This window comes from Rosa chinensis, chromosome 6, assembly GCF_002994745.2.
Source record: "Rosa chinensis cultivar Old Blush chromosome 6, RchiOBHm-V2, whole genome shotgun sequence".
Lineage (NCBI taxonomy): Eukaryota > Viridiplantae > Streptophyta > Magnoliopsida > Rosales > Rosaceae > Rosa > Rosa chinensis.
In genome coordinates, this window is record NC_037093.1 from 25,061,729 (window position 1) to 25,133,817 (window position 72,089).

General features: G+C 38.4%; 3 protein-coding genes and 1 pseudogene across 6 annotated transcripts; 2 read left to right on the forward strand and 2 right to left on the reverse strand.

Annotated features, from left to right (window-relative positions):
• Positions 1–2,182: 2,182 nt before the first annotated feature.
• LOC121049676 lies at positions 2,183–4,378 on the forward strand. 4 transcript variants are annotated; one of them, XR_005801032.1, is made up of 4 exons: positions 2,183–2,475; positions 2,562–2,591; positions 3,540–3,577; positions 4,101–4,378. XR_005801032.1 is itself a non-coding variant. In XM_040507587.1 (4 exons), exons 1-4 carry the CDS (start codon positions 2,349–2,351, stop codon positions 4,230–4,232), a joined length of 303 nt encoding a protein of 100 aa, XP_040363521.1. In that variant the 5' UTR covers positions 2,183–2,348; the 3' UTR covers positions 4,233–4,378. The 4 variants fall into 4 exon arrangements, 1 of the variants encoding a protein (XP_040363521.1); XR_005801030.1 differs by having other exon boundaries at positions 2,183–2,455; XR_005801031.1 differs by having other exon boundaries at positions 2,183–2,455; positions 4,125–4,378.
• Positions 4,379–11,531: 7,153 nt separating this feature from the next.
• On the reverse strand, positions 11,532–13,856 carry LOC112173695 (V-type proton ATPase 16 kDa proteolipid subunit). The gene is made up of 3 exons (XM_024311374.2): positions 13,665–13,856; positions 12,980–13,265; positions 11,532–11,961 (listed from the first exon to the last, which is right to left on the reverse strand). Exons 1-3 carry the CDS (start codon positions 13,741–13,743, stop codon positions 11,829–11,831), a joined length of 498 nt encoding a protein of 165 aa, XP_024167142.1. The 5' UTR covers positions 13,744–13,856; the 3' UTR covers positions 11,532–11,828.
• A 12,973-nt stretch (positions 13,857–26,829) lies between these two features.
• On the reverse strand, positions 26,830–29,326 carry LOC112169601 (protein STRICTOSIDINE SYNTHASE-LIKE 13). Its single transcript, XM_024306654.2, has 4 exons — positions 28,538–29,326; positions 28,053–28,340; positions 27,683–27,850; positions 26,830–27,597 (listed from the first exon to the last, which is right to left on the reverse strand). Exons 1-4 carry the CDS (start codon positions 28,972–28,974, stop codon positions 27,198–27,200), a joined length of 1,293 nt encoding a protein of 430 aa, XP_024162422.1. The 5' UTR covers positions 28,975–29,326; the 3' UTR covers positions 26,830–27,197.
• A 12,904-nt stretch (positions 29,327–42,230) lies between these two features.
• LOC112174839 lies at positions 42,231–43,876 on the forward strand (annotated as a pseudogene).
• The last annotated feature ends 28,213 nt before the right edge of the window (positions 43,877–72,089 follow it).

Below are 72,089 nucleotides of genomic sequence, written 5' to 3' on the forward strand. Positions count from 1 at the left end.
TAAGCGACGACTTCTACTAGTTGTAGGTTAATGTATATGTGACAACTTCAATTTCCTCGTAAAAGACCAATTAAGCGACGACTTTTACAAGTTGTCGCTTGATAACTATGTGACAACCTGAATTTCCTCACTAAAAACCAATTACGTGACAACTTCTACGAGTTGTCGGTTAACGTTAATATGACAACTTTAATTTTCTGGCAAAAGGCCAATTAGGCGACAAGCTCAACGAGTTGTCATTTAATGTTTATGTGACAACTTGAAATTCATCGCTAAAAACCAATTAGGCGACGACTTCTATCAATGGTCGATTAATGTTTATGAGACAACTTTAATTTTCTTGCAAACGACGAATTAAGGGACAACTTGTACATGTTGTCGCTTAATATTTGTGTGACAACTTGAACTTCCTCGCTAAAAATCAATTAGAGAACGACTTGTATGTGTTGTTGGTTAATACTTATGTGATAACCTCTCACAAAAAAAATAATTAGGTGACTACTTTTACAGATTGTTACTTAATGATTATGTGGCAGATTTGGGTGAGGTTGAATTCTCTTAGTTAAGGTGAATTTGGGTGAGGTAAAACCTCTCAAAGCGGAATTGGGTGAGGTGAAATCTCTTCAATGCGAATATGGATGAAGTGAAACCTCTCAAAGAGCATTTAGGTGAGGCAAAATCTCCTCAAGGCGAATTTGGGTGAGGTGAAACCTTTCAAAGTGGATTTAGGTGAGGTGAAATCACCTCAAGGCAAATCTGAGTGAGGTAAGACCTCTCAAGGCGGATTCGGATAAGGAAAAATTCCCTCAAGGTGAATTTGTTTAAGTAGAAATCCCTACAAGATAAACATGGGTGAGGAATAATCCCCTCAAGGGGAAAATTTAGGTGAAGAAAATTCTCCTTGAGGCAATCTCAGTAACGTGGAACTCCTGGAAAAAAATAGCACTGAAAACATGATCACAGACATATGGAAGAGTTTCAACATTGGTTTCTAAGTCGTGCTAAGACATTATATGGTGAAGGATTAATTTCTGAAGAGATTTAATCATTAGCACATGGTGCAGACCCGCGCAGTGTCCAGTATACAGAGTGTATGACAAATGATATTCGGTGGTCCGTCAAACGGATTGAGTAATATCACACCACACAGGATAGTGGAGTTATGACGGTTGGGTCCCATAATGGTGAACCTTGCACCTTTTATGGGAGTCAGCTGGTTAGTGTGGTTCAATTACATTTTCAAAAAAAGTACAGTACAATTCTTTTTAAATGTCAATGGTATAATTCTGATCCCAAAAAGATGAAGTTTGACTACCATTTGACGTCGTTGAACGTTAAAAACCAATGGTACTAGCATGATCCTTATATACTAGCAAAACAAGCCCATAAGGTGTTTTATTTTGATGACCTGAAATTGGAACATCATTGGTAAGTTGTCCAGAAGATTCAATATAGGCACTAGTGGGATGTTCCAGAAAGAGAAGAAGATGAAGATGTTGTAGACCATGATAATCACACTGGTGACGTGGACGATGACGCTAATATATGGGAGGTTCACGTAGAAGATGATGAAACTAGTACATCTTTGCGCAGACATGATGTGGTACGTAAAACTATTATCGTCAACAACACAAATAAAGAAAATAATGCAGCAGATGACGGTGATTTTATTTATGATGATTCTACAGATGATGATCTGATGTTGGAGTATAATAGAGCTCTTGGTGAAGAAGAATTACTGGGTGATCATAGTGACGCAAATAGTGACTAGATTTATGAGCCGAATTATTTGAAATTTTTCGAGGCTTTCCACAATTTTTTTTTTTTTAGAATGCGGCTTTCCATTTAGTAGATGATATTGTTTGGTATATTTTTGATTATAACAGATAATGTTTGGTATTTTTTCCAATAATTTTGTTGTTTTTCTTTTTTGTCCTTAAATTTGTCTCTATTTAATATCTATTTAATATATATTGTTAAGTATATATCCCTTCTTAATATATATTGTTAAGTATATCCCCTTCTTTCTCCGAGCTCTCGGAGGCGGACCTCATATACATATATAAAAATTAATTATAGTTTTTATTCTATAATTATGGTTATCTATGCGATAATTACGGTTATGATTCTATTTATTTATTTCTTTTCTTAAACTGATTACGTTTCATTGTTATCGGTCAAAGCCAACTTGATAACATACAAGGCTTCCATCTCTTCCCGTTCTTCGCTCCGCTCACAGAATTCTTCATACACCATCCTTCCTGTTCTTCTACCAAACAAGCGGGAAAATTAGGTGGGATTTTGAGAGAGAATGCAGGATTTCGAGAGACAAGAGAGGAGTCCTGATTATGACTCTTCCTAACCCAAAAGAGATGGACGGAAATATAAAAGGCAATCAGCTCTGTTCATCACAACATCAACTTCTACTCTCTCTATTCAATCTTCATTTCGAAGGGTCTGTTGCAAAGTGCCTAAGTATATATCTTTTTTTTTTTTTTTTTTTATCTTTCAAGGTGTTTTCTTGATTTGACTTTTAGTTTTTTTCTTTTGTTGAATTGCAGATTATAGGTGTTCTTCGTTCAATTTTTCTGGTATGATTCTGGGTTATTGGTTGAATTTTTCTGCTACAATTGCTTGAATGTCTACTGGATTATCTGTAGAGATTTTGCTTCTTCCGATTCCTCTTCTCTAAATCATTTTGTCACTTAGCAAATCTTTTTGATAGTAACATATGTTTATGTATTAAATTAGTGCCATTTTGATTCACTCGCTCTCCACCCACATGCATGGTCATTTGTTTGTCTGATCTGGATTATCACAAGCAAATCTTCTTTTCTTTTCTCTAAACTCTAGTCTCTGTATAATTGAATTCGGGCTAAAAACTTATTATGCCTCATGCCTATTAACATGAACAAGGGCTCACATGTATCATTTATACGCCAAGTCTCATAGTGTGAACTTGTAACTATTCTATGCAATTGACTTTTCTGGAAAGGAAGATAAACTGGAGTATAAATGCCACTGTGATTTTCATAGAGTTTGGATCATGTCTTAATGCTTTTTTGATAAAGAAAGAAAGTTGATTACTTATGGATTGATTTCTGGGCAAATAGCTTGTGGTACTTTAATGTATAATTTTCATAGAGTTGGATATCGTATTGGTAATCTTGATGTTGTATTAACATTCTGAAAGAAAGTTTTGTTCAATAACAAGATGAACACTTTGGTAACAGAATAAATATACTGATTCTAGGGTCTCGTAGAAGTCTAAGAGTTCCTTAAAGTCTTAAACTATATGCCTATTTGGATATGGTTTGTAAAAAAGTGCGGGAGATATAAAGCCTATACTCTCTGTTCCAATTGCTTAAGGATTTGGTCTTTTATGAATTTTTTGTTCCAAATTTTGGTGGTTCTCATTTTCCGTTGCATACCAGGGTAAAGCATCCATGTTTTTCAAGTTTCATTTTCCTTGTTATGAGTGTCCTTCTCCTTTAATGACTTGGTTGGTATTTATGTCTTTCTTTTATGTGGAATTGCAGATTTAAGGTGTTTAGGATCAAACACATCCACCAAAACGGTACATTTTCTATCTTATTTTCTGATTTGGTAATCACAATATCACATTGATTCTTTTGCTGTAGGAATCACATTCTTTGATGTTTTGGTTCTTGCTATGTACTATGCTGAAGTAATCACAATATCTCATCCTTTTGTTTTGATATCTTACTATTTCGTCAACGCATGACTATATATATATATATATATATATATATATATTCTTTTAAAAAGTCCATTGGTCAGTTAAATATAATGAAGGACTAGGCACCCTCAGAGCATGTCTCTCTATCACTAGAGTTCAGGATCGAAAACGGAACTTAATAATAATCAAATTAACAATAATCAGAAGCAAGTTCTAAGATACTATATAATCCCCAAAATTAATAATCATCCTTCCAGCACATGTAGGGAATTCATTTCACAAATACACAGCTCAGAAATAGTGGCAAAAGACCCCAATATATGTCGATTAAGTTAAAGTTTTTAATCTAAATTCCCAATATATATATGTCGATTAAGTTAAGGCTGCTTTGCTGATACAGAAAACATTGACATGAACATTGTAGTACCCAACAGTGAAGAAGATGATGTCTTTGGAAGAGATGAAGACGGTGTCCAAAACAATGGAGATAATTCAGAAACAAAGGATTTGGAGGAAGACTTGTGATTCATAAAGCCATTTTCAGTAATTTTTGGTTTAGGATTTAACTAATCTTGGCAAACAATTTTTTTTTATTAGCTATTATTATTTTGGGGCCGTGACCACTTACCAAATTTCAACTTCAAAATTGCCCACTTACTCCACTAAGAGTTTTTTTAATCTCACTTTACCCAATCTAACATCTATTGACATTATTACCCTCATTTTAATTAATAAATTATGGGGCCGTGACCACTTACCCAATTTCAGCTTCAAAATTGCCCACTTACTCCACTAAGAGTTTTTTAATCTCACTTACCCAATCTAACATCTATTGACATTATTATCCTCATTTTAATTAATAAATTACACATCTCTCTCTCTCTCTCTCTCTCTCTCTCTCTCTGTGCCCCCCCTCCATCCCCCTCACCGTCTACCCGACCCGACGCCCAACCAATCCCCACCATCGACCTCTCCGATCGCCGCTCTGCCATTGTCGACCATCTTTATCCACCCACCTGACGGCTGTCGACAAAGTTCCCATAGCAGTTTCATCCCCGGTAGATCCGATCTGGTGCCCAGAGCAAATTCTGGGACGGCAGCGAAGGAGGAGGAGTCGGCCGCTCCTCGAATCCTCCCCAATCGAAGCCCAACCCCATTTCCACCTCAAAAGTCCTCGTCAACTTCCAAGCCTTCGCCTCAGAGAACCCAAAGCCTCGATTAGAAGAGACCCGAATTGCCGGCCTCACACTTCGGTGGGTGCCCAGAGCAATTTCTGGGTGCCCAAAGCACTTTTTTTTTCTTTTCGTATACTGTGAGCTTCCGGAATAGGGAAGGGAAAAAAAAGAAAAAAAAGTGAACATGTACAATTGAACATATAAGTTGATTAATTGTGTCTGTAGTGTATTCATTTTGGTTTTGGGAGTTTATGCAATTCACTTGAGGGCAAAATAATATGATTATTGGAGGGCAATAATAAGATTATTGGAAGGCAATAATAAGATTATTGGGGGGCAATAATAAAATTATTTATTCGGATAAACCTCCGAAAGCTTTCAAAATTCAAAACATCTTCATTTTTCACTAATTATTGATCCCCAATAAACTTGTTATTGGGGGGCAATAATATGATTTCGGTCACCGGTCGCCGGATTCAGGTAACCGGCCTCCGGATTCCCGTCACCGGAGTGCGGCCGGCCACTGGTCACGGGAGTCCGGCAAGGTATTCGACGACTTCTCTCTCTAAGTGAGAAAGAAGGAGAGGGCAAAAAAATCCTAAAAATAAATAAAAAGAATAAAAAAAGAATTAATTGGGTAATAGGGAAATAATCTCTTAGAGTGTTTTGGGTAAATGGGGTTAAAAAACTCTTAGTAGAGCAAGTGAGCAATTTTAAAGCTGAAATTGGGTAAATGATTATTTCCCCTATTATTTTTGGGTAGAATTTGTAAACTCTATTTGATTTATGATTTAATAAGTCTTTGATTATTATTAATAAATTAATTTTTTTTAATATTCAAATTATTTTGAAATTTTTAAATAAATAATTATCAAATGAGACAAACAATCCAGCCTCATTTAAAGTCATTTGCAACAAACAATGTTTCTTTTGCATATGTTGCAAATCAATATATGCAACATTATATGTGATCTCGCCTATTATTTTTTTCAACAAATATTTAATTTTGCATTTTATATTTTTGACAACTATGCTGATTTGACGTATCTTTAGATATTGGCAACAATCCGAAGTTGTCGTAAAAAGTTTAAATTTCTCGCTGAATTGAAAATGCGACGACTTTGGGTTGTCGCCTTATGTGTTTTACTGATTGTCAAAAGCAACGAAATTACAGGGTTGTTATTTTTTCAATATGCGACGCAATTAGTTCCTCGATGAAATTATATGAGATAAACAAGAAGCCTGGCTTATAAGTTTCTACAATAAATGCATATGTGTCACATATTAATATATGCAACAAAAATGAAACCTTGCAGTTACTTTTTGCAATAAAAAAAAGTCCCGCATATAAATTTTTGATCAAATATATAAGCCTCGCAGACGAAATATGCAACATAAACGAGGTCTCATAAATTAGAAATTGTAACAAACATAAAGTCTCGCTTATAGCATTCTGTAACGCACTCACTTGTCTCAAAATATGTGATACGCAAGGAACAAATTGCGTCGCTTATTGAAAATGCAACAAACATGTAAGCCCTGCATATGGAATATGCGACGATGCGACATAAATGAAGTCTTATATATGAAAAATAGCAATAAATATAAAGTCATGCATATAGTTTTTAGTAACACACTTGTGTGTCTCACAATTTGTTATATGCGAAGAACCAAATGCGTCGCATATTGAAAAATTGACAACCGTGTAATTTCGTTGCTTTTGACAATCAGTAAAACACATAAGACAACAACTGGTTGCGACAACCCAAAGTTGTCGCATTTTTAATTCAGCGAGAAATTTAGATTTTTTACGACTACTTTGGGTTGTCGCCGATGACATTTTCTCTTGTAGTGACATGTCTCCAAAAAATCGTTTGATTTTTTTCTTGACCATTTACAACATTGATAGTCAACAACAAGTTTTCTTCATTGTCGTTCTCTACAATCTTGGCATGTAACTCATCATTTTTTGATCTGTTTCTTTGGATTCACTTCATTGTTTAATGGCCATACTCTTGGCAGTTGAAACACTAAACTTTGGATTTCTCTATTTGCTCGAAAATGGTGATTTGATCATCTCTTGTAGCTTGAGTTCTAGTTTCTTTGATTTGTCTTACGGCAGTTGCCTCCCTCACTGTAGTATTCATTGTAGTACGCAAAGTTTCTCTCCTTCTTCAAGCTCAATTGAGTCTCCAACGCTTCTTCGATTGCAATCTCTGACTATTCATTTAGTCTCTGGCTAGCTCTCTGCTCATAGACTTAGCAAGAACCCGTAATTTCATCTACCTTCACAGTATTGACATCTTGTGACTCCTCTATTGCTGTGACTTTGTTATAACCTCCCTACTGGCTTTCACATGATAATAGACAGGATGCATTAGAAGTAGTCAGAGATGCTCTACGTTTTCTCTATCTGAAAAAGCCCAAATTGTTGCCGTAAGTCTACAATCGAACCTTTTTCATCTTGTTGTACCCCACATAGTAGTTAATGAGACAATTCTAGGTCCCCTTTGTGGTGGAAGCATGTCCAATCTTCTCATAAACTTCTGAAGCAATTGTTGGATGTTCTAAACTCACAAACATGAATCAATCAACACAAATAACTATGTCAAATGTGAAGAATCACTGCCATAAAACTCCCACAGTGACCAAATATATGCAAAACAAGATTTCATTTAACCTTATACAATAAGACTACTTAGTTCACAAACATGTATAATTCAAATCATATGACTATGTCAAGTTAAGATTGATCAGAGATAAATTGAAACACGAGCAATACAATATTGTGAACGCAAAAACTCCTCACAATAGCAGCTTGAGTGAAAATGCTTATGTCTAGTTCAAATGAGGTTTCCCCCAATAGCTCCATATATGTACATCAAGGCTCTTTTATCCTTCTGTCGATTTTTAATTAGCTCATTTCTTTGGTTTTGGGTGAGATTTGCTTGGTATCCAAAATCTTTGAATCGGTTGATTACAACCTCTTTGTATTACATCACTTTGATAAGAGTATATTGGAGCTCTCTGATGTTGAAAATTGCTTTTCCCATCAAATTTACTGACTAGACATTGGCCACTGCGAGAACTCGACCTTGGGTGCCATCCTTGAACCAACAACAACCCTTCACTCTTTTGAGCTCTAATATGGGATTAAAATCTCAAGAATATCATAGCAAAAGTTACTGCAGTAGATTGGCACTAGAAAAAAAAAAAAAAAACAAAATAAATAACTCAAACAAGATTCGAACCAACCAAGAGAGAAAGTGGAGAGTTTGAGGGAGAGAACTTAGACTTAGAGCAACTCCAACACTTTCCCCATATTTTGTTTTTTCTTTATTTTAGGAAAAATGAGTCTCTTTTGCTCCAACAGATTCCCTATAACTATTCTCATTTTGGGGATAGTGAGGAAAGGGAAAACAAAATTCCCTAAATTCACAGCAATCTCTAAAATTTTAAGGAAAAATATGAAGATTTTAAAGAATGCTGTAAAATAGAGAATCTGTTGGAGTTGGAGAAGACAAAATAGGCTAACACTTTGACTTTTGCTTCCCTACAATACAGAAATTATAGGGAAGCTGTTGGAATTGCTCTTATCCACCAACAACAAAACAAACAACTTATTTATAGAGATTCACAAACTTACAGGGATTATCAAAAGTTTGCACGGAGCTTCTAGACTAGAAACGTTAAAAGCTAATTACCAACTGTCTTAGAGTAACTCCAACAACTTCATATTTAGATTTTTCTCTATTTTAGGGAAGAAAAAAAGAGTAATTTTTTGCTCCAACATATTTCCTATAAACCACCCCTATTTTAGGGATAGTGAGGGAAGAGAAAAGAAAATTCTCTAAATTTACAACAATTTTTAAAATTTTAAGGAAGAACTTAGATTGCTGTAAAATAGGGAATAAGTTGGAGTTAAAGAAGAAAAATTATGGAAAACTTTGACTTTTTCTTCCCTATAAAACAAAAATTATAGAGAAACTGTTAGAGTTGCTCTTAGCATAATAATCTAAAAACGCTAGGCTAACAGGTGGTGGGGAGAGGTCTAGCGCCTATGTGCTTAGGCAGGTTTAAGCAGATTTTTATTTTATTTTAATTTCATTATACAAAATATAGGTGTTTACTTAAAACAAATTACTATATTTAAGCATGCAAAATGGAAAGGACATATAAAGTACTGCAATTGATTGAAAACATGGTGAAAATTCTCGGCTGCCCGCCTAGGCACTCACCAGCCCACTTAATACATTGTCCGATTCTTTTTGCAGTTTTCAGATTGATTGACGCGATTATTCACCACGTAGCGCCTATGAGGCCATCTAAGGGGATTTTTATAGCAAATTTGACTTGGCTGCCTGCCTAGGCACTAGGGCTGGGCACCCAAAACCGAAGTCCCGATCCCGTCCTGAAATCTGCCGGTACGGGCCTGTATCAAAATCTGAAATTTATTATTTGGGCCCGTCCCGTTCCGAGAAAACAGGCCCGGTGCCGGTACCAACCTAATCAATACCGGTTGGTCCCATCCCGTCCTGTTTAAATTAAATAAATTAATCTTTAACCTTTTATATTACTGGTACCACTTGTCCACACTTGATCACTACACCTTTTAAACCTAAAATGGCTAACTCGATCCCAATTCAGTGAACTCTGTTCTGAGTCTCTCTTTTCCGCTCTCTACTCTCCAGTCTCTCTTCTGTTCTTCATCGTCCTTGTAGCTCTTTCTGACATGGGAAGGTTCGAGGACCTCACAGAAGCTCTCTCAGATTCTTTGTTGTCCTTGTAGCTCTTTCTGACATAGGAAGGTTTGAAGACCTCCAGAAGCCCTAGACGGGGAAGCGTAACTCATTTTTCTGCTCTCTAACTTTTTGTGGTTAATTAGGGTTTTATTGATTATGCTGATTTTGCTTTTGTTTTTGTTTTGATTGCTTGATTTTAACTGTAATTTGGATGCTTGATATCTCAAATTTATAATCAATTTGGGAACTTGAGACGAAATTGGGTGCAGTTTATATCCTAACCATGAATTTTGATGGAAAAGATTTTCGAATTGGGAAGATAACATGTTGGGCTTCTTCATTAACTACATGCAATATCGAAATTTTGCAAAATCTCATGAATCCTACTCAAATTCTGCAATACCCAAATTCAGCAAGAGGTGCGATTTCTTTGTCGTGCTTGTAGCTCTTTCTGATTTTGCTTTTGTTTTTGTTGTGGATGCTTGATATCTCAAATTTGTAATCAATTTCACTAGTTTTGAATTTATTGCTAATTCAATTGATTGTTGGAGCTCAATTTTGCTTGATTTGGCAAGTAATAATCAACGTAAGAATGCAGCATTGATTTGGCAGCTCATCTTATTTCCAGTTTCCCCAAATCAACGCAAGAATGCAGCATTGATTTGGCAAACTTTTGACAGCTACCCATGTCTCCAACATATTCAATGCAGAATGCAGCATTGATTTGGCAGCTCATCTTCTTTTCAGCTGTCTTGAATCTGATCTACTTTCACTTCCAGTGCTCAAGTGCATTCAAGTATAGGGAAAAAAAAAAAATCGGGTATCCCTAATTGGGATCGGGTCGGCGGTACCAACTCTGAAAAAACGAAGTCCCGTCCCGGCCAGTCCCGAATAATATTTTCGGTATCGGGTTCGGTATCAATCAGTAACCGGCCGTCCCGGCCCGTGCCCAGCCCTAGTAGGCACTTACTAGCCTGCTTAATACCCTATCTGATTCTTTTGGCGGTTTTCAAATTGAATGAAGCGACTAGCCACTGCCCTTTTAAGAACAAATTTAACTTGAACGTGATTTTCACTAAATGCAAGCGCATGTATCATTCATACCTTGAGGATTACTAACTCACTCAAAACCTGGGAGTCAGAACTAGAAAAATAGAATAAAGCAAATACTAATCTAATACACCAAAGCTTAGAATGTAAAACGCTAGCAAATTAGAGGAATCCATACAATTCAAAAGAACCAAGTGATTCATAATAGGCTTGGTTTAATTTCTAATCGGATGTGGCTACTTTTATAATCTAAGGTGCCTCTTAGGAGGAGGAATGGGCAATTTTGTTTTGTTGTAGTATTTGCTGAATATGCAAGTGATTTGCATCTACGTTGATGGAACCACTTTAGCTCAAGGACTCAAGGTCATGAATAGGCTTGAAATTGATTCCTGACTACGAGACTCCAAAGTTTAGTTGTGGCAACTCCTATTATGTTCTCCAATTCTTTATTACCGTAATGAGGTCTCGTCTTTGTTATAAGTTCACATCTACTCTCGTCTTTGTTCTCTAATTCCTAGTGTTTCCTTGATTTTCAAGAAAAAGTGAGGATGTTCTACGAGAATGATTGATCTGCAGTAGCAAAGTTTTGTCTTACATTTGCAGAAGCTAAAGTCTTGTATTAGCTTGGTTCAGGAGAATAGGTAACTTGTTAAACTCCCAAGTACATATGGTGCGATGGATGAAATTGACAGGCTGTGAAGGTTTTCAGATGCATGGTGCAGATCCATACTATATTTTAAAATTGAGTTCATCTAGTTATTCCAGGATGCTAAACATAACGTGCAATTCATGGCAGTGTTTCCCATTTAAAGCCTACGAATAGTAGTGGCGTATCTTAAGGATCAGAGATACAGAGATGCGGTATTTCACAATGAAAGTATGTACTCAAGTTTGGCGGATAAGGATCAATACATGCACTAGTTCCAGAGATGTAATTCTGGCTGCAGAATCAATCATAATTTAAAAAAAAAAAAAACATAGACAGCTTTTAGAGCTTATTCTGTTAAAAAAATTCAATCCTACAAGACGAGGCAGGTACGTACACAAACATAATCTTTAGGAATCTGCAAGCATAACCAATCAGCAACCTGAGAGCAGCCAAAAAATTCCCCAGCTAAGTGCATATTGCAATTAAAGAATATTAGACTGCACAGCCACTTCTTAGTCTGCTCTGGATTGGCCAGCTCGGGAGGACAAGATGATTCCAACAATGAGGCCATACAGTGCCAATGCTTCAGCAAAAATGAGAATGAGGATCATCCCGACAAAGAGTTTTGGCTGCTGTGCATTAGCTCTGCAAAACAAGCTCAGTTACTTCAACGGTGCACAACATGGTGTAAACTATGTAAAAACTAGTACACTCCTATTCAATACAATCAATCCAAATCAAGTACATGCATGATGCATCAAATGGAAAACATACCTCAAGTAAAATGCAGAAGTTATTCAAAGTCATTACCTTACTACCCATTCTCTCCCAAGTCCCAAATTAACAAAAATTAGCATCACAGGACCATGAAAATGATAATTTTCCCACCAAATTTTGATTTTTCTTTTCCATTAATCCTTAATCCTCCCAAAATTATTGTGAAACAATCCTAGTTGTTGACCAACTTATAATTTTAATCCTCCTGCTCTATAAATAACCACTCTTGATAGTTCCTTCTGGAAAATGATATCATAATCTTACATGTGAAACATACATTTGATAAATTAGGGTCGCATTCAGGCAACAAGGATTGCAACTATTACCATTTTATGGTAACACAAATTCCTTAAGACTTTTCATATTGCAGAAAAATAAATTATATCTATCCCCCGCATAGTTTACAATTGCTACTTTGTCATACCTACGCCCTTATCTCTGATTCTAGTCTTCACCTTTATCAGACAATGACTTCTATATTTTCTTGCTGTGGACTTTTTTCATATTGCAATCAACATTCACAGATTCTCTATCCTTGGCTATCCCAATTTGCATTAGGGTTACTTATGATTCATCTGTCCTCATTTGGAAGGAAGCCTACAAATTCCGTAAACACAGATGGAGAAGGGTAAAAGATGACAGTTAAACTAGAATTGTGATTCCCACAAGTAGCCCTACTTTTTTATTACTGTAAATATATGATGAAGGACAAAAATGCAGCCATAATTATCCTCTGATGGATTGTGTGGGTCATCTGATTAAAAGACCAAGTACAATACTACTCTACTCTAGAAAAGAAAGAAATGTCAGATTTAGATCAGAATTTTCTCTCATGATGCCATTAAAAAACCTACAGTTTATGCACAGCAAAGGTTAGAGATAATACCTCACACCAGCATCACCAACAATACCAATTGCCATTCCAGCGGAGAGCCCCGCAAGACCGCAAGCAAGACCAGAGGAGAGATGTGCATAACCATCAAAGAGGTAATATGACTTTGCCTTGGGATTAATCCCGGTACTGATGATAACAGCAATAATAAGCCCATAAATACCCAAAACTCCAGCCATAACAACAGGAACAATGGATTTCATGACCAGCTCAGGCCTCATGACTCCCATAGATGCAACACCTACCCCACTCTTTGCTGTGCCATAGGCAGCTCCCATACCTAAAACAAACCAATGGAGCTCTCATGTCAAGTACAAAGAAAAAAAACTGCATCGAGATTCACACAAGTTTCACTAAAACAAAAAAAATGCACATATCAATTGTAGACCAGATTTAGAATCTTAGTAAAATCCAGAGTAACAACTCTAGACCTCAGAATTTTAATCATATCAAGTTACTTGTATCTTTTCTGGTTCCAAGTTAATCATCAGGAACAATCAAGTTGAACAGAATCAAGCTTCATTCCAATTCTTGGAGGAATTAAACTCGATAATCAAGCGATGAACTCCAAGGAAATCAAACACAATTCGCAGCATAATGAAACAGATAATCGATCAATGAACTCCAAAGAAGATCAAAAAGCAAAAACTTGTGAGAAAAGCGAGATCGAGGTTTTTACAGGAGAAAACGAGGGCCGCAGCGGCGCCGAGGAAGCCGAAGAAGGGCGCCGTCTCATCGCCGCTGAAGGTAGAAGACATCGTCGGGAGTGGATCTGCAACGACGTCGTCTGGATCTTGGATCTCTCTGATCTCTTCTCTCCCTCACTGATTGTTTTGTTTGTGCTTCTTCCGCAGGAGAAAGACGACACAAAAGCTCCAACTGCTTTTATAATTACTTACCATCTACGCACGGATCAAGTATTACCCGACCCGAATAGGTCGGTTCATGACCCAAAAATATGTTTTATTTTTCTTTTTTAGTGCTTATGCTAAGTGTTAGGGGCCGCACTTGTAATGCTGCAAGCAACCTTGTCCAAGGTCATTAGTCAAGCCTTTGGTTGGTTTGCTTGTGTGCTAGGGATATTTTGGTAATTTATAAATTATGTAATTTATTTTATTTTAGCATTAGTCTCCTCGGCCTTTTTCATATTTCCTCCTGTCATGTTCATGTAAGGCCGATATGCTCTTTGGGGAGGAGTTCCTAGTCGGCATAGTTTGGACTGGTGAACTAGTATAGGTAAGCACATGTACTTTTGCCTCCCTTGCCGTCTTACCATCAATAAAAGAGGAATTATTCAATCATCTGTGTCTAGTGAGATTGCCCTTCGATCTTTCCTTTCGATTATTCATTGTTCTTCGCAGTTGCCCAACGTTTATATAATTATGTTCTTGCTTGTTGCTAGCACTATTTTAATATCGTGTGGCTTTCATTGTTCCTTGCAAGGTACTCACTTGGCTGACTTGCTTGCTAGCAAGTGCCACACGGTCCGCTTTGCGCATTGCAAAGTTCGGCCCGTGACAGTTGGTATCAGAGCCAACTCGGCTCAAGAAGCTCACTACGATGACAGGCAAGATGACAAACCAACAAAGATTCGATTGGTATGACCAGCAACTCGGAGAACTTGCGGGGGTGCCCGATAGGTTGATTGATATCACTAAGGTGTTGGACCGCGTCGACCTAGATGAGTTGGCGGCGCGGATGATAGAGGTGAAGAGCCTAAAGGACCGAGTTGTGGCCCTTGAAAAATGTAAAGCTCGAGGAAGCGGAAGGGAGAGAAATGAGGAAGAAACTCCCGTTCCGAACGAGCAAATGGGGGATATGAGTGATGCCCTTGACACACTCCAGGTGACGGTGGACAATATGGCAGAAGATGTCCGAGCCACCATTGATGCATTCAGGAACGAGCTGGTGGAGATGAGTACCAAGCTCAACCTGACCATCCGTGCGATGGGAAACCAACCTGTGATGGACTACAGGAAGGTAAAGATACCAGAACCTCAAGCATTTGGAGGGGCGCGAGATGCCAAGGAGCTTGAGAATTACTTATTTGATATGGAGCAATACTTCCGAGCAGTGAAGCCAGACTCGGAAGAGGTGAAGGTGAACATGGCAACAATGTATTTGTCGGGAGATGCAAAACTATGGTGGAGGACCAAGTATAATGACATCCAAAGGGGAGTTTGCACCATTGACACTTGGGAAGACCTTAAGAAGGAGCTCAAAGCTCAATTCTTCCCCGAGAATGTTGAATACATTGCCAGACGGCAACTAAGGGAGCTCAAGCACACCAACAACATCCGAGACTTTGTGAACAAGTTCTCTGTGCTCATGCTTGACATCCCGGATATGTCAGAGAAGGATCGGCTGTTCTATTTCCTTGAAGGCTTAAAGCCATGGGCGAGGACAGAACTTCAGCGACAGAGGGTCCAAGATTTGGCCTCCGCACAAGCTGCTGCTGAAAGGTTGACAGACTACACATTCGAAGAGAACTCTTCTAAGAAGACTCAGCCGTTTTCGAATGCGAATGTCAACAGAAATGTAAGGCCCTGACCGAGTAGAAGGGGGGAGTGGAGTCCAAATTGTCCAACTCAGGAGGAGGGGACAGGAGAACAGTGAACGCGAGGGACACGACAACGTCCAAGCCTGTTGCCTCGACAGGGGTCTTCACCCCTCGACCTTTTAATCCCTCGGGCTATGCTCCGAAGCCTCTAGCATGCTTCTTATGCAGAGGACCTCATAGAGTGAATGAATGCCCTCATAAGACTGCTCTCTCTGCTCTACAGGCTCATATTCAATTGAAGGAAATAGAGGATCAGCAAGAGCCCGAGGAGGAAACTGGTCATATGGGAGCTTTGAGATTCTTGGGTGCGGTGGAGAAACAACCACGATCACCTAAGAAGTCCCAAGCTAAAGGCTTGATGTTCGTAGATGGTAGTATTAATGGGAAATGAGCCAAGAGCGTGATGGTTGACACAGGGGCCACTCACAACTTTGTGTCAGAAGCTGAAGCTCGGAGGTTGGGGTTGAAGTTGGAGAAGGATGTGGGTCGCATGAAAGCTGTAAACTCAAAGGCCTCACCCACAACGGGCCTATCTCGAGGGGTATCACTTAAATTGGGTCACTGGCAAGGGAAGACCGACCTCGTAGTTGTTCAGATGGACGACTTTGACGTCATATTTGGAATGGATTTCTTGTTGGCGAACAAAGCCATTCCTATTCCTAGTGCCCAACACTTGCTCATTATGGGAGAAAGGCCGTGTGTGGTTCCTGCAAGAATCGAACAACCAAGTGAACCCCGCCTCTTGTCTGCCCTCCAGTTCAAGAAAGGCGTGAAGCGTGATGAGCCTACCTATGTGGCAGTTCCCCTGATAAGGGATGAGATTAAAGGAGAAGTGATTCCGAAGGAGATCGAGGGATTATTGGAGAGCTATGTAGATGTGATGCCTCCCGAACTTCCCAAGGAATTACCTCCGAGAAGGAGTGTGGGCCATGAGATTGAACTGCTTCCGGGGGCCAAACCGCCTGCAAAGGCGCCTTACAGAATGGCTCCCCCAGAACTGGCGGAGCTTCGAAAGCAGCTTGAGGACCTGCTCAAGGCAGGATTCATTAGGCCATCTAAAGCCCCCTTTGGTGCGCCTGTGTTGTTTCAAAAGAAACACGATGGAAGTTGGAGATTGTGTGTGGATTATCGGGCTCTTAACAAAGTCACTGTGCGCAACAAGTACCCTATCCCTCTGATTGCAGATATGTTTGATCAACTCAGTGGTGCCAAGTATTTCACAAAGCTAGATCTTCGCTCGGGGTACTATCAAGTTCGCATTGCAGAAGGCGATGAACACAAGACCGCGTGCGTCACCCGTTATGGCGCCTTCGAGTTCCTGGTGATGCCATTCGGGTTGACCAACGCGCCAGCCACATTCTGCACTTTGATGAACCAAGTCTTCCACGAGTACTTGGATAAGTTTGTGGTAGTCTATCTGGATGACATTGTGGTATACAGCTCCAACTTAGAAGAACACGTAGAGCACCTGAAGCTGGTGTTTCAACGGTTGCGGGACAATCAGCTGTATGTCAAGCGCGAGAAGTGCTCATTCGCGCAAGTGACCATTAAGTTTCTAGGTCACGTTATTGAAAGGGGTCAAATCAGGATGGATATGGAGAAAGTAGAAGCCATAAAGGAGTGGCAAAACCCCAAGAATGTGAAAGATCTACGTTCTTTTCTTGGGTTGGCTAATTACTACTGACGTTTCATTGAGAACTACTCAAAGAAGACAACCCCCTTAACTGAGCTCTTGAAGAAGGGAGTGACATGGGACTGGAGTAGTGATTGTGAGAAGGCCTTTCGAGATTTGAAGAAGGCCGTGATGGAAGATCCGGTCCTTGCCTTACCTGACTTGAATCAGCCGTTTGAAGTTCAGACAGATGCTTCTGACTTCGCCTTAGGAGGTGTTCTGCTGCAACGGGGGCATCCTATTGCGTATGAAAGTCTTAAACTCTCGGAATACGGCTCAAGAGAAAGAGTTGCTAGCCGTGATTCACTGTTTGAGGACGTGGCGACACTATTTGTTGGGGTCAAGGTTCCTTGTGAAAACAGACAATTCTGCCGTCAGCCACTTCCTGACCCAGCCAAAGTTAACTCCAAAGTAGGCTCGGTGGCAGGAGTTTCTTGCAGAGTTCGACTTCCAGTTCGAACACAAGGCTGGGCACACAAACCAAGTTGCTGATGCTCTAAGTCGCAAGGCCGACCTTGCCACCCTCAAGGTGTTGGCCGCATTGTCGAGCAGTATCATTGCCACAGACATCAAGCAACGTATCAAGGAGAGTTTGGAGAAGGATCCCTCATAAAAATGGTGAAAGAAGGGAAGAGCCGGCGGTTCTGGATGGAGGATGACATATTAATGGCCAAAGGAGGACGAGTGTTTGTTCCACGAGCTGACGGACTACGAAGAATGCTCATGAGGGAGTGTCATGACACCCTGTGGGCCGGTCAGCCAGGATGGCAGAGAACCCACTCACTTCTCAAGCAGGGTTACTATTGGCCCTAGATGCGGGACGATGTCACAGAATACACCAAGACTTGCTTAACATGCCAGCAAGACAAGATTGAGCGTCAAAAGACTCCAGGGCTATTGGAATCACTATCCATTCCGACTCACCAGTGGGAGAGTGTCTCCCTTGACTTTATTACTAACCTCCCGAAGCTGGGAGACTTATCAGGCATCCTGGTGGTGGTTGACAGGTTTTCAAAGTATGCCACCTTTGTGCCAACTCCAAAGTATTGTTCGGCGGAAGACACAGCAAACCTCTTCTTCAAACATGTGGTAAAGTATTGGGGTGTGCCTCATAACATTGTCAGTGATTGGGACACTAGGTTCACGGGAACATTCTGGACCAAGCTATTCAAGCTGCTCGGGTCTGAACTCAACATATCTTCAAGTTATCATCCACAAACTTATGGGCAAACAGAAAGGTTCAACGGAATGTTGGAGGAATACTTGAGCCATTTCGTTCATGCCAATCAGCAGAATTGGGCGCAATTGCTAGATGTTGCACAGTTTTGTTTCAACTCGAAGAAGAGTTCATCCACCAACAAGAGTGCTTTTGAAATTGTCACTGGCCAACAGCCTCTCTTGCCTCATACTGTGCAAGAAGTCTACAAAGGGGCGAATCCGCGTGCTTTCAACTTCACAAAAGAGTGGAAGACCAATGCCGAGATCGCTCAAGCCTACCTCGAGAAAGTGGCGGGGAGAATGAAGAAGTGGGCAGATGAAGGTCGCAAGCCCAGGGAGTTTAAAGCAGGAGACATGGTCCTTGTCAAGCTGCTCCCAGAACAACTCAGGTTCCTGCGCTCTAGAGACAAGCGGCTATTCCGGAAGTATGAAGGACCGCTCCCCATCATTTCTAAAGTGGGGAAATGCTCTTACAAAGTTGATATTCTAGCCTGGATGAGAGTCCACCCCGTCTTCCACGTCAGCAACCTCAAGCCGCACCAGCCAGACCATGAAGATCAAGCACGCAACCAGCCTGTTCAAGAGCATGTCGACATCAGACCACCCAAGCCGAAAGAAGTGGAGGAGATCCTAGCAGAGAGATGACCAGAGTGTCAAGGCGCCCATGCCAGCAGTTCCTGGTCAAGTGGAAGGGTCTTGGAGATGAAGAAACCAGTTGGGAGAATGTTGAAGACCTGAAGAAGAAGTTCCAGCAGAATATTGAAGACTTCAAGGCCAAAGCCATCGTCGAGAGCGCCGACAGCTTAAGTGGGGGAGGATGTTAGGGGCCGCACTTGTAATGCTGCAAGCAACCATGTCCAAGGTCATTAGTCAAGCCTTTGGTTGGTTTGCTTGTGTGCTAGGGATATTTTGGTAATTTATAAATTATGTAATTTATTTTATTTTAGCATTAGTCTCCTTGGCCTTTTTCATGTTTCCTCCTGTCATGTTCATGTAAGGCCGATATGCTCTTTGGGGAGGAGTTCCTAGTCGGCATAGTTTGGACTAGTGAACTAGTATAGGTAAGCTCATGTACTTTTGCCTCCCTTGCCGTCTTACCATCAATAAAAGAGGAATTATTCAATCATCTGTGTCTCGTGAGATTGCCCTTCGATCTTTCCTTTCGATTATTCATTGTTCTTCGCAGTTGCCCAACGTTTATATAATTGTGTTCTTACTTGTTGCTAGCACTATTTTAATATCGTGTGGCTTTCATTGTTCCTTGCAAGGTACTCACTTGGCTGACTTGCTTGCTAGCAAGTGCCGCACGGTCCGCTTTGCGCATTGCAAAGTTCGGCCCGTGACACTAAGCAAGGGGATCAAACAAGGTTATGAAAGAAAGCAACTAATGTTTTGGTCATTCAGATTTTAAGTTGAGTGACTAAAGTGAAATTATAAAAAGTATAGTGAACAAACTCACAAAGTGTCGACTGAGTTATAGTTGAGTGACTAAAATGATAATTTTTCCTTTTGTTTTTGTCTGCTCCTACAATGGTATAGAGAAGTCACAGATATAGTATGTCAAATATATTAGACCTGCATTAAGACGTAGATTGAGTGGGCCGGTGTTTATTCCTGCAATGCCTTAAGGGATTCAAAATTGCTTACCACCAATATTTTGGTGGTGATACCACCACTCAATACAAAACTGTCACGTGTTATAAAATATAATTATAGCTTATCATAATGTTTTATTAAAAAATTATATTTTAAGTATTCAATTAATTCTATATGACATGACAAGTTTTAATAGGGTGGTGATATCACCACAAAATAAAAGTGGTGAGCAAATTTGAATCAATGCCTAAGTATTAGTATTGATGTTGACGTAGTTACTTTAGATGTTGAGTAAGTGCTTACCATTAATGATGAGAGAATATGTCTTTTATACGAGGACCCTTGGGGTATGTTCACTTGTTCTTCATTTTGGGAAGAGTTGTCTTCTGGGCACCTAAGAGGCGTACTCAAAAGCATTTGTAATTCCTTGTTGGTATGGTTTTGGGTAATGTTTGACTGGGCCATCACCCATATTACATGTTGGTATCGTCGTTGGGAACCTCAGGTGGTCGATCCGATCATTGGATGTATAATTGTTATGTTTGGGTACCGATACATCAAGTAATCTGGATTCAATATGGAGGTAGACTGATTACATAGCTTGGCTTAATCTCGAATTAGTCTACCTTTGTATTGAGCTAGTTTACTTGATGTATTCATACATTAATCCACCATAAATGACTCCTATGTTTGATAGAATCTAGTATATACAAAGATAGTTATCTATTTTCTTCAATCTAATTAAGATGAATTTTGTATTTGCAGATCTAACATTCTTGCTTGAAAAGATGAAATTATTGAGTTTTTTTTTTTAGTTACTAAAAGACATGCACGCAAGAGTGGTTTACAACTTACCACATGTAATATCAGTGAATTAATTTAGTTAATTTATGCTTGCTTTATGCTTTGATAAAAAAGAGAGAGAAAAAAGAAGGTTCTGAAAAACTACAAGTTCTCATTTTGTTCCGCACTTTTAGGAGAAGAAGTTTCGCTTTCAAAGAAGAGTAAACCGCTTCAATTCCCATGTTCCGTCCGGCGGCACGTCTTCGGGACGTCGTTGTCAAACGGGTAGGTAGGATTTCACAGTCCACTAGTGAAGGCCCACAGTGGAGTTTAGGTCTAGATAAGGATGAGCGTTGGTGGAGATATACCAGTCTATCACCCACGGACAGTCTGCAATCGCCAGTATCAAGGAAGCCTGGGGGAGGCCGGGATGGACAATCGAGGTGGCACTCTGGCGGCATCCCGAAATCAAAGGCGGTACGGCAACAGTTGCTGATAGTTCGTGGATCTTCCAATGGTGCTCCGGCTATGGTCGAGGTTGGAAGGCTTGACTCTTGCCTCGATCTGGCAATGGTTCTTGCCTTGATCTGGTTGGAATGATGACAATCAGTGGATTGCTACCTCGATATCAATGGCGTTCTGGTTCATTGGCACGATGATTTGTTGGTTATGGCGCCGCCATTCCGAGCGGGAAAGGCTGCCGGTCATGAACAACTTGGGTAGTGGGCCTGGCATTTGTCATGGCTTCAATCTTTGGGCCTCTATCGTTGGGCTTATATTATGTTTTATGTAGTTTTAATAAGAGCAAATTTTATTTTACCTCCCTGATGTTTATATACCCTAAATCATTTGTGTCCATGCATTTTTAATTTTATCACAGGTGCCCCTATACTTGTCAGTTCAATTAATCTTGTCCAATTCTTAGCTTTTTATTAACTATTGTGTAATACATTTTGATTTTCTCATCGCTTATGATTTAATTTTGCATTCTGCATTAGTAAATCAACATCCTACAAGGGAGTCTAATAGAACCACATTTTCAATTTACAAAATAATTTACGAAAAAACTAATAATTGGATATAATTGATTACATTGGAGAGCATAGGGACATATGTGATGAAATTAGAAGTGTAGGGGCACAACTGATTTAATGTGTAAAGGTTAGGGAAGTAAAATGAAATTAACCCTTTTAATAATCTATTTCAAGTTTAGATGTATTTTATGTACAATAAATTCTTGCCAACTCTTGGTAAGGTCATGTGGACTCTGTATCATGATGCATACTCAGTATGCTTTGTCTGCCCTAAAGAGGGGGCGGATAATGGATTGGGTGCAACCTTCTAGTGGCAGAATGAAATGTCATATCGGCGAATTTATTTCTGGTCGTTAGCATATTGGGAAAGCTATTTTATTGGTTTTATGGCATTACTTTAACTTTCTGATATGACGCCATTATTGTAACCGCAAGTGGCCTAGTGGTTCTTGCCTAGTTGAGTGTGCTCCCCAACCTAGGTTCGAATCCCGAAGCTGTCGAAGTAGTCAGGCATTGTGCTGCAATGCACAGTTGGAGCATTTCACATGCCCCGAAGGGGTTTATCTTGGGCCTATGAAGCATTTGGGTTCCCCTTGACAAAGTCAAAAAAAAAAGTAGTCAATATAACACTCTTTGCTATTTGGTGCATGTTTGCAGTAGTGGAGACTCCTTTGTATTCATCTGTTTCATCAATGAAGGTCTGAGGGCAGGTGTCTTTGCTATTTGGTGCATGTTTGCAGTAGTGGAGACTCATCATTCTGTTGCATGTCCATATTGGAAATGCGTTTCCAATTAAGTTGGCGGTTCAGTCTTTTCCAATTGGATTTTCTAATCTTGAAGATGAAAGACCATGAATTGAAAAAGGCGGACTTCAACTAACAGCCTATTCTTATCCCTCTGGAGTCTGGACATGGGCGTTTGATAAAAAAACTGGGTCTGAATCATACAGTTCCATTGGAATATCAACATGCATGGACTTTTACTTTTACATCAAAAACGGCGACCTAGATCCTGCATTATGGGAGCCTTTTTGGTCGATCAGGAGGGTAATGGTGGTTTAACAAGGCTAGGTTTTCCGTTACTGGATTTCAACCCGAAGTTGTCGAGGCAAGTGTGAGGGAGTGAAAGTGAAAGTAGATGGTTACATGATTCAAGGTGGCCAGTTTAGTACCTTCAGTCAAAACTTTTTGTTGAGTTCGTATGCAGAAGGAGATGCCATGGAAAGTGCACACAAGTTGTTTGATGAAATGTCTGAGAGAGATGTCATCTCTTGGTGTGAGATGTGCATTTAGAGGAAGCTCGAATTGGCATGAGGATGTTCCAAACAGTGGTCATTCATTACAATCAGATGTGCAATCAGTGCTCTTAAAGCTTGCACTAATTTGAAGGACTTGATCATGGGAGCATTGGTCCACGCGTTGGCAATCTATAGAGGTTTAGATTTTGATCTGTTTGTTCAAAATTCTTTGATTAATACGTATTCATCCAATGCTTTTGGTATTAGTTGTTTTCTAAATCTCAAGTAACAGCCTTCCCCCCTAGTTTTGTATAATTTTTTGGCCTATGTTATATAACTCTCAATGTGAAGTTAAATTTCATACTTCATAACCCGACTAAGCTAGGAGTTAATACTCTGAGATTCTTCAAAGAAAGGGATCTGACAAGGGGTTGAAAACTTTAGTGGTTATTATTTCCGACATGTGACATTAGAATCTTTGCCCCTGTTTTTCTTATTTATATAATGTTATTTTCAGCACAAGAAAGTTTTTCCCTCCTATCTATTGAGGTTGTAATCAATGCAATCCATATACTTATAGTGCTTGAATTTGTCGAGAACATTCTCTAGGGAATTGAGATATATAAGTTGGGGGGGGGGAGGTTGGTGTTGGTAATTCGTTGCAGTATTGGAGCCCTTACTAATTTCTTTATACTTGATAGATGTGTCTGTCAATTACTTTTATATGAGTTGAGTGCAACTGACATATGTTTCCAGGTCAAATGCATTGAGTTCTCAATGGCCATCTTGTATGTTCTTTTACTCTCTGCATTCTTTGTTTGGGTTTTGTTTCATCGGTAAGAGAAAGGAGGAGATCTGGATCCAGTGAGCTACCCTTGATAAGTGCCATTCATGATGACTATATAGACTCTGTTGGCTTGCAAAAGGATGAAAGTGTGGCCACAAAGGCCTATTTGAATTTTTATTCATTGAATATCTGTTGATTTTTCTCCCTATCACATACTATTAGCAGAACACCAAGAGTACATACTGCGGACAAGATATCTGCGTCACGGTTACAATGCCAGTGTAGCAATAGAGTAGACATTATCCACTTTTGTGGTTTGCCTTTAGCAAACAAAACAATGCTTCTAATATAGTTTTTGTTTCCCTTGTCCTTATTTTAGTTGCAGTTATGTGTGTGCTGTGCTTTGCAGTCTCATCAATTGGTTTCTTCTATTATTTTAATTTTTTATATTTTAAATAGTATAGTTTTCTATGTAATTATCACGGGCATGAGTTGGTCAATCGATCTCACATTCGGGAATATATGCCAAGCTTTTTCAGGTCAGTGAGTGGTCATTTCTAATAGCAAATTTCTTCTGAAAGGGAAACCAGACTTTATCGCTCATTTGTTTATAGCATATAGATTCAGAAGCTGTACCATTGGTTGTAGCAATTGGGTGTGTATAATTGTAATGGCTATCCAGGATTTACAGAATCGTGTTTCAAGAAATCCCATTCCTTTGCACTGTACCTTGGTGGTGATTATTTGTTTCAATGTGGAGACACGGCTAGAGAAAGTATCTAGTTATCATCTATATTATGTCTTGGATTCAGTTTCAGCCCGCCGCTGCCGAATTCAGTAACGATGATCCGTTATCCTAGTCCTCTAACATGTTTTGTGTATTTAGGATAAAGTAATATATAGCTAGGATAAATGGTAACAATTGTAGGCAATAGAAACGTCCTACATGAATTACAAGATATGACAATTACAACAGATAACAGATCATGGCAGATGTTATTGAGGTAATTAAATGTTGTGAACTTTTCATGTACATTAGGAGATTAAAAAGCTAAGAGTTAATATACTTAATTTTGGAACTAAGAAATTGCTTCATTCAACATATAACATTTTCTGGGAATTTCATGTCTGCAGCAAGGTACCTAAACTTGAGTTTGGCAACGAAGTTAAATTGCCCAAATTATTCAGCAATTTATTAGTTTTGCTTCAATTCTGCCCATGTAAATGAAGTGCCTGACACACAATCATGTTTTCCATAAGACTAACTGTCGCACTGTCATAGCTGAAATGAGCTATATAATTGGCCTCTATCTGCAACCCATTTGCTCAACTAGTTGGATATTTCAAGGGAACTCTCAGGCCCTCTTTCTTCAGGAGGAAGTCTGTACATGGTATTGTTATCCTTTCTGTCATATTATTCTGCTTTAGTTAGTCACCCAGCACAGTTCTTGACCTTAGTTAGCTGTCCTTTTGCTATAAAGACCCTGGATCGCACTGAACAGAACAAAACCATGATTCAGACATATCTTAATGAAATACATGCAGTAATCATTCTAGTGTCCTGACAGTAGTTGTTGATTATAGAACATACAGCCGTTTCAGGAAACATACCAGGTTATAGTATATCTCTGGTAGTATTTCATGGTTGTTTTGCGTCAGCCCATCCTTCTTTGGTTAAAACTTAAAAGTTTTCTTCCTACTGAAGTAAATAAATATTTTTACACTGAATTGCAGTAAGAAATGTGTATATAGATATTTTCTATTACTTTTCTTGAGGACAATTGTTAGCTTTTATGTAGGAATTTGCAAATTTAGGATTGGTCAAAGAGGTTCCTTTGGAAAAAAAGTGATGTATGAATTATACTGCAGTATTAGGATAGTGCTGCTTAAGATCTTGGAATAACATGGGGTAACTGTCTCATTTTCTTTATTCTCTTCCCTTTCCTAGTTGTCTGTAATGAATGATTGTCAATAGCAATAATTTACAGTGCTCCCCCCCCAACCCCCACCCCCGCCACAAGGTATATGTGATGCTGAAATAGCTTGTTTGTATCAGAATAACTAACATGATCTGTAAGTGCAATACTTAGTAATGATGAAAATATTGTTCTCACTGTTTCATCAACTAGGATGCTGTTACAAGGCTTGGGACTCTCACATAGAATTGAAGTGAGGTTTTCTATGACGTGACTGTGATATCAAAGTCAAAATTTGTGAAGGCTTATTTGAAAGTACAGGTCACTATCTTCTTCATTCTTTACCATCTCTGATCATTGCTCTGTTTCATCTTCTTTAAGTGTGTTTCCACTGTCAACTATAGCTTAATAGGCTTTGATCCTTGACAAGACACTCCTTTCGAGTGTACAGTGAAGATTTTATGCATAAATCTTTTTTGTTAGTGTTTATTGTAGTTCTGCTCTGCTACTGCTGACTGTTTATATTCTGCAATTGAGAATAGTAATGGAAACTTATTTTAAAAGAGCCACTAATTTTGGCTTCTGGTTTGTAGGGGTACTTAAATTTTGTATGTAGGAAGAGCTGCTAGTTTCCTTTGCTGGATAGCACACAAGTTTGTTTATATTGTAATTAAGATGAAGTAATTGCATTTACTTGTTTTCTGACATTAACAGACTGTGACTTTAGTCAATAGGGCTGCATTAAATCAGATATTATAGGGCTAGGAATAGGGTAGCAGCTTTATCTGGCTATTAAATTAGAAGATAAGCAAGTTGTTTGAACGTTCAAGGCATTAGTCTTCTATGTATACTCTCTAGAAAGAACTGTAACATACACCCACATTTTGGTTCATAAAAACACAGCACCAGAATATACACCCACGTTTCCAACATCACTATTACTGTCACAATCCTGAAATTTCCTCCCTCAACAAAAGAAGAAGCAAGGAGATCACCCAGTAAGATGATCTCCCGGAGGCTTCTTTAGGTGTGGTGATGCTGTGGCAATTTTGGCCATTGGGTTGTTACAGCAGGTTAGTTTTTGGGATTTTTGGCCTTTTTTAACGGACATCCTTGGAAGTTTATAATACCACAAATTTTCACCATAGAATAGTGATAAAGCAATAGAGTAGAAACTGTAGAGTCACTTGGTATGTAGTCAGAGTGAGATCAGGTGATAAAAGAAAAGAAAACAAGCCACAAATAAACCTGAAGTTATTTAAATTTAAATGTCATTACACAAATAAACCCGCATTGAATAAATTAGACTCGCACCATTTGGTTGATGAAACTAGCTAGCTATAAACACCAAGATATATATTTGATCTATCAGGAGGGCTAACCAATGATCGAGTAGGTTAATAATCTAGCTAAGGGTAAGGGACGGTAGCAATGTGGTTATGAGCCACAGTTCCAATCCAGAGTTTGCCCTTTGATTCTCTAACTTCACTCACAAGTTTCATAACCTCACCCTTTCGGTCTTCAAGAACTTCCAAAATTTCTCCCTTGTCATTGAATAGCGAGATCAGTGTGTACATTTTCATTCCCATAATTCTTGCCAAGTAGGTCATCCGGATTGGCAAGCGAAAGTAGACATTCCTTAACCATGGATTATTAGAGAGGACCTCCTGTGCTGGAGTCCTGCAACAATCTATTGCTACCCAGAATTGCCCTTTCTCATTTATTCTTACATTGTCTGGAAATCCTGGAAGGTCCGCAACAAGTTCCACTGTTCCAGATTTTGGACCTTCTAACCAATATTTCATGAGCCTGCATGCCATTCAAGAGACAGATGGAGATGAAGGTTTAGTCAAACATAACTTAATATTAACTAGATAGGTACGTGCTTAGGTACCTGCAGTTGGTGGTCTCAGTGAAGAGAAGGAAGGTTTGGTCCTGAGAAAATTGTAAGCCATTTGGAAAGGCCAAACCATGCAAGACAACATGAGTTGTTTTAGTGGGAGGATCATATCTCAGAAGCCTACCGGTGGCTTCTCCTTCCAATAGTATAAGGAAATGATCCCTGCAATTACATAAATAAATTCCCATTATTACTAAAGATACAATAAGGGGACATGCGGAGCGTTCTCAAAGACTGCCACACTCATGTTTTGGATAAAGGGCGAGTCTTGTTTCGACTTTCGAGCATGGATTGTCACTGAGGAACTAACTTCACCTTATCCTTTATTTGAATTAAAAGAAGAAGAAAAAAAGGTATTGCTTACACCCTGTTGTATCTCGTGCTAGTATCTGTGAAGAAGATGGAACCATTGGTGTGGATATCAAGGTCATTTGCAAAGAGTATGGGGTTGCCCTCAACGTCTTGAGTCGACAAAGGAGTTGCGAGTCCTCCTTCAGGTCCAACAACTAGAAGTCCATAATAAGCGTCCGCAATGTACAGATTTCCAGTCACTTTGTCAAATCTTAACCCTAGTGGACGACCACACCTTTTTTCATGCTTCCATTGCTTGTATGTGGTGGACTCATTGCCTTTTGCACAAACCTGCTCTGACCTTTCATTTTTGCAATTTTTTTTTCCCCAAATATATCATCTATCATTAGCAATGTATCATTGTATATTTCTTCTTTTTAAAAAAATGCGATTAGTGAATGAAACAATAATGCCATGAGGATGAGGGGTTGATATCTCATAATCTTTTATTTTAGCTTAGAAAAAGAAAAAATAATTTGATGAAGATAGCGTATATACCAATTTGCTGTTACAAGCGCAAATGTCTCCCAACCCACATCCGGGCCCATCCATCTCACGATGCGTCCATCGGCTAACCCGGTGTAAGGCCCAAGGCCCAATGCATCAAACTCCAAAGATTCAGGCCCAAAAACTTCGTCCTCGAACTCCAACTTCCCGAGTCCCAACCGGCTCAGATTGTCCCTCGGCCACCTCTCCATGACTTTCTTGTATGGCGCAATGCTGTGCTTGACGGGCTTGAATTCATGGCCGCCTAGAGGGCCTACTTGTAGAGGATCCATTATGACAAAGCCCAAAACCAGAATAAGGAAAAGCACAAGTGGGTGCTGCAATAATATTGCTTCATCTCTGTCTTTCAGTTTTCTTTTCTCCATGTTAAAGAGAGATCGAAAGAGAAGAGGCAGAGAAAGTTTGATAGACTGAAGTTTTTGATGCATTGTGTTTGTTATGGTAGTACTGAAGCAAAGAAAAGAAGAAGAAGCATTCGGAAAAAAAATGGAGTTGGATTGTAATCGGTGACGAAATAGCTAGTACTAGTAGCAAGTATACATACAGATAGATGTTGGATAAAGGGTTGGTTGAGAGCATAGCTCAATGCAGATATTATCATGCAATTTTTGTGAGTGATGAAGTGGTTGAGAGTAGGTTGTCTATTGTTGCCCATGTCTTTGGCATTCAATCTCATTATTTTGGATAGATGTTCTAAAAAGTTATAAAGCATTTCTGCATGAGAAATTAGAATACCAATCTGTCGATTTTTAGTACTCATGTACTTTGAAACTTCCAAAATAGATGATTTTTTATCAGTATCCCAATGAACGAACTTTGTAAGCTCTCGATTTTACATATCAACAAAAATCTCCTTAGTTAAGTACTACACATTTGCCCAATCTCCTTTCCAAATTTTAAACCAGGAGTCTAGGAGACGATCCATTGATGACTTAAGATGCAGTGATTGAGCACATGCAGCAAATATATGCAAATATATATATATATAGTCTATTGCGCCTTGACTAACGCCAAGGGACTGGTTTATCGATCTGTGATATGTAATTCCTGACCGTGGTCTCTGTGGTGCTGATATCTTCTGATCAGTGAATGTAAAATGAGATGTAATATATGCATGCACGTTGACAGAATACAGATGACAATAAAAGCAGATTTAGAGAGCAAAACTTTCACTACCCAAATTCAAGATATGTGCACAGTAAGAACCTCAGCTAGGGGATAGCTACGATCAGGGTAGCTAGCTATGGTAAAGTAAGCACGGGAATCAACGTCTAAGTCCACAGTAAATTTATGTATGATGAGAAAATTTACCAAAACTAAATAGGTTCGGACCTAGCTTGTTGAGATACTAAAGAAGTTCTTTGAAATATAAGAGAATTTATGTATTCTTGAAGAATTTTGTATTGCTGAACTGATTGGTCATTTGTTCAAGAGTTTAAATAGTCGATCAACATTACAACATATAGTGAACCAAACAATTCTCAGTATGTTCATAATCTTGTCCACGTTATATACTATAACATGGTATGTTTCCTGAATGGGCTGTATGTTCATTCTCAGTATGTATTCTGATTTGTCCATGTTCTTTCTGTGAGGATGCAGAGTTAGCATGCTTAACTTCTTTATTGGCATATATATTTCCTTCTATATGTAGGACAGTGCTGCTCTAAGTGCTTGGAATGTGAGTTGTTAAATTTTTCATTACTTTTTATGCAAGAAAACTTGATACTTAATTGATGTGTACAATTTTCTTCACACTCTGCTCATGGACTCAAGGAAGGATACATTACGATATCTTGTATCCAAGACGACATTTCCTTCACAATCCACTCAAGGACCTAAGAATACGATACAGTAATTTATTTTATCCCTTACATTGTTATGTTATAACTTTTGCGTGTTTCGTAATGAGGGCAAACATGAGAATGAAATGGTGGGTTTTTTGTGCTCATGAGTTTCCGAAACCACAAAAGCAAGGTAATGCACTAGCTTCCATCTGGAAGGCAAGCAGTGAGTTTTACATTGTTTGAGGTCTATCTATAGCTAGTAGGTACTATAGATATTGGTTTTAGAGTTTACTATTTTTTTTTATGCATTTAAATTTAGGGTATGTGCCACTAATTGACAAGTGTTATGCAACTGCTCGATTCAATGTGTGACAGTATCAAACCAGTCATCCACACAGAGGAAAGTTAAGAGAAAGCAATTGTGGGGTTTGATGCTCTTCATAGCGAAAGGAAGGTGTAAGATCAAATATGGACATAACACATATCATCATAAAGTAATTGATGATTAGCTTAATATCAATCCTAGTTTAACATGGATACAAACAGTAAATCAATACTTGTAACTTAATGAAACAGTGTATCTATTCATTAAGGTAAGTAATCCTATTCTTAGTCTGCAAGAAAGATTACAATGAAGTGTTACATTAAGAATCTAACTAGGAAACCTAAACCGATATGGATAGCTTTAATGGGAAGCTTCTTGAGGGTTAAGTCTCCTATATATACAGATGAATTGGTCCCTGATTACTACCGACGTTTTGCATATTGTTCTGTCCATTGAGAAGCAAGTTGGTAAGTAACAGAAGGCCATATTCAGTGTTCGTGTTTGTAGCATAAGATGGAATCCATGCCAGTGATTGCTGAAGGTAAGCCTTAATCCCTTTTATAATTGTGAGCATGTAATTATGGTTTTACAATTGGTATCAGAGCATAGGCTCACAAATATGAATGAAGTTTTTGCTTGGCATCAAGATCGTTTTAGAGTTTTGCAAAACAAACACAAAAAAAAAAAAAAAAAAAAGGGTTTTTGCTTTACGGGTCAAGTAACTGACCAGGTCACTGACCATGTAACTGGTCATGTAACTTATCAAAGTAAGTTACTTAAGTCGATTGCTGCATCTGGTTAATTATCAAATTCACGCTTCCGCTGTGATTTTTAGCAGCAAATTGGGGAAAAAGCAAAAACAGGTTTTTCTATGGAAATTGATTTCGATTCATAGCATGATAATTGAATTTTGATTGTGCTCAAGAACACTAGTTGCATTCCCGGCGTGCGTTAGGTTAGAGTAGATGGTGACCGGATGAAATTTACAATTTCTTGATTGTTCTGTGGTTTCTTGGAATCGAAACAATTTTGATTGTGCTTGAATATGCATGATGAATTGATTGATGATATGGTATTGTATCTGTGATTGTGTAAAATTGCATGAAGAACAAAAATCTCTCAGAATTTGTTTACACAATTAAAATTGACAGATACGAGAGCTTAATTTTCTTACAAGGATGAATCTGGGTAGAATATAAAGTTAAAAGCTCATGAGTTTTGTGGTTTTCTGTTGGCATAAGTGATTATGATGCACAAAGCATTCTTCATTGATGTTGGCAGAAAACAATGATCAGGTCACTGACCATGTAACTGGTCAGGTCACTGACCATGTAACTGGCCAGGTCACTGACCAAGTAACTGGTCAGGTAACTAATCAAGTAACTGATCGAATAACAAAACTGAAATTGTGTTTTGTGTTTTAAAACTATGCTTCAGTTTTATCTTCCAAAGAAGTGGTCAAGTATGGTTTTAGAATACAAAACAGCAATATGCATGCTTGATGAAAATAAATACGGATACTTAGAAATTTTTCTTCTGTCTAAAGATGTGGAAAAATTTCTTTGGATAACTTGTTTTCATTGAACATGGTATATTGATAAAGAACTCCAGGATGTTATGCTTCTGCTCAAAAGTGTTGCTTAACATTATTTTTGGTTATGGACTGATATGAATGCAAGTATGGATTGTTTAGGTTTTCTGTATGTTCTTGTTTTGGTTGCTTAGAGCTAAATAAAACACAGAAAACTTAAAGTTATTTTCTTTACAAATTGAGAACTCACACGAATTTTTGTTTTGCTCCTTAGGTAACTCTTACATGAACTTGAACAGTGTCTTGATGCTAACTGGAACCAACTATAGAGCTTGGCTAGATTCTGTAGAGAACTATATGGGAATGCATGAGAACATAGACTATTGCTTCACTGAGGACAAACCTGAAGAGTTAACTGAAAAGAGCACTAAGAAGGAAACTGATCTTTACAAGAAGTGGCATAGATCCAATAGAATGGTTAAGAACCTCATTCGTACCTCTATGTCCAAGACTGTCAGAGGAAGTATAGAAGAACCTGAGCTAGCATTAGATTTTTTGGAACTCATAGGTGCTAAGTTTAAAGAAAGTGAAAAGGCAGAAGCTGCTAGGCTAACCAAGGAGTTTCATGATTTGAAGTACATGGGTTCAGGAGGAGTTAGAGAGCATATTATGAAGATGATCAATATAAATGGCAGACTCAGGGAGCTCTTGATGGGGGTTAGGGATGAGCAGGTAGTGCATTATGCACTGCATTCCTTGCCTAACAGTTTTAGTCATCTTAGGACCAGTTACAACTCTCAAAAGGGAAACTGGACTCTAGATGAACTTATATCCATATGTGTGGATGAAGAATCTAGGATCAAGGAAGAAAAGGAACTTGCTACAACCATTAACCTCATTGAGAAGCCTAAAAGGAAAAAGCCCCAGAATAAGCTCAAGCCTATCAAAGCCATAACTAAGAGTTCAACAGCTGCAGTGGCCAAGGAAAACAGGCCATTTAAGTTCAAGTGCTACTTTTGCAAAAGAGTAGGACACATGAAAAAGGACTGCACTGGCTATAAAAATTGGTTAGCCAAAAAGGGTAAGATTTTTTCTAATACAGTTTTTTCTTTAGAAATTAATCTTATAAATGTTGAACCACAGTCTTGGTGGATAGATTCAGGCTCACCTATTCATATTACTAATTCTTTGCAGGGATTCATAAGGAGGAGAATCCCAAAAAATGATGAAGTGAACCTGTGTGTAGGCAATGGCATGAGAGTGGCAGTCAAGGCTATTGGAACCTTAAAACTCGATTTAGGATTAGGAAAATTATTAGTTTTGGACAATGTTTTTTATGTACCTTCCATGAGAAGGAATTTGGTTTCGGTTTCTCTTTTAGTAAAATCTGGTTGTAGACTTGTTATGGATAGTAATGGAATTCTTATTTCTAAAAATTCTGTTCAAATTGGTTCTGGTGTTATTATGAATGATTATTTACAGTTAAATTGTTCAATGGCTCAACAAGAAATTTTACTTGTTGAAAATAACACAAACAGTACTAACACTTTAACAGGTGTTAAAAGAACCAAACTAAATGAAAAGTCTGCATTTTTATGGCATAGAAGACTCGGCCATGTTTCAAAAGAGAGACTGAAAATTTTGGTGAAAAACAACATCCTAAATGAACTTGATTTTTCTGATCTAACAGATTGTGTTGAATGCTTTAAGGGAAAAATAACTAATACTAGAAAGAAGACTGCATATAGAAGCCAAAATTTATTAGAACTCATACACACTGATATATGTGGACCATTTAGGCATCAAACTATTTGTGGGAATGTGTATTTTATCACATTCATTGATGACTTTTCTAGATACAGTTATATTTATCTACTTTCAGAAAAGGCACAAGCATTGAAAGCCTTTCAAATCTTTAAGTCTGAGGTAGAAAATCAACTAGAAAAGAAAATCAAAACAGTGAGGTCAGATAGAGGGGGAGAGTTCTATGGAAAGTACACTGAATCCGGCCAACAAAAGGGTCCATTTGCCTTGTTTTTGCAAGACAATGGAATTAAAGCTCAATACACAACACCCTATAATCCACAACAGAATGGTGTTGCAGAGAGAAAGAATAGGACTCTTTTGAACATGGTTAGATGTATGATGTGTACAACTGGTTTGCCTAAATTTCTGTGGGGTGAGGCTTTAAAAACTGCAAATTATATTTGCAATAGGACACCTAGTAAAGCCATAGAAAATACTGCTTTTGAGCTTTGGTGTGGCAGGAAACCTAGTCTTCATCACTGTCATGTTTGGGGATGTCATGCAGAAGCTAGGATTTATAATCCAAGCTTGAATAAACTTGACCCCAAAACTGTTAGTTGTTATTTTATAGGTTATCCAGATAAATCTAAAGGCTATAAATTATATTCTGCTCATCATTCACCTAGAATTTTTGAAACACATCAAGTAAAGTTTCTAAGTGAAAAAGTTCACAATACAAATCTTGAGGATTTAACCTCAGATTTTGAGGAAATTGTGTCAGATGAGAATATAAGTGTAGCATTGCCTTTAGAACAAGATGTAACTGATCATGTCACTGGTCACGTAACTGACCATGTCACTGACCAAGTAACTGTACCTGGTCGAGTCACTGGTCAAGTAACTGACCATGTCACTGACCAAGTCACTGACCATGTCACTGACCAAGTCACTGACCATGTCACTGACCAAGTCACTGCCCATGTCACTGACCAAGTAACTATACCTGGTCAAGTCACTGCCCATGTCACTGACCAAGTAACTGTGCCTGGTCAAGTCACTGCCCATGTCACTGACCATGTAACTGTACCTGGTCAAGTAACTGGCCATGTAACTGAACCTCAAAATTCTCCAGTGGCTCTGCCTAGAAGATCACAGAGAGCAAGAAAACCAACTTATGGGGGGGAAGAGAGTGACTACATTGTTTATCTGCAAGAAGCAGAAATTGAAATGGATTGTGCAGAGGACAATGATCCAACTACATTTAATCAGGCCATTGAAAGTAGTGAATCTCATCAATGGCAGCTAGCAATGGAAGCAGAAATTAATTCCATGAGTCAAAATGCAGTTTGGGAATTAGTTGAACCTGACCCCATCCAAAAGCCTATAGGTTGTAAATGGGTTTTCAAAACCAAAAGAGATGCAAATGGCAATGTCGAGAGACATAAAGCAAGCTTAGTTGCCAAGGGTTTTACACAGAAGGAGGGCATTGATTTTACTGAGACTTTTTCTCCAGTTTCTACAAAAGACTCGTTTAGGATAATCATGGCTTTAGTGGCTCATTTTGATATGGAGCTGCACCAGATAGATGTTAAAACAGCTTTCTTGAATGGTGAACTAGATGAAGTGATTTATATGAGGCAACCAGAAGGGTTTGTGTGAGCTGGAAGTGAAAACTTAGTGTGTAAGTTAAGAAAATCAATTTATGGCCTAAAACAAGCTTCTAGACAGTGGTACAAGAAATTTGATTCTGTGATTTCTACTTTTGGATTTACAGAAAATCTTGTTGATGAGTGTGTTTATTTGAAGACTGTTGGGAACAATTTTATTTTTCTGGTACTCTATGTGGATGATATACTTTTGGCTAGCAGTAACATTAAATTGCTTAAAGATACCAAGAGTTTTCTGTCAAGGAATTTTGACATGAAAGACTTAGGAGAAGCATCCTATGTACTAGGTATTGAGATTAAAAGAGATAGGGCACAGAGACTACTTGGTTTGTCTCAACAGAATTATGTTACGAAAATTTTAAAGAGATTTGGTATGGAGAAGTGTGCAGCTGGAGAAGTTCCCATGTCCAAAGGAGATAAGTTAACCAAGAAGCAAAGTCCCAATAGTGATGTTGAGAAAGAAAATATGGAGTCAAAGCCTTATGCCAGACTTGTAGGAAGTCTCATGTATGCACAAGTCTGCACTAGGCCGGATTTGTCTTTTGCAGTAGGGATTTTATCAAGATTCCAATCTAATCCAGGCCATGAACATTGGGTAGCTGGGAAGAAAGTGTTGAGATACCTGCAGAGAACTAAAAACCACATGCTAGTTTATAGGCAAGTGGAGGATATGAAACTCATTGGATTCTCAGACTCGGATTTTGCAGGGAATTATCCAGACTCCAAGAAGTCCACTTGTGGATATGTGTTCTTGCTTGCAGGAGGTGCTATTACTTGGAAAACCATGAAACAAACACTTGTTTCAAGTTCTACTATGCAAGCTGAATTTATTGCAGTATATGAAACTGTGTGTGAAGGACTTTGGATTAGGAATTTTCTCATGCAGACCAAAGTATTGAGTCACATTGTGGCTGGAACACTTGTAATTTATTGTGACAATGAGGCTGCAGTTTTCTTTAGCAAGAACAGTAAAAGGTCAAATAATTCCAAGCATATTGATCTAAAGTATTACAGTGTTAGAGAAAGAGTAAAGCATGGTGAAATAGCTGTTTTGAGTATTGACACAAATTCACAGCTAGCAGATCCTTTCACCAAGGCATTGTCAGTAGCAGCATTCCAGAAACATACAGCAAGCATTGGAATTTTAGCTAATTTAGATGCTTAGGTTCAGTAGAGAGTTAGTCCAGTTGGAGCATTTAAAATTCTAAGGTTTTTTGAGTTCTTGTGTTTTAGTTGTGATCTTTTATTTTGTTTATCACAACTTGTTTGTAATGACAGATTTTATTATTAATAAATTTTGAGGTATTTTCAGATTTTGGTTATTACTGCAGTTTTTGTTGAATGTTCTGAAAATTATCGATTTTGTGTTTAAAGTTATACTTGCTATCAGATGCCTTAAATCATGTGAAGCATGATGTTAAGGTTCAAGCAATATCTTTAAGCCATCAGTGTTCAGTAAATTTGCTTGAGTTTTTGGTTTTAGAAACATAAAGTAGGACCTAATGTATGTTTACTTGTTGATACACATTAACATATATTGTATCACTTCTGGTTTGACATATGTGGATTGCAGGAGCTTGTGTTTGTGGTTTTGAAACTCTGCATTTTTGTTAAAATGTATACTGTTTCTTGCTCTGCATAAGTAACTGTGATCTGACCATGTTGGAATGGATTTTCGATTTAAGTTTGTTATCTGGCGCGCACTTCAGTAAGTTAAGTAGGTTTTGATGTTCTCTGGTGCAAATCATCGAGCATGATATGTGTGAGTCCAAGGGGGAGATTGTAAGATCAAATATGGACATAACACATATCATCATAAAGTAATTGATGATTAGCTTAATATCAATCCTAGTTTAACATGGATACAAACAGTAAATCAATACTTGTAACTTAATGAAACAGTGTATCTATTCATTAAGGTAAGTAATCCTATTCTTAGTATGCAAGAAAGATTACAATGAAGTGTTACATTAAGAATCTAACTAGGAAACCTAAACCGATATGGATAGCTTTAATGGGAAGCTTCTTGAGGGTTAAGTCTCCTATATATACAGATGAATTGGTCCCTGATTACTACCGACGTTTTGCATATTGTTCTGTCCATTGAGAAGCAAGTTGGTAAGTAACAGAAGGCCATATTCAGTGTTCGTGTTTGTAGCATAAGATGGAATCCATGCCAGTGATTGCTGAAGGTAAGCCTTAATCCCTTTTATGATTGTGAGCATGTAATTATGGTTTTACAGAAGGCTGTTGAGAGTTGACTGAAACGTTCATGAAACGCTCTATATCTAGGGGGTGGTGACTTCTGTGGTGGAAGAGCTGCTCATTGCAGGGGCTCGGTGCCTCTAACGAATGATGCATTAATTGGCCATGGTTTGTGTAATGGTTGTTTGACATAGAAATGATGTGGTGTTTAGCTTTGAAGGTTTATGGTGATCAAAGAGGTTTGTGCTGGTTTGAATTTTAATAATTAAAAAGTAAAAAAAATCGGTTAGTGAAATAGGAAGTAATGATGCAAATATTGTACAATACGTACTGCTCCCCAAATCACTGTGATGAATGGCCAATGCTATTCAAAACTGCCTCAACCAGGATGCTGTTACAGTGCTATTGAGATATTTCGGCATGGAAGCCTGGTTTTCTAGCTATCATCTGTTGTAATAAGCTTTGAAAGACCCTAGTCGATCACTATCTTCTTTCATCTTCCCTAGCTAGCATCTTTGACCATTGTTCTGTTTTTTCTTCATTATTTGTCATTTGATTAGTGAAATTAAACTCAAGCTCCATTAATTTGTTGGTTTATTTCTTAGCATTTTATATACACAACTTGATATATAATTCAGACATGTGGGTATATGTATGGCCTATTGCACAGATTTGCTTTGGAAAAGCAACATGGAGGATTATTAGCATGGCCCTTGCTTTATCAACCTATGTATGAGGCATGTTATATAGGGTTTAGGGTTCGGGGTATATAGAGCAATGGAATGATGAAAAGAAACACAATATTGGATGGGGATACCACCTAACTATGTCGGTAAGGTAAATTGTGACCTGGTGGTAAATTATCATTTAAATATTGTAAAGGTCATGAATTCGATTCCCACTAGTATGTAGACTAAGAGTTTTTTTCTAAAAAAATAAAAAATAAAAAATAAAAAATAAAAAAAGATTCACCCAACCAAGCCAAATTGACAGCCTAGTCCGGAAGCTATAATGGAAACATTAATAATGTACCCCAACATTTAGATATACCACATTTAGATATTTTGTGTCAGCAATTTCTGTGAATGTGAGTTATTACATGGATGCAGAACTCGCTAGATCTGCATCAATATTATTGTGGTTCAATCAGACCAGTGCACGTGTACTGCCGGAAATGGTTGCTTAGAAGATGTCGACCAATGACTTTGATGATGGAATGGGAAGAAGGCAAAAATGATTGAAGTTTGTCAGAACGGGGGGCTTAGGGTTTGTTGTTCTTATTAGCTAGATACGCACCAATCCATCGAGTATAAAACTGATTCTGGGGCACCCCTGATTGCGTGGTCCAAATGGAAGAAAGACCTGCAAACTTTCCCTAGTTAGCTGGCTCGATCAATTATATTTCACTACTGCTTGTCAATATAAGACGCAGATGTTACATCATGATCGATTTTGATGATCCATATTTGGTAATCCGGTAATCTTGCCAGCCACTCAGACACTGGTTTGTCCATTTGTAGATGCAGTAGCCGATAAAGTTGAATATATATATATAAAGGCCGCAACTCAGAAAAAGTGAGAACGTCCCTCATTCGGTCTCGATCAGGAGGCGATGGAGGCGCTGTGGTTACCAGACGAACCCTCTGGATGTCCCGGACGGTGTCACCATCAAGCCGAAGGCTTAGCTGATAGGAATCAGAGGTGTGCACAGCAAGTTCGGCTGAAAACATGGAAGCCCATTGAGGTCGACTTTGAACTCTTCATCGATGACTCCAGCGGCAAGCAGAGGCTCGACATCAAGGCCTGGTTCGGGTCCTCCTAGAGGGATGTCCATTTATGGGTTCAGATTTGCCATGAACGAACCAAATCTATTAAATTTGAACCGTTCATATTTATAATCTTAAATCGCCATTTTAAATGCTTTAACGATCATTGATTTGGCTGAAAATTTGCAGAAATGATCTATACATTCCTAAAAACTGAACAGTTGAAATGCCGAAATGTGATCAAAAAGTTAGTCTAATGCCCTATCTCTATAAAAGACCAAAAAATGGAATCTCTTAGTGGAAAGGCCCTGATACACACACACACACACACACACACACACACACACACACACACAGCCCGGCTATGGTAGGACGTCCGTACCTAAGGTTAGGTACGGATTTCCTGTTTTTCCCCACTTTCTGATCATATATTCACATAATCGTTCAGTTTTTAGGTCATAATGTATAGTTCACTTATGCAAAATTTCAGGCAAATTGATGTTCGTTAAGGCATCTAAAACTGCAATTTACAACAATGTACACGAACAGTTCCGGTTCGTTTGTGTAAATTGCAGTTTTGGATGCCTTAACGATCATCAATTTGGCTGAAATTTTGCATAAGTGATCTATACATTAGGACCTAAAAACTGAACGGTTAAGATGTAAATATGTGATCGGAAAGTGGGGAAAAATGGAAATCTGTACCTAAACCTTAGGTACGGACGTCCTTAATTACCTAAGAAAAATTATATATATATATATATATATATATATATATATAAAAGGGTGCGGCTATTGCCACCCTACCATTTTCTTTGTTCACCCTACAAATATTTGAATTATTGAAAGACTATATTACCCAAGTGCAAAATGACTAATAAGTACACTAATTTTCTAAAATCCAAACATGGAAGAAAAAAATATATATAAGTAATTAATTAAATACAAAGACTACTTAATTTCTCATTGGATAACATTAATCTTTATCTTCTCAACCCAAATTTGAATTTATTACTATTTTTTGTCTTTTTGTTGTCTCCTCATCATTAATTCGTTATCCAATTCACAAAACCATTACCTTTAACTTCATCAAAAATTTTGCAAAATTCTTTGTGAACATAGAAAGTAAAAATTTAAAACACAAAGAAAAAAAATCAATCTCTTCTTCATTGATCATATTTGTAAAATTACTAATTTTTTTACAAGATTGAAATAGAGAACATTGAAATTCCTGATAAAAAAAAATTGAAATTGAAAGAAAAAAATTAAAAAAATGGGAGTAAAATTAGATTATGATTTTATTAGGAAATTTTAATAAATTTTAATTTTTTTATGAGTATAAATTAAATGAGAGATTTTCGTTAAAAATATTTATTTTCTAATTGGATATGTCAAATAAGGATATTCTTGGAAAGAGAAATGAGTTAAATAAGTAAATTTAATAATTGAAATTAAAATGTAGGGTGTAATGAGCAAGTAGGGTGAACAAAGAAAATGGTGGCAATAGCCGCACCCATATCAAAAACTTGCAATGGCTTGTGTTATTTTTGCACTATAACTATTAAGTACTTCATAATAGCCCATGATGACTGAAACAGCGATGGAAGAAGATGGTAGCTAGGATGCGCTACTATCTCCACCTTAACTAAGGTGCGCAATAAAATCAAATTTTTAAGCAATTAAACTTGAGACATGAGCTCCAAAAAAAAACATATGCAGTCTTAAAAGTCCTAAGTGAGCTTAGTAAGTGATTTTCGAAGAAGTGAAGTTATGCTTGAATGGCCGCTTGTGGTCTTGAATATATGAATGGATTTTTGTGGAGCACATATATATTTCATGAACTCATGTTAAGGAAGGAACTTGTGAGGTGGGTTGTTGGCAGAACATTAGTAAGGGTGGAGAATGTATTTGGAAAGAATAATGGTGAGTTTTTATGGGAAAAACCTAAGTAGACAGAGAAGCAAGAAGAAGCACAAGGGCTACGATTGGAGGTTTGGTGTTACTGAAGGAGTGGTGGACATGATTCATGAGAGATGGAAGACATTGGAAACGATTACATTGAATATTAAATCCCCAGCTACACTTAAACATAAAAAGAATGCATGAGATATTGTAGGTTTGCGTCCTATGATTTCTGTTACAACTCTCTCCGATTGCAACATCTTTCTCCGTCTGCAATTCTGTTTCGTTTTAGGGTTCCCACAGGTGGGTGTAGTTATGGTGCAATAAAGGAAATGAAATATCGTAATTTAATGAAACCAATTATATTTAGTCCACAAATGACATGTCTGAGAAATATAACTTTAAAAAAAAATTACGATGGAATATAACTCGTAATTGTTTATTATATTTCACCATGTTTATTCCATATCCTAAATTGTATGTAGATCTTTGTAAACATGAAACATTAAACATGTGTGTGGTATCTCTCTCTCTCTCTCTCTCTCTCTCTGTGTTTGCTCTCTCACAGTGTTGTCTCAGTCTCCCTTCTTATTGTTGTTCCCTCTTTTCTTTAATACTGGCGCAAATGCTTATGCATGCAGCTATATATAAAGTCACGATCGAGCAGAGCAGCAGTAGCTACCCCAAACAAAAAGGGAGAGAAAGAGAACTTAGAAGCTTAGCTAGCCCTAGCTAGCTAGGTATTTTTAATTGGTTTTCGAAGAAATATGGCAATTAGTCTGAATAGTGGGTTCGAGATGCCACTAATGGGTCTGGGTCTTTGGCGCATGGAAAAAGATCAGATCGGGCCTCTCATCATCACTGCCATCAAACTTGGCTATCGCCATTTTGACTGCGCTGGTACGTACTGTGCCCTAATAACAGTAGCTTATTATTTGCAGTACTCATCTTTAATGGGAGACTCGAAACTTGGCCTGCCAGCTCCAAGCTAGACGCTTTTAACATTACGTTTGTTTCTCTATTTATTCACTATGTTACATATATTCTCCTGAATCGGAATTTGATCGAGGAGTTTTAAGTTGCCCATATAATGTTGCAGCCCATTACAAGAATGAAGTAGAAGTTGGGAAGGCGCTTGCAGAAGCATTTCGGTCTGGACTTGTCAAGAGGGAGGATGTGTTCATTACCTCTAAGGCCAGTCTAGTTGGAAACTTCAGTAATTAGATTGCTAATTAACTACTAATTATTTTTGTGTAGACTATTAGTGATCGAGTAATTACCTTGTCCTTATGTATTTCATGCCAGCAGCTTTGGAATTCAGACCATGGACATGTTGTTGGGGCCTGCAGAGACAGCCTGAAGAAGCTTCAGTTGGAGTATCTAGATCTCTACTTGATTCACTTTCCTATAGCCTCTACTCATACTGGTATATACATTTGTTGCCTAAATCTCTCTTTCTCTAATACAAACATATTGGTTAATAATAACAAATTGATTAAACAGAAAACTATTTAGGTTGAGCTTTGATTTTTTCGGGTATTCTACATATAAATTTCACAGGAGTTGGTACTACTGGTAGTGTTTTGGATGAGGATAGGATGCTGGACATGGACACCACGATATCCCTGGAAAGTACCTGGCATGATATGGAAAAGCTTGTGTCTCTGGGATTAGTTCGAAGCATTGGAATAAGGTGCCAAAAAAAAGAAAAATAAAACTGGAAATCGTTGGATCATTTAATGAATATTAGATAAAACTAAAATCATGATATTGTATAACATAAGTGCTTGTTTTTTTGGAATTGTACCCAGACTAACAAAGGAAAATTCATAATATATGACTATATATATGTATGCAGCAACTATGACATCTTTCTAACAAGAGATTGCTTAGCTTACTCCAAAATAAAGCCTGCAGTAAATCAGTTTGAAAGTCAACCATACTTCCAGCGCGAATCTCTCATCAAATTCTGTAGGAAGCACGGAATATATGCGCTACAGCTCATACCCCTCTAGGAGGCTCTGTGGCCAACACTAAGGACTTTGGTTCAATTTCTTGTTTGGATGATCCAATCCTTAAGGTATGTAGTAATCAATTAACAGTTTTCTTCATAACAGTAGACATATAAGTACTGATTGAAAAGGGTGGCATTCTATCTTTATTTCAGGGTTTGGCTAAGAAGTATGAAAAGAGTGCAGCACAGATTGTTCTCAGGTGGGGAATACAAAGGAATATAGCAGTCATTCCAAAGACCTCAAAAGTTGAGAGATTGAAAGAGAATCTGCAAGTTCTTGATGACTTCAAGCTGAGCAAAGAGGACATGGACCTCATCAAAACCATGGATAGGAAATACAGGACCAATCCGGCTTCCAAGAGTTGGGGCCTCGATGTCTATGCATAAGTACCACGTAACCACCTTTATGGAAAATAATAAACCGAGTCTTGTACCCGGTCAATTCTGAATTTGCACTCTATTATTAAATATGAATAAAGTGAAGAAGGCCTATGTACCTTTTAATTGGAAGGTTTTCTTAATGCATGCATGTACATGCTAGTACAGAACATCTTAGAGAATGGTGATTTTATTCATATACCTCCTAATTGGTATTTAAATCTCCTGCAATATATTTTCTACCATTACAACTCTAGTTTTGCCCCTTATTCTTTGCTCGATCTGCACCTCGATCTTGTTCTTCCTACCTTCTCAATTCCAGACTATCGATCACCCTCATTGTGTTTTTCATTTTTTTTTTCTTTCAGTCGAGATCACACGTATGGTTCCTCAAAAACTTTCTAGGCCCAGAAACGAATCCGTATCAGAAATAATTTGGGGGGGGGGGTCCAGATAGAAGTATAAATTATCGGAAATAATTTATTATAAAAAATTTGTTTGTAAATAAATACAACTATAACAATAATTTAATAAATTATGTAGTATATAATTCATAAGCCAATAATTAAAACTAAACCAATGATAACTCGAATGAACAGCTCAATAAATGAAGATAAGATGACTTTTAATCAACCAAGTATCAAAACTAATTTGACGATCATGCAAATAAGGAAACAAAAAAAGAATTAATCACTAATCATCCTTTATTTTTGTATATTTATTTATGGCTATGTTATTTATCATAATCCCAAATACTCCTATGGTCAATCAATCAAATAGACAAATACTACTACTATTTTTATCAGTACTCACCTGAGTTGTTAAAGAGCTGGCAGGGTCTAGTAGCAGATTTTCCTCAGCATTATTAAAGGAGTTTTTCTTTATATAATTTCCTAAATTTACTTTTCGGTAATTTAAATTTTTTATTTTAAAGGTAACTTTCTGTTTTACTTGCAATCTAACTTAAATGTAGAGGTTTAAAGTTTTTATCCCAACTAATATATTGTTTTTTTTTTAATTACAACCTTAAGATTAGACATATATGTTTAGCTAACTTGAATTCTAAGAATTTTCAACCTATTTATTAGAAGAGTGTTTCTATTGGGAGTTTGGGACCTCTAAATCTGCTCACTTGACCTCACTCTATTATCAATTATTAAATGACATATATAACCTAATATAAAATGACTATTATTGTCAGACTATTAAGGACAATAATTATACCAAAAAAATATTATATTTATTTTATGTAGACTTTCCAATTCAATAATATTAGATTGTATTCTTTATTATTTTCCTTATCTATTTTCATTTTCCAATTTCACTACATACTCATTAAAGCTTTCATATATATTCAATAAGAATTAAAAATATGAGTAAGATCATGTGACATAAAAATATATGATATAAATGTTAAACGCACATTGGTGTGGAAAAACAAAATAAATCATATTATGATTTATGACCTAAATCTAAGTCTATCTATTATATTTGCAAAAAAAAAGAAAAGAAAAAAAAAAAGAGCTAGCTAGCAATAAAAAAAAAACTAAAAAAATATTTAAATAATTAATCATGAGGTACAAAAAATACAGAAAAAAAAATAAACATTAAAAAAAATATTTCTTCATTTTTTTTTTTGCACAGCTAAAATAGAAAAAAAAAATATAAAAAAACATAGAATAGTTCATGTTGTTTTCTTATTGATTAGAAATTAATTCTTGAAACTCAATACCTTGTGTTTGTTTTTTTTTAATTATTGGAAAAGAGATTTATGCATGTTGTTTGATTAAGAAATGTATATGTAATTAAGATTTATAGAGTAATTAAATAATTGAAAAGACTAAGTTTTTTATTTTAAAGATAATGTTCAAGTAAATCCAGAATATGTGTCTGGCCCAAACTCGAGGTTACTTGCTCTAGTTGAAATAGGGTTTATATTAGAGATATTTTCGGAGAATCTTAGGAGATATCCAATCAAGGTACGATTATGTTCTCATGTACAACTCTATCTCTGTGCTTGTAATCCTCTATATAAAGAGGCCCCTATTATCAATGAAAATACGACTCAATTCTCTCCCAATTCAGTTTTCTTTAAACACGTTATCAGCACGAAGCTCTAACCCTGAAACCTTAAATTCGTAGCCTTCAAACCCTAGCCACCACCACTGCATATATTAAAGCCCTCAATCCCAGGATTCTAGAATCGACTGCGGAACCACCAGAACCAGCTGGAAAACTACCGAACCGGACACCGGAAGTATCGAACCAGCTTTCCAAGAAGAAAAAAGAGGGATCCCTGCAAGGGTTCACCCCTTTCCGGACCTCCGATTGCTACCAAATTTTTCCACCAGTAGCGCCTCAACCTCAGGATTTCGGAACCAGAAACAAAACCCCAAAACCAGCCCAGAAATAGGTGAACTGGCCTGCCAAAAACCGGCAGAAGAAAAGAAAAAAAAAAAAGGGAAAGGAAAAGAAGCCCAAAAGCCCAAGCCCAAGGCAGAGGCCCACTGCCACGTCAGCAGGAGGACCCACAGCCACGTCAGCACAGGGACCCACTGCCACATCATCACATCCACTTCAGCATCAGTGCCACATCATCCCTCCGGTCAACGAATTTTCGGGCCATTTTCCGACCACTTTTTCCGGTCAAATTTTCAGGCGAGGTATTTTTTACTAAACGTTCCCGTTTTTTTTGGAGTTTTTAAATTCAATTTCTCTTCTTTTTCGGGGACTTGTAACATTCCTTCTTCTACCCCCCTTTTTCATCATAGGGGAGACCTAATTAAGCCGAACTGTGAGGGTTTGTGCTCACTCCAAGTTTGGAGCTTGTTGAGATCTCCAAACTCAGAGTTTGTAGAGAATTTATGATTGATCACTTACATCATTGTTTCGATCTAATCCAACCCCTCTTGGAATAGAATTTCTTGGAAGCTACTATGCTCGGAAATTCCTAATTTCTTGGAAGCGACTACGCTCAGAAATTTTATTTGTTTTCGTGGTAGCCTTTTTCGCTCCGAAATTAACCCTAATTTCTTGTTCTCTTTTAGGATGAGTAACCTGAACAAATTGGACTTTGCTCCATTGAGAACAACTGGCTCTGAATATCACAGGTGGGTTCGTGATGTCCGCCAGCATCTCAAGGCCGATGGAATCATGGATACGATTCTCTAGCCTAGCTAGGATGTGCTAACTGTTGAGCAAGCTCAAGCTTTGGAAGCAAATAGAGCAGCCTTAGAGGCAACTAAGGTGAAAGCCATCATCCTAATGACTCGTCATATGGATGATTCGCTCTAGTACGAGTGTATGAATGAAGAAGACCCCAAAAGGCTGTGAGTCTCACTCGAAGAAAGATTTGGCAATGTCCGTGACTCCTTGCTTCCTAACCTAGAAGTGAGATGGCATAACCTCTGCTTCTGTGATTTCAAGTCAGTTCTTGACTACATCTCAGAAGCACTTCGCATTAAATCCTTAATGGAATTTTGTGTTAAAGAGATCACAAATGCGATGTTGATTTAGAAGACTCTCTCTACCTTCTCCATCTCTGCATTGATGGTTGCTAAGAACTATCAAATCGATGTTGTTGCAGGACGGATCACAAGGTTTCATGAGCTCATTGGAGCTATGAATATCGCTGAAAAGCATGACAACATCCTTGTGAAGAACTATAATTCGAGATCCATGGAAATAGAGCATATTCTGGAATCCAATTATAGTCGCGCCCCTAAGAGAAGGCGCCAAGAGCGAAACCTAATCTTAGGGATACTTCTGGACGTTCTGGTCTATATAATCGCTCTACTTGGGAAGGTAACCGCTAAAATAGGCGAACACAGAATCGAAGAGGTAAACGTGAAAGGAGAGAGGGAGGCAACGCCTCTGGCCATGTTGGTGGCCCCACCAACACTAAGAGCCATCTAAATGACGCTTTCAGAGCACCTCAATCAATGGAGTTTGAGCAAAGAGATGTATGTTCTCGATGTAGAATGTCTGATCATTGGGCACACATTTGTAGAGCTCGTGAAGAACTAGTCATCGCTTACAAAGTATATTGTGAAGCAAGAGAAGCTCACTATGTGGAACAAAAAGATCAAGAAGATGATCTAGAGTGAAGGGTTGAAGACTACAAATCTGGCTGAGATCAATTGATCGCCAATTCTGTTTAAGTCTTTATTTTTCCAAGAGATGTAACAGGCAATTGCCATATACTTTATAGTAAATGCCAATGGCTTAGTCTTTCTTCAAAGTAGGCTCACCCAAAGTATGTGACGTCCCGAACCCGAATTCACCGGGTTACTAGTCATTTGGACGGTAAACAACTTTTACTTTCACTTTTACTGTCGTTTCAATGCTTTTAGGGGGCCCTAAAAGTTTACTTTTTGTTCGGGTCAAAATTTGAGAAAATTTCCTTCATGAAAGTTGTAGAGGACGTTAAACCGAGCGCGTGCATATGTGGTGCGTAAAAATTGGACTTAGTATGTGAGAGTTATGGCCAAAAATGTAGAATTTACTGTTCATGGTAAGTTGTATATATATATGGAAATTACTGTTGGTAGATTTCCATTTTTGGAAAATCTACCTAGCCCCCGGTAACTTTCTCTTCTCTCTCCCCGACCATTCCTCCCTTTCGGCCCGATCTCTTCCCCCTCCGATTTCTTCCTCCTCCGGCCGACCCAGAACGTAATCCGGCCACCCCCAAGCTCGGTTTCTTCCCCTTATCACGTCTGTGGAGGTATATTACGGTGATTTGGCCGGAGAAGCTCGATTTGGAGCGGAGGAAGCTACGGTGGCAGTTAGCCATTTTTGCCGATTTCCGGCGATTCCGGCCACCTCTGGTCACCATTTTGCCGTCGAAGGTTTGGTTTTCCACGGAGATCATTTCGCCCCTAGCCTCGAATCAAGATTTGAAGTGTAGAGGCAAAATTGAAAATCTAGGGTTCTTGATTTTCTAGGTTTTCTTCACCGGTTGAATTCGACTGTTTAAAGGTAAAATTGGGATGTGTTGTAGTTGAGAAAATTGATCAGTGTGTTGTGTAGGTGCTGCTGTCAAAATATGGTGGCCATCGGAGGTGGTTGCCGCCTGCGCGTGGGTCCCACGCGCCGCCACTGTGGGTGGCGCGTGGAGGCGTGTTGGGCTGTGTTTTAATTCCAGTTTTTAGCCCATTAAATCCTATAAATATTGTAGAGCTTATATATGAAATTTGGTGAATTTTGGAGAAGCTTGGAATTAATTATGAATTTTTGAAGTTTAGGGTTTCGATTATCGAATTACGAGAATCCAGCCGTCGGATATCTCTCGGTTCTGCCTTGGAACCTTTAAATTAACGAAATGGTATTAGTGGTATAATTTGGGTTGCATCTGAGGAGAAGTGGAGATGTAATTATGAGGATTTGATTTTGAGAATCGTATTTAATTGTTGAATAGTTATTCACGGAATATAATTGTGTACAGGGCGATGTACCGAGCTATTGCTCGACGAAGGAACTCGTATGCATGGTCGCCTAAATAGTACTGTGAGTGGACATTTGTTTTTAAATTAATTCCGCATGCAGTATTATTATTATTTTATTCCAATTGAGATTTAATTATGTTTTGAATATTTGAGATTTAGTTTATCGAGATTTATTTATGGATTACGAGATTAGTATTGAAATTCCTTCCCGAGGGCTTTTAGTAGATTTTTGAGATAGTCATTCATGAGTTATTGAATTGAGGAATGATTTTCGGGAAGTGACTGATTCAGAAAATATTATGAGAATTTTGGATTTCGAATATCGGTTTTTATAAGGATTCACGAGTACGAATGTTTCATCGAATATTTGAGCATGATTGATTTATCGAGATTTATTGAGCTTTGAGCTCCGTACTTATCAGCTTTGAAGTTAGATTGAGTTTTCTTCCGAAAGCATTTATTGATTTACAGAGTATTTGATTTTATGTTTTCGAGGATTTATTGAGATATTGAGGTTTGATTTAGTGAGTTAATCCTGAGTTATTCTTTCGGTGAATTATTATTGATTTATTGAAGTAATACCGAGTTTCTTTCCGAAAGCAAGTAATTGAAAGAGGTTATTTTCAGTTTCCTGAGGAGGCTATTCAGTTTATTAAGGAGGCCAGTTTTGGCGCATGCGTATCTTACCTAGTTGGCAGTCCCTTCTAGGTAATGGTCTGGTTGGCAGTCCCTTCCAGACTACAGCTCGGTTGGCAGTCCCATCCGATGCGTCACCTGGTTGGCAGTTCCTTCCAGATGACATGAGGTAGTTGGTCGGCAGTCCCGTCTACTACCTGTGGTTAGTCGGCAGTCCCGTCTACTACATGTGGCTAGTTGGCAGTCCCATCTATCCACCGCCTCCTATTCCGGTTGGCAGTCCCTTCCGATGCGTCATCTGGGTGGCAGTCCCTCCTAGATGGCATGAGATGACTAGACAGCAGTCCTTTCTAGTCATCAAACGAGCCTCATGAAAATGATGTTTTTATAAGGATTGAGGATGAGATTTTAAGAGACTTCAAGATGTTCTTATTACGTGATTGAGATTTCAGTAAAGAGGATGATTAAGAGTGTGTTCAAGATTGTTACTGCATGCGAGGTTTTAGAGAATAACTTGGGAAAGCATTAAGTTTTACTTATTCATTTGAAATTACTTATTTTTTGTCCACTCACTCTAACGGATTTTAAATGTTTTCCCCTGGGCCCTTCGGTTTTAAATGCCCAGTTTGCAGGCCAGTTTAGCTTGAGGTCGAGCGTACTTGGGGTTGAGGCATAGCTGTCATAGCTTCCGCATTATAAAAGTATTGGTCGTTTATCTTGTATTCTACCTTCTTGTACGCCTGAGAAATAAATTGCTCTGATATCTCTTGAGATTAATATTCTTAAGTTTCAGAATTGTTTTGTGATATGAGAGATGTTGTGATATAGGGAGCAGGGTGGCTCCAGGAGAATAAGGATGGATGATTTGGAAGTGTAATTGTTTGTTTACAGGTTTTGGGTTGTCCATTTTTAGGGGAAGTTCTGTCAAATTTTTTTGGTAGAATTTCTTCTAAGGTGGGCCCCGCAGGGCCTTTTCGGATTTCAGGGTGAAATCTGGGGCGGGTCCTGTCAAAGTAAGTGTGATGTCATAACCTTCCTAGACATCTCTTTAGCGAGCCTTGCTCCACCGACATCTCTTTACTCACCTGGTCACATTTATTTTGGAATTACCGAAATAAGTTAGATGACTACCATTGTTTTGCATTAGCTAGCATTTTGGATTAGATTTTCTTTGGTTAAAGAGACAATGATGTATCTCCGTTGACTTATGAATAAAATTTCGAGTTCTTTTCATTATGACTCCATTTTAATTCTAAGCATATTACTTTGTGACTATGATGGCTAGGCCATCAGTATTAATTCAAGGACATGGAATAGCCCAAGTTCCACTTACCAAATGACACCTTGATTACTGTCACAGAAACTTTCTACGCTTCTAGGGCAAATTGCGCCTATGGATAGCCAATGGATTCCATGCAAAAACGCATGTAGAGAACGGAAATGAGTTCCTTTGCAATACCTCTAATGATTGCGAACAAATGCGCATCTTAGAGAAGTTTATGTGTCTCTCTAGTGGACTCTATGTCACTATTCGAGCTATTAAATCCAATAAAGTTATGAGAGAAGATCTCTTGGATTTAGACACATATTGGCTTTGTCATGACATGATAGGTCATCCTGGTCATAATATGATGATCCGTCTACTAAAGACTTCACATGGACATCTTTTCTCTTGAGCGAAATGAAGCATGAATCAAAAGTTGATTCTTGGACTAAGTGTGACCGATGCTGCTGCCTAGGGCACCGCCTCAGTCCACCACCAGCCTAAGGCTGGCGTAGTCCTTATCCATGACGCCATGGATGGCGTCCATCATGGTGATGGCTCCCCAGGTGATGCTACAATCACCAATTTTGCTTCAAATAGCGTTTCAGACGCTTAGTCCCAACCAAAATCCTCATTGGTTACTTCTAAAGCCTATCGCTTGTTTTACAAAGCCCGTTCCTTAGGGAAATTAGGACTGAGACCGTCCTATGCAAAGGATATGAACATACTCATTTTGTTCTTACATAAAATCTGTGGGGATTCTCTGGACTGATTCAACCAACTTGCGGACGTTTAAATATCTCATGATGTTGGTTGACACGCAAACACGCTGGTCACGTGTTGTGCCATTGTCCACTTGTAATGCTGCTTATGATACACTCCTAGCACATATCATATGATAACGGGCTCACTCTCCGAATTATCATATTCAGTCAATTGGATTTGACTATGCCAGTGATCTTACATTGAAGACTTTTGATGGTTATTGCATTGAGACTGATGTTGGACATCATATTCCCATGAGCACACCCAAATGGTCTCATGGAAACGACTACGATGGTAGTCCAGACATTGGTAATGCGCACCAACCTCCTTATATCCTCATGGGGTGATGCAATATCGCATGCAGCAATGCTAAGTTGTCTACGACCCACTGCCACTCAATCTACCTCTGCGTTACAGCTAGTGGCTGGGTACAAATATCATACTTACACATATTTGAGTGTGCCATTTATGTGCCAATTCTGCCGCCACAGCGCTCTATAATGGGTCCTTACAGATGAATGAGCAACTCAGTTGGATTTGAGACTCCAACAATTGTCCTCTACTTAATGCCCTTGCATGGCGATCTCCTTACCGCTAGATTTGCGGATGTCACTTTGATGAGACAGTCTTCCCATCGTTAAGGGGAGATAAGAACACAGATATTCAGCAGGAATGACAAGAATTGTCGTGGTCTGTCCCCACTATGTCTCATCTCGATCCCTACTAAAGTGACGAGATCACACAAATATGCTGCAAACATGTCTGCAATGAAGGACGTTCCTACGAGAGGACGTAGTGCCACCCTACACGGAGGTAGGCATGGTGCCAACGCCAAATAGAGTGGCACTCTGGCATTACAGGCCATGACCCCAGCTAGGATGCATGGGAGGCTCGTGGGTTTGAATGATACTTTGGCACACTCCAATCCTTTGATCATCAACACTCAAGATCCGTCTCATGAGTATCTTTTGGGTTATGGTTATCGTTGGGGGACGCCTCAACGTCAGAATCTATTCCTGAGAATATAGAGCTCTATGAAACTTACACTAGTGTACATGAGACGTGGGATAGAAACTCCTTCATAATTGATGATGTAGTTGCGCATTTCGTTGCGAATGAGTTTGTTGAGTCAGATGATATCGAACAACGCTCCGTTGATGAATGAATGCCAACGTAGAGAGATTTGGCCTAAATGGAAAGATGCTATCCAGGTTAAGTTGGATTCTCTAACGAAGATGAAGGTTTTTGAGCCAGTGATGCCAACACCTCCTAACATAAAACCTATTGACTAATGGGTCTTCGTTAGAAAGAGTGATGAGAAAAGGAGATGGCAATCTCGCCTTATGGCGCAAGCTTCTCACAAAACGTCCTGGAATCGACTACGATGAGACATATTCTCTCGTAATGGTTGTCATTGCACTCCACTACCTTGTCAGTTTGGTAGTTTTCAAATAATTGATCATGCAGATTACAAATGTGGTCACTACGTATCTCTATGAGGATCTAGATACGGAATATAAATGAAGGTTCTTGGCGAACTTCATCTACCCAAGTCAAGTGGCTCTAGACCACGGAGCGTGTTTTACAAAGAGGTTGAAACGCTCACTAAGATGACTACTTGATTGGAAAGGGATATGCCCACGCATTTCCTTAACAAGTTTTGGATTCTATCGCGGTTCATATTGGACATGATCTTCATTGGAAGCCCTTAAACAATTAAAGGAAACCGCTGAACACTAGAAATCTGAGTTTAAGATGAAGGATTTTGGGAGAACACGATTATGTCTCGGTTTAGAACTTGAGCATCGTGTTGATAGATGCTCAGGCATTTTGACAAGGTCAAACCTTTAAGCACCCCCATAATCGTCCGTAGTCTTGATCCTGAAAATGATCATCTTCATCCGAAGGATGATGACGAAGATGTGCTAGAGGCGGAAGTACCCTACATAAGTACAATATGCGCATTATTGTACTTAGCTAAATGCACAAGACCGGACATCTCGTTTGCAATGAACTTGTTAGCTAGATATAGCTTTTCACCATCACAACGCCATTAGATTGGTGTAAAAGATATCTTTCAGTACTTGAGATGTACGATTGATATGAGTTTGTTCTATCCCTACAGAAATATGATGGATTCGGATCCATCACACACTAGGAATGCCGCCAACACTGACCTGCGTCCTCTATCCCCATCCCAAAATGACATGTGTTTTGGAAAGTTTTGCTGATATTGGGTATCTCTCTGACCCACACAAAGGTCATTCCCAAACTGGTTAAGTGTTCACCATGGGAAAATATCTTGGAGGTCTACAGAACAGACTTTAGTCGCTATATCTTCGAATAATGCAGAGATTCTTGCTCTTCACGAAGTGGTTCATGAATTTATATGGATTGGATCCATAGTTACGCATGTTCGAACTATTGTGGTTTGAAGTCTACCACAGATGAGCCTACGAGCATATAGGATAATGCTGCTTGTTTTGAAGCAAGGCTACATCAAAAGAGACCACACCAAGTATAATCAGCAACAACAAACTCTCCTTAAGATCAAAATGAGCTAGGTTCGATATGAGGACAATATGGCAGACTTGCTTACTAACTCATTGCCTAAATTCCACTTTCGAGAAACATGTTGGTAGCATCGTTTGCGGAAGTTATCCGAACTCCAATGACTGTAGTCGTCAGGGAGAGATGCAGACATCAGGGGAAGGTGTCTACATGTATGGTCTCGAAACGTGAAGGGTGTGTTGTGCTCTTTTTCCCCTTCGACCGAGGTTATTTTTGTCCAATTGGGTTTTTGTTACTCGGGAAGGTTTTTAATGAGGCAACAAGAGAAGCACCACGTTTGGGCGACACAAGGGTAAATCCAGAATATGTGTCTGGCCCAAACTCGAGGTTACTTGCTCTAGTTGAAATAAGGTTTATTTTAGAGATATTCTCAGAGAATCTTAGGAGATATCCAATCAATGTACGATTATATTTCTATGTACAACTCTATCTCTATGCTTGTAATCCTCTCTATAAAGAGGTCCCTATTATCAATGAAAGTACGACTCAATTCTCTCCCAATTCAGTTTTCCTTAAACAGATAATAATTTGTTTGCAAATTATATGAGTGAGGTTATTTGAGGAACTTTAGTAAGGTTTAGTGAGTAAATTTAGTATTTAAAAATTTAATAAGAGGTGGAAAAAGCATAGAGGTTAAGTGAGTAAATTTGGAGGTTCTAATAGCAAAACTCTTATTAGAATCATTTTTCACATCAACCTCTTTCTTAGGTATTCTATCATTGCAAGTTGACCATATTTATTAGGTTGAAAGTCTCTCTCTCTCTCTCTCTCTCTCTCTCTCTCTCTCTATATATATATATATATATATATATATATATTATACCTATATGCATATGCCTATATAATAAGGTACCTGCTCATCAAAACACTTTTTCCTAGTTAATTTGATTTCAAGTATGTATCTAATACATAGGAGGTTTATTTTTTGGCAAAATACTGTTTAGTCCTTGAAGTATGTCTTCGTCCTCGTTTTAGTCCCTGCTTTTCTAATTTAATCTGAAAAGTCCCTGAGGTCACAATTTCGTGTCTAATAGGTCCTCGCTGTTAAGATTCCGTCAAGTTGGACCGTTATGTTGCTAATGTGGCACTCCAAGCCAGACCACCTCAGCATTTGCCGGCCATGCAACCTATAAATTGTCCAAAATAACCCTTCTTCTTCTTCACACCCAAACCACCACCAAGCTCTCTCTCCGAGCCCAACCCCTTGTCGCTTTCCTCAACCCCTCGCCGCCTTGTTTGAAACTAAATGAACCAACTTCTCTCCCTCGTCTCTTACTCAAAGAACTTAAACTCGAATTCCCTCTGTTGCTGCACCACCAAAACTTGAACAGGAACAAAGTCTCCGAGAGTAGTTTCACAGTCACCATCTCCAAAACCACCTTCTCACCACCACTACTTGCTGTTGCACCACCTCCTACTCCATTTGTCACTACACCCAATTCGACCACCCTTACCCTTCACCACAACCATTCCCAGACCCACTGCCTCTCAACTCCTCATTTCTAATCCCCCAGATCCCTACCTTCACCACCACCAAAACTACCACAACCACGTACCACCGAGCTCAACCAACAATTCCATTGCGATTTATCAACAAATTCCAATAACTACACCTACATAATCAATAAACCAACATATACAACATATAGGTATTTCCAAGTTCATCAAAAACCAAATTTTAAGCTCCAACTCCATGAGTTTAAGATTGGGCTAGGAGTCTAGATCCGCGGAAGTATACGTTGATTTCATAGTGGTAGACTGCCTTAGTTCCTACAATGCCATACTTGGCCGCCCAACCTTGAACAAATTAAGGGTTATCACCGCCAGATTCATGGTACTTCTAAAATTTCATACCCCTGTAGGAACACGTAACATCCGGGGAAGCCAGCAGATAGGTGCTATTCCACAACAATAGATCAGTCACAAACCCAGACAGAGATAATGTTCGTAGTTGACCTACCCAAGCCAAAGGATCTGCACGACAAAACCCTAGGACAATCCATATTGTATCCAGAAGCAACTTTGGTCAGCGTGTCAATATTAGATGAACACCCCAAACAGATATTACACATAGGTGCATAGTTAGATCCTGGACTCCAAGCTGATTTAATCAAATTGCTGAAGGAATACTCCAAAGTCTTTACTCGGTCCTATGCAGACATGCCAAGGATTTCCCTAGATATTAAGTCATAAATTGAGCATCAAATCGTCAGCACTCCCAGTCAAGCAAAAGCAGAGAGCATTCGATGAGGAAAAATATTAAGCCATCCAGGCAGAGGTCACCAAACTCCAAGATATTGGTTTCATCAACGAGACCAACTACCCACAATGGATATCCAATATAGTCATGGTCAAGAAAGAAAATGGCAAGTGGCTATGTGCGTTGACTTCAAAAAACTAAACAGTGCCTGCCCCAAGGACGACTTTCCCCTACCACAGATCGATCAACTGGTTGATGCCACTGCGATGTTGTTCAAAGCTTTGAAGTTGTCATACCCATTGAGGTGCAAGAGCCCAGCTTGCTTGTATAAAGCTACAACTCAAATCGTAACACGAAATGCATGAACCTTAACAATCATCTACTGGAAGAAAAGCGAGACCAAGCACACATGCCCAACCTAGTCAACAAGCAGAAAATAGTCCAATACTACAATGCACGCGTCAGTGGAAAAACTCTCTAACTAGGGGACTGGGTAATGAAGCAAGTCATCCCTGCAACCACCAACGTCCGCCCCACATGGGAAGGTTCGTACAAGATCATCTAGGTAGCTGTCCCAGGAACATTCTACTTGCAAACAAGGATAGCCAGATCTCCAAGCACCCATGGAATATTGAGCATCTGCTCTACTACTACAACTGAGCATCCGTACAACTGAGCATCCGCTCAGCGTTTTATGACTTCATAAGTCTTCTTCTTATGTTACATGTTCATTTTTTTTTGTTACAATTTTCCTCAGGGGCTAAGCATTGTACATCCGCTGATCATTCAGTGTCAATGAAATGTGGAATTATTCATACCATTGTTTTCTTTTTACTCTTACACACTGGTCATTCGGCATGCAAGTAAAATCACGAACATGCAGGAAGGATTCGTGCAGCTACTGCCGGATTTGAAAAACAATTTTAATTCCTTTGGATATTTCATTTGACAAGGATAAAAGTTTAGCGAAAGCACTTCCACAATTTAACAAAACATGAAAACAGGGGTCAATCCATAAAAATAACAAAAGGCAAAGGTAGGGCCACCCCTACCAAATTTACAGGCAACATAAGCATAAAACATCCTTTGTCCGGTGTTCAAAAAAAAAAAAAAAAGAGAGAGAAAAGGAAAGAAACAATGAGCAGCAGATATTTAATTCTCAATGTCTATAGGACTACGAACCATCAGTCTGGGGAGTAACACCTGAAGTCACTGAAAGCTAGCGCTCGAAGTTGTGAAAATTGGAGACGTGGAAGCAGAAGTGGTCGTGTTGGTTGTCTGCGTTCCCATTTCAATATCTTCCTCTTCCTCGAACACGCTTGCCTCTTCTCCATCAGAGGGTGCTTGACCGCCAACATGCTCCTTGGCTGTCATTTTGATTTGATTGAGCTTTTTCCTCTTCTCCTCTTCTTGCAGCACTAACAATGCCTTCTTGGCAATCACCCCCTAATCCATGAAGTATTTGAATTGGGTATCATAGGCAAGATTGGAGAGCCTATTAAGTCCCTTGTTCAAGGGTCTTATTCGGCTCTTCTCCTCCAGCAAATTCTGCTCAAAGATATCAATTGCTCCAGCGAGAGAGGTCTGCATGGCACGGCTAGAGCTACTGCGTTCCCGCTCCTGCTCCACAACTTCTCCTTATCCTTCAGGACAATGACATCTGATCCAACTCCTTCTTCAGCTGCTGCACCTCCTCCTTATCATCCGTCAAGCTCATTTTGGCCAATTGCAGGTTCACCTCATGGTCCTCCAACTCTTTGGTTAAGCACTCAATCTCTCACTTTCTCTTATGACCCTGAGCTTCCAGCTCCTTGTTATCCTTAGTCTGCTTCTCCAATTTCTTCTTCAGAGTTGTGACCTCTTTGCTTAAGTTAGCGATCTTAAGCCTCGCCTTGTCACATTTGCCCCTAACTACCTGCAATTACCTCTTCAGTTTGCTATCCTCCTCGAACTCCTTGCTAACAAAGATCTTGTGACCCAGCTTGATCACTTCCCCCAAGATCTTTTGTTTGGCTTCAAGGGGCGAGCAGTTGCCTAGGTGATGTGGCCATAGAAGTTCATCTTACCTAAGATCTTGGCAACCTCAGCAAGATATGAAGCATCTTTAACCTCATACTCGTTCGCCATATTTTTCATGGTCTTCTTGGCCTTCGTAGGAACAAGTTTGGTAGGTGAGGGCACATTAACAAAAACCATGGCACCAGGTTCAAAAATTTGCACAGCCTCAGCGACCTTAACGCACCTCCGCTTTTGGGAATATTGCAGAGTGTAGTAGTACATACAGCACTTCCGCTCTAGTGGGAAATCCTAACCCGCAAACTTGCCATACTACATGGAAAGCTTGTAGTATTCATAGCATGATAGGCGAAACCTGCCCAACAGTAATTTTCAACCCAGAAAGAATGCATTGCATGAAGGGATCCAATGGAAGATACAAGGCCATCTTCACTTGTGCATGATGAATGACTATGTAACCCTCGGGAGGATTATGGTAGAACTCACCCTTCCTCAATGGCCGCAGCCTGACAGTGTACGAAATAGAATACTGCTCTTTCATTCCCTTAATCGATTCTGCAGTCATCAACCTCTGCGGCGGATTTATCTCCATTTCATCTTCAAGGTGATCTATGGCCTTGGTGCCAATATAAACATCACCCTCCTCGAGATCTTCAATATTTCTTTCCTCTTCTGGACGATTTGAAGGACCTTCAGACTCGGAAATTCTCGCTCGCTTCCGGGATGCTTTAAATTCAGGTTTCTTACCCGCCTTCTGTTTCCGGAGAATACTTTCTCCCCTAGCCGGTCTCCTAAGGTAAGCGTTTATGGGGGACCCTTTTTGCATGAAATCACCTACGGGCATAAAGGGTAGTTCTAGTAGGGGATTTTTTCACTGAAGTGGAACTAGGTTCAGTGGACGATTCAGATATGGGGAACTCCCTACTTTAGTGGACTCTGTTAGTGTCTTTTCGACTAGGGCCACGTAAGCTCTATGGCTTCCGTTGAGGGTTCTGCGGCGCACTACCTACACCAGCAGATGAAGAAACTTCAGCAAAAGCTTCGTTAACACTTGATAATTCCGCCAACAGCTCAACAATATATATAGATCCGTCACTGGAACTATCACTTGATAGGTCAATGACTTCTGAGGGCATTCCGCTAACAACCTAAATGCCATTAGTACACACCAAGTTAGATCTAAATCCTATCTCTCCTCCCTCCATTACGAAACTTTTCAAATTCCACTCAAGAACATTAAGAACATGAAGAACAAAAAATGCAGAACCTAGGAATTCAACACCCTAGCCTATAGAATTTCTGTAATCCAAACTTTTCATATTTCTCCACCATGTATTTACCAAATATAGGCACATTTCACAGCAAATAAGCAGGCAAAATCCTCAACAATAAAGAACACATCACAATTCGTAAATATGGAAGCAAGAATAGAAATGGCAATGGTTCATCTTCGCAAATACTGAATAATCAAAGATGCAAGATCAGGATCATTACCTGTGGAATCTACGAGACGAAATCGCTCCAAGCTCTAAGGGAAGATCGGCAAATCCTCTAAGGAAATATCTGCAAGTGCAAGCTCTGATACTGATGTGCAACAATGTAAAATAGCAATGTAGTAAAACAACAAAGGTGTTTCTCTAAGCAAGCAGTTGGGCTTTTATGGAGCTTGGTGGCAAAATCGTGACTGTTTTACCTCAGAAATCTACCCGAGATCACTCCACGTGTCCCTCAACTAGACGGTTACACAGCACGATCTTCAAAGTGAAACCTTTCACTTCTTCACGTCTTACACCGCCCATGTTCGACTAATAGAATTGTGCCACATGTCAAACACGATAGTAATGATCATCAATCAATGATCTCTAATATACTAAACGGTTTAGACGATCTGCTGAGCCACTGCCACTCACTAATGCAAGGGCCAGATTGACAAACACAATACCCACCATTTATCTGGTTTGTCAATCCCCGACGCTTGGGACACGATGTCAGGATCGCTACCTCACCCCCACTGCTTCCATGCAGCTTCCCCCTCATCAAATAATATGTTCCTGATAAGGACTTTTCTCAACCGGGGAGTGGGGGACTCTTCGACGGGCCTGATGGGAGGCCCATCAGAAAGGATGAAGCACGTGTCCGGCCAATATACACTGCATTCACACAACATACGCTTATGCGCGGACACACTAAAACATGGAAAGCTCCCCAATCAAGAAAAACCCTCTCACTTGGGGACTTGGTGGTGGATCCACGGAACTAGAGTACGACTGCGTTCATGCGATCACAACCCAACGCAAGCACGGACCTCACTCAGCGACAGTTGGCATGGGTCTCAGCGCACACCACTGCCTATATAAAGGGAGTCTCACCTCAGGCTCGAGGTATTCATTCCATTCTCCCCACTCTGACTCTCTCATCAATTCATTATATAGCTTCTGCTTTGGCCCCCATGTCTAACTTGAGCGTCAGAGGAGAGAAGTCTGGAACCTTCTGGACTTCTTCCTAACGATTTCCTTTACTGCAGGTTTATTGGGAGAGATCAAGTACGAGCTGAGTCACCACTTCCTTCCACTCAACTACTCCCATTCGAATTTATGTACAAACAACCCGCACTACAAGACAAAGTACTCATCACACGAAAATCTGTGTGAATGCGTCAATACACACAGTACATCGACAGATTACATATCTGTATGTATTACTGGCGTTGCTAATACTACTTACACACGGAATTGTCTGTCCGTGTGAATGTATTTGGTGGGTCCCACTTAAATCACAATTCCAGCAATTATTTCACCCAAAAAAAAAATATGTGTACACGAAATATTTATTAAACTTTTCTAAATAATTTACATATTTATTTTTTGATCCATCAATTTTTTGTCCTTTTCATCCCAACATATGCTGTATAATAAAATTAAAATATACACCACAACAAAAAGCTAGCAAAAAACTCATTCATCATACTACTGGACTCAAAACAAAACAGAAAACCCTAGGCAGCCTCCTCTGTGCCTCACCAAAACCCAAAGCAACAGTCGGCCTTCTTTGCCGACGCTCTCTACCATTCTTGAATCCTTGAATCACTACATCCAGATCTCTCAATGGCTAGTGTTGATTCTGTCACCAAAAGCTTTGCTACCTCGCTAGCTAGTGTTACCAATGAGGTTGTTGACATCTCCTCCATGGAGAATTGGGGGTGGGGGGGGGGGGGGGGGGGGGCGCAGCGGAATGCACAGTCCTACCTCTTGGCACGGCCTCTATCTTCAAAGCCAACAAATGCTTCTGATCTTTGGTGGCATTTTCGTCGAATATGGGTGCTGAACAAGGGTTTCAGTGTTCAGCCGAAAGCTCCGGATAGATTCCTCTTCTCCTTTGATCTCCGGGGAGATAGAAATAAAGTTTTGATGGGTGGACCGTGGAGTTTCAATCGTGCAACCATATGATGGAGTAGCACCTCTGAAATCTGTGGAGATGGAGGACATTTTCTTTTGGGTTCGCATCACTGACATGCCGCCAGCATATGAGCAAAGGAACACTATTGTCAATGTTGCCTCCATTGCGGGTAAATTTCTTCATCTGGATCAAAAGTTATTTGATGCAACTCGGGAAATTAGGGTTAGGGTTTCTCATGCAATTTCGAAACCCTTCTTCATGCACAAAACCCTAAAATTTGGCAAAGGGGTAGAACAAGAGGTTCACTTCTTTTTTGAGAACCTTGTGGGCAAATGCAGTCTATGCCTTTGTGTGTATCATAAGGGGGAAGCGTGTCAGGCTGAAACCAATGCGCCGGGTGGTCAAGGAAGCTCCCACACAGGCGGCCAGAAAATTAAATCTCAAGGGCCCCTTCTTAGGTTTTCACGAAAATCAGTTCAAGGATGGATTGTTTCGCTTCCATGGGCTTTCCACCCCCATTCTCCCACATGTGGGAAGGTCTCTTTTTAGAGGTGCTGAGACTAGTAAGGTACGCAAACCCATTGTTATTCGTCATGCAGGAATGACACATACAAATGACGTCAATGAATTGGCTTTGGTACCTGTGGATACCAACCAGCCTACTAAGAGAAATCGACCCTTTCCATCTCTAAAAAAATTGCAATTTATGATGTCTGATTTGCTAGAGGGTAAAACAAGCCCGATTGCTCCCTTAAAGTAGGTCAAAATGTCTGAATTCCCTACAAAATTCAGTGCAAAATCTCTGGGTTTGGTGGAAACACCAGGTGGTATGCTTGTGCCTGCAGAGAGTATGATGCCTAAACCTTTACCACTTGAGCTTCCTGGTGGCAAGAAGAAGAGAGGTCGGCCTTTGGGAGCAAAGAACAAAAATCCACCAAAAGCAACAAAGATTCCTGCTGAAGATGTCCTGAGTGTTCTGTATTCAGGCAAGCCTCCAAGCCCTAGTTACAAGGGCAAGGAGAAGATATAGGGTTTTTTCTTTTTGTTAAGCCTATAACCTATGTAAATGTCTGGCATAGTTATAGGCTCACTTCAATAAGTGAGCGATAAGTTCGAATAGAGTAGGTCTATCCTATGTACCACTGTGGCTCCTCCACGAATTCTTGTCTGGCCATTGTTATGTGTCAGCGGATGGGTGTGTAATGGCCTTCTTGGCATGAGTTATTATTCTAAATGGACTACCATTATTCAAAAAAAAAAAATTAAAATTAAATGATAATCAGCTTAAATTAAAATAATAAAGTATACTATTCTACTTAAAATTGCAAAGGTATAAAGTAGTCCTTGGAAGGACCTTGAGTGTTAAACTGAACTCATATACATCACCACGGCGGAGGGTTTTCTCACCAATATCATCATCAGTAGATTTACAATGAATAGTTATGGGAAAGTTTCCATCCAAATCATTTAAGATTTTGGTATGTCTTGTCTTGCATCTAATATCTACACCAGAATTTGTCATTACTGCCAATGATAGAATTAGCTAGCATGAGTAGCATTGCCTTTTCAATGAACAAAATCATTTTAGCTTATTATTTTGGACTATGGTAGAAATGATAGAACTCTTATATAGTTCTATGCTTGTTGAGATTATTTGGATCTATTTCTTTGTTATTTATTGTTACATATCTTTCAATGTAATTGACTTGGGTCATAAAACTCTTCGCAAGTGTACGAATCGTTGTCAAGTAAAGGAAGTATTTTGAAACCTTGATTATCGTACCTCGGGGATTAGGTGTTGGACCTAACCGAGGTAATTGGCGCTAGAATCACTCAAGGGCATGCAATGAAAAATAAAAATAAAATAAAATAATATTCACAAGGCACCAAGGCTCGGCAATGCTCGGCTTAGCTCACACTAAACCTAATCAAAGCCACTAACTTGTAGCCCAAATGAGTTATGCACAATGGAAGGTAGAATTTTGTTTGAGAGTTTTGAATTGGGAATTAACTAAATTAAATGCAAACTAAAATAAAAGCAAACAACTAATTATCAAGCAAGAAATTAAAATTCGGATTTTCAAATTAATGGGAACATGGGAGTGTCGGGTGATTCACACTAACTATCTTGCAAATATCGACGCCCATTTCACAAATGCATGCATTTCCCATATGTGTTAAATCCCGTATTTAGTACCAGTCAAGGCTACTAAACCAATTATCCTTTCGGTGTATCGATTATGCCGGTTAGGGCCACAATCAACTCTCTAACTTAGGCATTACGCCGGTTAAGGCCGCAATATCTAAAATTAGAGGCCTAGAGTGCAAGATAATAGAGACTCAAGCAAGCTTAGCTACAATTAAGCTAGCTAATGGTTACCACACTTAAATCCTAGATGCCACAAGATTAACAAAGTGTCAATTTATCAATCTATTCATCACAATTGCCCACAACATAATTTCAAAGGGTGACAAAGCCTAGAAACATGCTTCTAAGGACCAATACATTCGGATTTAAAGCATACACAATGGAAATTGCATTTATTAAAATTAAAGCATCAATATTTATACAAGATGAGTTAGGGCTTCACAACCCTAACTCCCAAAATTAAACTACTCACAACCCATACAAGAATTCATCAACAAAAGTATATAAAAATTATGAAATGGATAATAAGGAAGAGAGGGGAGAGTTAGCTTGGTCACTTCTAGCTATGAGCTAGTATGAATCAAGCAATTTCTTCACCCAACTACCCAAATTAAGGTGTGGTACTCTTGATGATAATTCCCTTGAGGTCTTGAGTGTTGATGCACCTAAAAGCAAGCGCATAATTTAACCCTGAAATGTCATTAGTAGTACGTAATAAGTAGGGATCGTTCTATTCCGGGGATTGAGGGTACACCTGTCATTGTCAAACAATTAAACAATTAAAATTAAAACAAAGTATAATATTCACAAAGATATTCACAACTATAAACATTGTACACGAAAAGGGGGGATTTTGTTTTTGGTTTTCGAAAATAAAACTAAGTTAACAAAACAATTAAAATGCAAAAACATAAAAATACATATGGAATGAGAGAACAAAGATCAAAACCGAAACATATGATTAAAATTGACTCAAACCCTAATATTGTTCATCTAAGTCATGAGAAAGGAGTTGATCATGTGAAACGTTCGAAAGCAAACTATTTCCCATATTTTACTTTTCAATGCTAATTAACCTAAGCGAAAGCACCTAGATTAATCCTATCAAACATGCAATCAAACCCTAGAAAGCTAGTCAATCATGTCATGTTTAACGCATTACACATAGAGAAAGGCTATCAACTCAAGTGTACAACTTAGTATGGAAAAGTCCACCTAATTGCAATCCTCGTTAATTAAATTCGATCTTTGTACAAAACCTTTACTACTTTGATTCAAGTTTACACAAAACGAAAAGTCGATTTCATGTTCTTAAACCTAGCACCAATTATATCGAAACCCTAAGTGTTTGCAACCACATAAGATTAAAATACAAAAGTTATCTATAACGCAAATTTAATTAAACAAACCCACATAAGCAACTCTCGAATCACAATAATATGAATCTGAAAATTCTCAATTAATCATAAAAATTCCAGAAATTAATATTTGTTCAAACACATATGTCAACTAGTTCATAACCAACGAAATTCAAAGCAAAGGTTACAAAGGAGAATCGGATTACACCGTGAGATGGGGATGGTGATGAACGATTGATGTGGTGGTCTCTTGAATCTCGAAAGCAAGCTTCAAGGTTGGAGATGGATGATGGATGCTCACGGCTATGCTTCTTCTCCCTTGGCCTTGCTTGAACTCGTGGAGATGACTAGAGGATGGAGAAACTCACGGCTATGCTAAGAAGATTTTCTGATTTTTTTCTAAAGTGTAAATTGTATGGGGGAGAGGATCCCTTGACGTTGAGAAAGGGGGAGTTTTATATAGGAGCATGGCTAGGGTTCACAAAGCAATCAGAATTTTCCACATAGCTTCAACCAATGATAATTCAACAAGTAAGCTTGTGATGTGGTCCAACCAATCATAGAATGCCAAGTAAGCCTTGTGATGTGTTCCAACCAATCATAATTCTCTAAAATACCTCCCTAATATTTAATTTCCGAATTTCCTTGAAATTATTCTGATTTTCTTCATGAATTTCGGCCAACATTCCTTTAGGGAATTTAGGGATGAATCTAGACGCCTTTTTAGCTTTTCCTTGGTGCACACATATTTTCCTTCCATAAATATCTCCCTTGAATCTCTCTTGGCGTCATCTCCTTGATTATTTCTGATTTTCATGTTGGCAATCACACCAAATTATTCCTCCAACAATATTTCTTTCCATAAAAGTTTCCCAAGAAAATCTCTCCTTGAAATCCTCAATCAATCATCTTCAATTCCCACGTTGTCACCTTGTTTTTCAGTATTACACGGCAAATTTAATCCTCAAGGAAAATATATTTTCCTTTTTTTAAAAAAAACTCTTCCTTGATTCTCTCCTTGCCATGTCATCTTCATGAAACTTCTCGTTCCATTTATGAACTCAATTCTGCTTATTTATTCCAAAAACCTGAAAATAGAAGCTTTCTAAAATAAGAAATGGAAACTTTCTTAAACTAAAATGGAAACTTTCTAAAAATGGAAAATAGAAACTACAAAACCGAAACTTTCTACAATTAGGAACTTTCCCATTCGAAGAATGGAAACTTTCCTAAACAGAGTTTTATTAAGGAAATAACGCAGAAAATATAGGGAAATAACAGTTAAAATGTCGCATTAAAATGCTCCTATCAAATTCCCCCACACTTAGCTTTTGCTAGTCCCTTAGCAAAATCTCACAAAGATTCAACTAAGACTCAACGAAAATTTTAAGACTACACAAACAATGACTCTATTGCCCTTCAACTTTTTGTCTCAACAATCTCTTACTTTCACAACACCAAGATTAGCACTCAACCAAGAATCAATGTTTAAGCATTCGAGAGTTAATTGAAACACACAATCTTCACATACACAAGTAGGACTTGGTTGTAACAATGGTGATGGGGTCTGTAAAGCATGTTTCAGACAAGTATGATACAAATCCTCACAAGGTATATCACTTTTTCTTCTCTCAGAATTCAAGGCAATGCTTAAAAGCTTATAATCACTCAATTATATGTGAGAGAAAATATTTTGAGGCAATCAAATAGCTCACATATATAAGAAATGAAAAGCACTTTGTGAATATAATTTTTTTTTTTCAAAAGATCTCATGAAAGATACCAACTACTTGCACGGATGGACCCAAGCCATAGGTTCAACTCTTGTAACTCATCTCCACATCAAAGGCTGTCCCATCTTAAGGATCAAGCAGGTCTTCTCAAATGTTGTAATGGGGCTAAGGCTCAAGGTTTTAAGAAATGAAAGATAAGGATTTTAACAAAGTGTCCTAAAAACCTAGCAGAGCTCATGTAAATGTAGAGACTTCTAAAAATCCACCAAGGCATATAAAACGTCATAATCCCATAGAGGTAACATAAAATGGCCAAATGTCATCATGTTGGGCCCTAACTTCACTCTAAACTTCCTTTGAACTCTAGTGAATTGGACAAAGGCCAACTTTTTCTGTAATGGGCCTTCAGTTCAAAGTAAACTCCAAAATCACTAAGTATGGAGGACTAAAATCCATAAACATTTTTCTTTCTTTTAGCCGTACACATTTTTTCTTTTTCACTTTCTTTTCCTCGGCTTTTTCACACATTTTTTTTTTCTTTATGGATAAGTCTACCCCCACACTTGAACTTTCACCTCTTCTCAATTTTCATCCTTAGCACCAAACCCACGTAGTATGTCTCAAAAGATAGCTCCACTAAGTTCTTAGAAAAAAGGGTAGGGTTGTAACTATACTAAGCTTCATGGTTAAGGATTTTCAAGGTGATGAAAGAAAAGGCTTAATGTAGGCTCAAAGGGGTTTATCTAGGGGGGTCCCACGACGGGCACAATTAAGGACACAGGTTTATTTGGCAATGGTGGTAATTCTTAGGGTGCCTCTATCCTTTCCAGAATCAGGGCCATGTATTGATATAACGTTTCAACAAGCACAAGAGTGAATTCTAGCATTCTCTAGTCCATCAAACTTAATCTATGGCAAGTAGTCAATCAAGATGAAAGAATAATGAGATCATCAAAACATCGCCAAGAAAATAAGAATATATATTTTCGATTCACTCCAAGAAAAAGGGACATGGGCTCAATTATCTCACATGGGTTTATATGAATCAAAACTCATCTTAACATGCTCATATTCTGTACCAAAGTCACGAAATCCATATCCACTACACATGCATACATTTTTCATATATCTCAATTAACCAAAGAATACCATTTTAGAAATCATCTCAATTTTGTGATCCTCTTTTAATCATGATTTCAGAGATATAGAATCATCCTAGACAGTTGAAAGGGCATCCTAAGACTCAAAACAAAAACAAAAGCAACGAAAATTTTTAAATTTTTGACATTTTTCACTTTTTTGTATTTTTCAATATATGACTCAAGATAAAAGTGTAAATCCCTTCCCCCACACTTAAATATTGCATTGTCCTCAATGTAATCAATCATAAGCATGCAATGAAACAATTAAGCATATAGGAATGGAATTTACGAAAAGACTACAAAAATAAAGGAGAAAATTATAAAGTAAAAGAAATAGCGAAAGAGAAAGCAAATCTGTGTTATTGAAGACTCCTTCACAGCTGCTTCTGAATTGGGTTGCCTCCCAAGCAGCGCTTGAATTTAACGTCTTTCAGCCAGACGGTACTTCCATTAAATAAAGTTAGTGACTATAATTAACAAAGAAATACAAAAAAATATAAACAATTATAACAAGTTAGTGAATTACAAACTACAAGTAATATTAACAAGTTAAGTACACAAGTTAACAAGTCAATACATAAGACACAAGTTAAGTACACAAGTGAGTACAAAAAAAAAAAAAAAAAAAAAAAAAAAAAAAAACACGAAAAATATTTACACAAGTGTTTTTTTTTTTTCTTTTCTTTCTTTGTACGAAAATACTTACAAATATTTACATTCTTTCCTTTCCTTTACAATTATTTTCAACACTTAGGTACGGGAACAGGGAGTCTCGATGTGCAATGGGACTAAAACAGCTACCCTTTTCAAGACTATGTTTAATCCAATATACCTTAGTGAATCACAATATTTTCGTTTGTTATATATATCATTGATATCAAATTAAATTCCAAGAGGTAAATCAAGAGGACGTGCGGCCCAAGTATAGTCGTCTAGACACCAAGTCTCTCCTACATCCTTTGGGCAACCTTACTGAAATGGCCAGGTAGGGGAGGGCGACCACGAGAGGTAGAATCCATTTTGGCATGAGCTACTCCCACATTGTGGTTTAGGCCCATTTGTAAGCACTTCTGGATTCAAGAACCTGTCATGAGCGTTGTCCCCTTCCTAGACACCATCCCACATAGGCTATACTTACTTGGATGAAAAAGATCCTAAGTGTGAAGACAGTTCAATGAATGTTAATAAAGGCCGCCCTCAACCTTAAGGGACCTGGACTAGGTACCAATAAGGGGTTTAGGCCAATATTACTAAACACGACTTCACCTATTCCTTCTTTAATTTACAACTCACAATTAAAATTCGTATTCAATAATATAAATAACAACCTAAGTAATTAATTCACTAATTAACTAATTAACTAACAAATTAGAGAATTACAAACAATTAACAAGAGATTTTTTTTTTTTTTTTTTCGAAGACAACATATAAACAAAACAAATATTCACATATTTAATAAGTGATTTTTCAATCCCCGGCAACGGCGCCAAAAATTGATGCACCTAAAAGCAAGCGCATAATTTAACCCTGAAATGTCATTAGTAGTACGTAATAAGTAGGGATCGTTCTATTCCGGGGATTGAGGGTACACCTGTCATTGTCAAACAATTAAACAATTAAAATTAAAACAAAGTATAATATTCACAAAGATATTCACAACTATAAACATTGTACACGAAAAGGGGGGATTTTGTTTTTGGTTTTCGAAAATAAAACTAAGTTAACAAAACAATTAAAATGCAAAAACATAAAAATACATATGGAATGAGAGAACAAAGATCAAAACCGAAACATATGATTAAAATTGACTCAAACCCTAATATTGTTCATCTAAGTCATGAGAAAGGAGTTGATCATGTGAAACGTTCGAAAGCAAACTATTTCCCATTTTTTACTTTTCAATGCTAATTAACCTAAGCGAAAGCACCTAGATTAATCCTATCAAACATGCAATCAAACCCTAGAAAGCTAGTCAATCATGTCATGTTTAACGCATTACACATAGAGAAAGGCTATCAACTCAAGTGTACAACTTAGTATGGAAAAGTCCACCTAATTGCAATCCTCGTTAATTAAATTCGATCTTTGTACAAAACCTTTACTACTTTGATTCAAGTTTACACAAAACGAAAAGTCGATTTCATGTTCTTAAACCTAGCACCAATTATATCGAAACCCTAAGTGTTTGCAACCACATAAGATTAAAATACAAAAGTTATCTATAACGCAAATTTAATTAAACAAACCCACATAAGCAACTCTCGAATCACAATAATATGAATCTGAAAATTCTCAATTAATCATAAAAATTCCAGAAATTAATATTTGTTCAAACACATATGTCAACTAGTTCATAACCAACGAAATTCAAAGCAAAGGTTACAAAGGAGAATCGGATTACACCGTGAGATGGGGATGGTGATGAACGATTGATGTGGTGGTCTCTTGAATCTCGAAAGCAAGCTTCAAGGTTGGAGATGGATGATGGATGCTCACGGCTATGCTTCTTCTCCCTTGGCCTTGCTTGAACTCGTGGAGATGACTAGAGGATGGAGAAACTCACGGCTATGCTAAGAAGATTTTCTGATTTTTTTCTAAAGTGTAAATTGTATGGGGGAGAGGATCCCTTGACGTTGAGAAAGGGGGAGTTTTATATAGGAGCATGGCTAGGGTTCACAAAGCAATCAGAATTTTCCACATAGCTTCAACCAATGATAATTCAACAAGTAAGCTTGTGATGTGGTCCAACCAATCATAGAATGCCAAGTAAGCCTTGTGATGTGTTCCAACCAATCATAATTCTCTAAAATACCTCCCTAATATTTAATTTCCGAATTTCCTTGAAATTATTCTGATTTTCTTCATGAATTTCGGCCAACATTCCTTTAGGGAATTTAGGGATGAATCTAGACGCCTTTTTAGCTTTTCCTTGGTGCACACATATTTTCCTTCCATAAATATCTCCCTTGAATCTCTCTTGGCGTCATCTCCTTGATTATTTCTGATTTTCATGTTGGCAATCACACCAAATTATTCCTCCAACAATATTTCTTTCCATAAAAGTTTCCCAAGAAAATCTCTCCTTGAAATCCTCAATCAATCATCTTCAATTCCCACGTTGTCACCTTGTTTTTCAGTATTACACGGCAAATTTAATCCTCAAGGAAAATATATTTTCCTTTTTTTAAAAAAAACTCTTCCTTGATTCTCTCCTTGCCATGTCATCTTCATGAAACTTCTCGTTCCATTTATGAACTCAATTCTGCTTATTTATTCCAAAAACCTGAAAATAGAAGCTTTCTAAAATAAGAAATGGAAACTTTCTTAAACTAAAATGGAAACTTTCTAAAAATGGAAAATAGAAACTACAAAACCGAAACTTTCTACAATTAGGAACTTTCCCATTCGAAGAATGGAAACTTTCCTAAACAGAGTTTTATTAAGGAAATAACGCAGAAAATATAGGGAAATAACAGTTAAAATGTCGCATTAAAATGCTCCTATCAAGTGTCCAATCCCAAAAGATTGGAATTAACAAATGAAGA

Coding starts and splice junctions, on each gene's coding strand:
- LOC112169601 (XM_024306654.2), bottom strand. CDS start 28,974: ATGCATCAAAAACTTCAGTCTATCAAACTTTCTCTGCCTCTTCTCTTT. Junction 28,341..28,537: donor GCGCTTGTAACAGCAAATTG/GTATATACGCTA, acceptor CAAAAATGAAAG/GTCAGAGCAGGTTTGTGCAA. Junction 27,598..27,682: donor ACTGAGACCACCAACTGCAG/GTACCTAAGCAC, acceptor AATGGCATGCAG/GCTCATGAAATATTGGTTAG.
- LOC112173695 (XM_024311374.2), bottom strand. CDS start 13,743: ATGTCTTCTACCTTCAGCGGCGATGAGACGGCGCCCTTCTTCGGCTTC. Junction 13,266..13,664: donor TGCGGCCCTCGTTTTCTCCT/GTAAAAACCTCG, acceptor GGTTTGTTTTAG/GTATGGGAGCTGCCTATGGC. Junction 11,962..12,979: donor GTTGGTGATGCTGGTGTGAG/GTATTATCTCTA, acceptor CTTGTTTTGCAG/AGCTAATGCACAGCAGCCAA.
- LOC121049676 (XM_040507587.1), top strand. CDS start 2,349: ATGACTCTTCCTAACCCAAAAGAGATGGACGGAAATATAAAAGGCAAT. Junction 2,592..3,539: donor TTCTTCGTTCAATTTTTCTG/GTATGATTCTGG, acceptor GTGGAATTGCAG/ATTTAAGGTGTTTAGGATCA. Junction 3,578..4,124: donor CAAACACATCCACCAAAACG/GTACATTTTCTA, acceptor TGAACATTGTAG/TACCCAACAGTGAAGAAGAT.